This window comes from Sprattus sprattus (genome assembly GCF_963457725.1).
Source record: "Sprattus sprattus genome assembly, chromosome: 2".
In the NCBI taxonomy this organism is placed as follows: Eukaryota; Metazoa; Chordata; class Actinopteri; order Clupeiformes; family Clupeidae; genus Sprattus; species Sprattus sprattus.
Genome location: NC_137921.1, coordinates 33,006,374 through 33,078,462, shown reverse-complemented (window position 1 = coordinate 33,078,462; position 72,089 = coordinate 33,006,374). Strand labels below are relative to the sequence as shown.

Genomic DNA, 72,089 nt, shown 5'->3' with positions numbered 1-72,089 from the left:
GTATCAGGGTTTTGGAGCTCCTCGTGGTTAGGAACATAGACATCCTATACGTCTATGGTTAGGAACACATGGGTTCTTTAAAACTTGATCACACAGTGGCCTACAATAAGGCGACATTTTGTGAATTAGAACGACATATCTTGATACATTCTCTGAACAGGCAATTACGTTCCTCATTTCCTGTTTATTAAGTGCTTACCGATTAGCAGTGCTTAGTACTCAAAAATAAAACTAGTGACCAGGGGAGGCAAAGCAGACATCTTAATCCACAACATCATCTATTCCGACCCCTTGTGGTTTCGTGCAGGAGACTGCAATGTACAGAAACCCTATAGACATGAGAAACCCCCTACGGCGTCAGCCATTATCTTGCTAGGAGCGCGGCAACAGTGTAAAACGCAATTACTTCCAATATTACTCGAAACAAAACCGCAGGCGATTGGAGGGTGAAGGCATATTTTTAATAGTTGGTTAACATGGATTATTTTAAGAGAGTATAAATGGCGTTATTACGGCAGTCTGTGATAAAGTGGGCGTGGTGCTTTACAGGTAACACGCTCCGGTTGAGGGGGGGTTAGATGTAATTGGCCTTGGGGTCAACCAAACAAAAGATAGATGGGTGTGACTAAATTATTTTTAAAAGCTGAACACGCCATTCATACAGGTTTTTTTTAGAGTAGAATGTGAGCTCATTCATGGACATCTTCTTCTGTTGAAAGCTTAGAGCCTTTCAATAAACAAAACCGCAGATGCGTGTTTGGCCTTCTCCTCTTCTGATTGGAAAATATGGAATGAGTTGCACTTTTCTCTGCATTTATGGAAGTAACTTCTCAACCTGATTCTCAGAAATGAGGTAGCATTGGATTTCTTGGATCAAGCCGAGTGCTATGATCAATCGTATTGGATTTTCTGCAGTATTAGAAACATTTCACAGGCCACAAATTCTGTGGGAAGTCAACTTTTCAGCCTTATTGTTCTGGCTGCCAAATAATTTGTCTTTTTCATCCAAATTTCTGATTTTCAGACCAAGTCTCACAATTTTTTTCAGATTTATTTTATTATTTTGAAAACCATTTATCTGTTACAGCGAATTGAAGTCAGCAGCAAAGCCATAGGTGTAGATCTACTTTTTTTGTTCCGATCTTTAGTGTTGAACTGCTTTGCTGCTAATATCAGCTTCACTGACATGTTGTAAATTAGGCTACTCTTTAATTTACAAATACGAAAAACAACTTACAGGTAGAGTTAAGGTGCTGCATAAACATGAAACAACTGTTGCACATGCTCGCGAAGCTCGCATCGATGCAGACCTGCTGTTGGATGTTTTTTAAAGCCATTTCCACTCCCCGTTCCCCTGTGCTGTTACCTTGTCGTGGTGCGTCTCTGTGACCCGGATAGCTATACCGACGGGGGCTAGCCCCCAGCAGGTACAACCATGTCGGACAGGTATTCCAGGTAGAGTCCAGACAAAAAACAGCACCTGGTCCTCCAGGTTGGGGGTTGGGCGTGGGGTCAACAACCCCACCCTGTAAAAAGACATACTGTTACGAATACTACTACCACAGACCTCGCAGTAGACCCTAAGCCAACCTATTGGCAGTATGACCGCCCCTGATGAAAGCCTCCAGCAGGAAGTCAGGAGCGCGATAGGTAGCCTACTGGGGCCCAAAACTACCATCCCCCTGGGTGCATGTAATGTCCGCACTATGTTCGAGACATCCAAAACAGCCCAAGTCATGAATGAAATGAGAAGATGCAGGCTGGACATCCTGGGAATAAGCGAATGCCGATGGACCGACCCCATGATGAGCGATGGCACAGTTATCCTGCACTCATAGTCTCAAAGGAGAAGGTCAACACCTTGCTGGACTGGGAACCCCTCGGCGACAGGCTTATCAGAGCCCGCTTTAACTCCATGCACTGCAAGCTCACCGTCATTCAGTGCTATGCACCAACTAATGACGTGAGGCAGGAGGAAAAAGACCAGTGGTATGAGGAGCAGTGGCGGACCTACCATTAAGGCGAACTAGGCAACTGCCTTAGGCCCCCACCCAGCAGAAAGCCCTCGACGAGATGCCCACCCAGGCACCGATGGGCCGATGGGATTGACTAAGTCTATAGACAACCGGCCCTCCCGCAGATGTTGTCGGTCGCGACAGTTTTCCTTGCTTCACAGATTACATTATATACCTCTAAGGATAAACAATTGGAATCACTGTCTGCAAATTATACTACTCCTAGTGACCTGTATTCACACTCATGGTTACTATTTTCTTTACTAATCTAATCTCCTCCGTCAGTCTTACTATGTTTATTTGTTGTTAAATATCAATCACTCTAGCCTAATACTTGCGTGTCTCGCTCGTAGACACCTTTAACAACCCTACACACACACACACACATAATCACACACCCAGCATGCAACACTACCATTACCACTGATGTTTACACCCCATCGTATGTTCTGTTCTGTTCATTTCTACAATAAAGTTCAAACCAGTGGCGACGGACCTTAAGGGCGATTGTGGCGACGAACTGCCTTCAGGAAAAGGAGTTTTTTTTTCTCTGTCGGAAATTACCAAATGTCGAATCAGGCAACAGTCACGCAACAGTTGTGCTTCAGAAGACGGCGTCCCTATTTGGGGCTAAATGGAAATAGCCCCAGATCTCTCTCACTCTAATGTTAAATCCATTCTCTTTCATAAAAGAGGGCTCTCAATGCATTTTCCATGGCTTCCGGGAGGGCTCGCCATGCTCCAGTCTTTCGTCATAAGTATAAGGACGTATGTGTTTAAAAAAAACGGTCAAGGCATATTCTGTCAAGATGTCTAACATTCAGTGCAACAACTGGAGTCACTCCTTGAAAGAAACTCATGTTTAGTCGGCGTACTAATTAAGTTAGGACTTCCTACACCAAATGTATCGATTCAACAGGTTTCTACAAAGGGTGGAATCCTACATCCAAACGAAAGAAAATCATGGCTAGCACGCTGTGAAGTGGCTAACGCGGTCTGTATTCCTTTATTTGTAGGCTTCCACTGTCACTTTTCATAGGTTGTACAGTGTGAATGTTCGCTTTTTGCCTTAACACTGAGTTATTTTCTTTGTGAAGACTTATTTAGCTTTTGTTAGCCAATACTTTCGAGATCAGTCAATAAATATAGAGGTTTTGACTTATATGTTGCCCCCTTCTTTACGTTGTTACTGGACATATTTTATGTGTCCTGTAGCTATGTTGCATCATACAACATTTGAGACATGTGGATAATGAAAAAGTGGGATAATTTAATGTGGAGCCAAATCATGTTTGCTTATGAAGGCTCCTGAATGCAACTTACTTCCATATAACTAGCTACTGTAGCTATGTAGGTAGAGGGGAAATATTTTGATTGTGTGCTGCCATCTACTATACAAAAAGGTATTGCTGTATGAGTTAATCAGCCTACAAAAAAATTGATATTGCTTAATGTAGGATACTAGCCCAGAGTTAAGCATATTCATCTAGCAAACTATACCTACCTTGGAGTGTTACAATAGCCAGTATCATTTTATTCCATGTGTCCATCCAGGCAAATTTGTGGATACAAATGTTATTAAAAAACATATATAAATGTTATTTCTTTGTAATCATCCAAAATTATGTTAAGTGTATGGGTATTTTGCATACATTGAGTGGGCAACGCGCCGTATATTAAGTGGGCTGCTCTGACAGACAACTCCCGGGCCACTTTTTCCCCCCAGTTGGCCCCTGCTTTGAGGTGGCCCTTTTTTTTTTGCATTAAAAGGACGGATGAAGAGGGCCCCTGGCTATGTTCGCCTTAGGCCCCCAAATGACTAGGTCCGCCACTGATGAGGAGCTACAACAGGCAGTCTCTAAAGTTCCCTAGCATGACATGCTAGTGATGATGGGTGACATCAATGCCAAGGTGGGAGCTGATAACACAGACTGTGAGAGAGCTATGGGGAAGCAGGGGTGAGGTGTGATGAACGACAATGGTGAGCGTCTTGTTGACTTCTGATCAACAACTATGTCATCGGTGGCACCATCTTTCCACACAAAACAATCCACAAACTCACATGGAAGTCACCTGACGGTTCCACCACCAACCAGATCTATCACATCTTGATCAACGGAAACTGGCGCGGGTCTCTCCAAGATGTTTGAGTTTACCGTGGAGCCGATGCCAACAGCGACCACTACCTCGTAACAGACATTATCAAGCTGAAACTAAGGAAAGCGGAAAAACAGAGTCAACATAGGAAACATCTTGATGTAGCCAAACTAAGATGCCCTAAGACAAACAAAGAGTTCTGCCTGGAACTGAGGAACCGCCTCAGTGTTCTGGCCAACCCTGCGGACGAAAACTTGGATACCCAAGATAAGTGGGAGAACATCAAAAAGTCCTACGTAGGGGCAGCCACCAAAGTCTTGGGCTATAGAAAGAGGGGTGCAGGTCCATGAGCAGGTCCAGAAACCCTACAAGGAAAAGGATAAAGAGGTAAAGAAGAGTGCGAGGAGTGACAAAAGGGCCTTTGTTGAGGATTTGGCAGAGAAAGCTGAACGTGCAGCTGTGCGGGGTGAGTTGAGTACAATGTATAAGATTACAAAGCAACTCACAGGCAATTACACCAGCCAGCCGGCACCTGTCTTAGACAAGCAAGGCAACACCCTCACCACTGAGAGTGACCAGATCGCAAGATGTGTTGAGCATTTCTGCGAGGTACTCAACTGCCCAGAGCCAGACAATCCTGCCAACCCTCCACCAGCAGAAACTGTCCTTGACATCAATACCAGCCCCCCAAGTAAAGAAGAGGACAAACTCCCCATCAAAGCCTTGAAGAATGGGGAAGCCGCCGGCAAAGACTGTTCATGCAGAGATGCTGAAAGCTGACCTTAACACCTTGGTCAATGTGCTTACTGATCTCTTTAATTCATCTGGGAGAGGGAAGTAATACCCCAAGACTGGGACAAGAGCCTGATTGTCAAACTCCCCAAGAAAGGAAACTTCCAAAACTGTGACAACTGGAGGGGCATCACCCTGCTGTCAGTACCATCTAAGGCCTTCTGCAGGATCCTACTTGACAGAATTGACGCCGCTACTGACCAGATGCTACGGCAAGAACAGGCAGGGTTCAGGAGAGAAAGGGGCTGCATAGACCAGATCTTTGCTCTGAGGAACATAATTGAGCAGTGCGTAGAATGGAACACTCCCCTGCACATCAACTTCATCGACTTTTGCAAAGCCTTGACAACCTACATCGTGACACCCTATTTAAGTTTGTCAGGGCGTATGGAGTTCCCCCAAAACTGGTCACTCTCATGGGGCTGTTCTACCATCACTTTGAATGCAGTGTCATTGTTAGAGGTGAGCCATCCACATGGTTCACTGTGGAGTCTGGTGTGCGGCAAGGTTGTACTATTTCCCCCATTCTCTTCCTGATCGCCATAGACTGGGTCATGCGGAATACAATTGCAACAGACCCAGGGGTTTCCAGTGGACTTTGTTCTCCCAACTTGAAGACCTAGATTTTGCCGATGATCTTGCAGTCCTTGCACCAAAGCACATCCACCTGCAGGAGAAAACTGACAGACTGAACAAACTTGCCCAACAGGTAGCGCTGAACATAAATGCACCCAAAACTCAAGTGATGTGCATCAATGCCACGCCAGATGTACCAACCACAGTGAACGGGCACGCTCTTGACTTCACATACTTGGGAAGCCTTGTCAGAAAAGACAACTCTGCACAAAAAGACATCAGAGCAAGACTCGGAAAGGCACAGGGGGCTTTTGCTAGGCTATACTCCATCTGGAAGTCTAAGCAATACAGCTTAAGAACAAGGGTCCGACTCTACAACAGTAACGTAAAATCTGTGTTGTTGTACGGCTCGGAGTGCTGGCGAGTAACATCTTACGACATGAAAAAAGTCGAAGCCTTCCACAATGGATGCCTCAGGAAACTCTGCCGAATCTTCTGGCCTGAGAAAATATCCAATGCACATCTATACAAGAAGACTAAGTGCAACAGTGTGGTGCTAGAGATAAAACTCAGCCGATTCAAATGGCTCGGACACGTTCTCAGGATGGACCAGGACCGCATCCCCAAGATCGCCCTGCGATGGACTCCACCTGGGAAAAGGAAGCAGGGCTGGCCCAAGAACACCTGGTGGCGAACAGTGACAGCGGAACTGAAAGAGATGAACCTAACCTTGGGCGAAGCACAGCATGCGGCACAAGACAGGTCCAGATGGAGGCAGATCGTCGAAGCCTTATGTCCCATTAGGGACGAAGAGGATTAAGTAAGTAACTTCCACTCCCCACTAATTGGTTAGGGACTTAATGTGGCTGACCCCCATGTGAACGTGTGAACAGAGTGGAAGTGTATAGGGTCCTCAGGACCCCTTCCTGTGGTTGTGCAAAAAGATTAGATAATTTGACCATCATTGATACATTATTGAAGTGTGTTTTCCCAGTTGCAGCAGGATTTATGGCACAGGACCTAAGGTCGGCAGAGAACATCACCTCCACAATCAAGAAGGCCCAGCAGGGGGGCACTGTAGCTCACACAGTACACTCAAAACAACGATTCTAGCTGGTTGTAAAATGTACACAAATGTCGCAAGCACTTTCTACCCAATTTTGTCAAGTTAGCAAAATGAAAGTGAAAACATCGTGTTAGATTTACTAGGCAGATATTCATTGATTGTGTAATGTTGAAAGAACGCAATGCAGTCAGGCAATTACTCCTTACTACCCAGAATGCCACGCTCCAGCCTTTCGAATCGCAGGAAGACAAGAGGGAGAACAGTTTGCCTGACAGGTAAGGAAATCTCTTCCAATAAATCTTTAAACATCCTCTTATAAAACAAATCAAAACTCTGACCAAACGTGCATTATGGTAATATCATAACCTTGTTTAGCAGCTGCACAAGATATTTTCGATGTTTGATGTGATACAATGTATAGTCTATAGTATCTACTATAGTCGGGCAACACATGGCGAGGTAGCATAGCAGGTGTATTAGCAGGCTCTGGGCCGAAACACTTGTCCACCTTCTCCCCGCAAAGTGTAGGAAAAGCTAAACTACATTCTAGGTTGGGTTGTTTGCTTACAGCCGAGCGGGTGTTTAATAACGTCCTGTATTTAATGTCAAACGTGCCGACTGTGCATTGTTTGCTAGCGAGCTAATTTATTGGATAACATGCCACCAATTCACTTTAAATTCATAGGGAAATGTTCACTCTGAAGCAAAACATGGTTTGCTATTCCCTCTGTCGATTCATGTCAGCTCGGTAGGCTATTCGTTTCCCAGGCAAAGCGCAACAAATCGTAATTTAACATCTACATTGCTCCCTTGTTACAGCGGCTTAATGTAAAGAATAGAGAGATGTCGATAGTTATTTCTTGTATTTCAAATTTGCTCGTTCACACTAACAAAATAGCTAGCTAGCCTGCTAGCTTAGTGTAAACATAGCCCACTACATTACAATATTCCCTTTCATTTACCTCAAGTAAACCTACATTTGAGCAGGTAACAATCGTTAACAACTACAGATAACAGATACAGCCACATTCTGTAACTACCTGTACTTACAATTTCACTCCTTCCACCGTTTACTTTGAGCTAAACTCCATGGCTATAATCCTGGCTGTCTTAAACAAACGTTACTAGGCAGAAACAAATACATTGTAACGCTGGTTGCACAGGTTATGCAGACACAGACCACTATGATTGACTGACACACATTGTTCAAATCATACTGTAGACGCTTTATTAGTATTTCTACATGGGTTTAGTTAATGATCAGGCTATAATGAGACCACATCGGCTATGTTATCACTGACAACCGGGACAATTTCATAGTGGTATGTGTATTTTGTTAGTGTGAACGAGCAAATTTGAAATACAAGAAATAACTATCGACATCTCTCTATTCTTTACATTAATATACCTCTCTAGTATTTCGAAACAATAATATCAGTCCCTACCTATAGAATGTTGTTGTTTATAATCAGTTAATGCGAGTGAATCCTAATTTGACATGATTAAAGTGAATGCACTGGGTGCCTTCCATTTCAGCCCATTATACAATATTTATCATTTGATAATGAAGATTTATTTCAAATGGGCACCCCAAAAAAATTGCCGCGCACTGCACGTGCAAACATGCCTCTCCCCTTGGGGACAAGCCCCCCATATCTTTGATACCTAGAAACGCCTCTGTTGTTGGCAAAATGTATGTTCCTGGCACATGTTCAGGATAAAAAGCGTGTGCGTGCAGGAGCATTATGGGCACTCGCAAAGTGTCCCGGTTTTTGGTCCGGCAAATCTGGTCACCCTATCATACACTCACCCAGCACTCCCGTACTACTGCCTCAATGCGGAAGCGCACGCTGTTTCGGAGCAGTATTTCTCCACGTCTCACAGGGGAGGGAGATGGGAATCGTTGCAGGGGTGTTTGATGTTGTGTTGGTTATGTATGTATGTATGTTTATAATATGGTTGATGTGTGTGGATATGTTAAATGTATGGTTATTGGTGCTTTGGGGAACTTGGTGGTGGGTTTATGTATTCATTAATATATTGTAATATGTATATTATATTATAATGTGGGGAGGGTTACCCCACTGTATTGGTTTGGACCAATTGATGATGATTGGTCCAATTTGGACCAATAGACAGCCTTATTTAAGGTTCCCTCATTCTGCTGCAAAGGGTGGTTGAGGTAGGAGTTACTTACTTGTTCACATGTGAAGTAGAAACTTGGTTGCTATTGCTATTTGCTTTTGCTTATTGAATCGCTGTTATACTAGTATGCTAGTTTGTTTTGAGTACTGTTTAAAATACTGTTTGTTTGTTTTGTTTGTACATATCTTTGGTGTCAGAGCCAAATAAATACAAAGATATATTTTTATAAGAAAATTGCTATCTCCGGCTTGGTGTTTTCCATCCACACCCAAACTCTCAGTTGCCTACGTCCCAAAAATACGTGGGTTGACCGCCCGGTCTCTCGCAGTGCTCTCATGTGTGGGAGTTTATTCCACAGGCACTCAATGATCGCAGGCCTTTTACGAGTTGCTTTGTGGACAGGGAAAGCTTTGAGGAGCTTCAGGGAAATCAGTGGAGTCTGCACTTTGAAACGAAATGTGAATTGAGCCGGCAGCTTCAGCGAGAGCCGTGTTAAATCAATCCACTGCCAGACCATAAAATCAGAGGTTTCTGAACGACGGAGTGGCGTGTGGGGTCAATCCACCTGGCCAATAAATCGGTGTACTATTTTGAAAGTTGCACACCTGCGTAAAGGTTATGGTAAACTGCAATGAATGAGACGCAAAGCTTACTTTTACATCTACATGTAGGCTCACCTAACCAAGTAAACAAGGGAGTGGTCTGTTAAAAAATGTTTTAAAAATTAGTCATTTTGAAATATCATATTGAACCTAAAACTATGTGTAATGTAGTAATGTGTGATAAGTGATTTTTTCGTGTTGGCAAGTAGCCGTATAATAAGCGGGATAATGTATAGAACGCCGGTCATTGTCGGGAAAATAAGCCCCTTAAGGATGAAGCAACACCCCTTCGCTTGGCGCCGGGGTGCTGTTCGCCCTGTCGGGGCTTATTTTCCCGACAATGACCTGTATAAGCCCCGACAGGGCGAACAGCACCCCGACGCGAAGCGGAGGGGTGTTGCTTCATCCTGAAGGGGCTTATTTTCCCGACAAGATTTTCTCTGTAGATGTGTAGATGGTCGGGATCGGGGGGAGGGTTAGGGGCATTTGCTTCGGGCCCCGAGCCCCTAGAAACTTACATCACAACATGTGTAAAAAAATGTAGGTATTACTTGAGATCTTGTACGTACTCTATTCTTCCTGAGTTGGTGTGAATACATTTTACATTGAAGACTACTTTCAAGAACAACATATTTGTTGTTTCCAATTTGGATAGCAGATAAACTTGTTCTGACAAAAAAAAAACTGTATGCCATAGTTTTCTACAGGCTTACTGCTGGAAACGGCCTTTCTGTCATATGTGTAGGTAGGTTGCATGACAAGTGGATTGTGCTCATGTGTATTGTTTTTCATCTTTACCTTTGAAAGTTTAGGCTTTGAAATGTTCAGCAGAGATTGCACGTTCTTTGTATTTTAGTTGAGGGAGGAGTGTTGGTGCAGTCATTTTAAGTCTGGGTAAATTGCAATGCAGATGTTTATATGACTGTTCAGTTTTTCAATGTACTCTATATGTAAATTCCATGGAAGATTTAATGGAACTCCTTGAATTTTAGAACCACTAAAACCATCTTAGATGGGCTGCATATCACCATCTTATCCTTATCTTTGCCATTGCTGTTTGCACCTATACCCAGAAGGTGGTGTCCTCGGCAAGGTTACCAAGTATCCTGAAGGTAGTCTATGGCTAAGGAGGACATGATTAAAATCTATGGGAAAGCCACACCATCCCATGAGAACAGAATATTCTCACTCTAATGCTCTTGAAGTCTTGCACTTTTATAATACAAATTCAGTCAAAGATGTCACTGTTCCATATAAATTCTTAGGGAAGTTATATTTAGAGCAGCAGAGGTAAAAACGGGGCAACTATATTTAAGTTATAACACCAGAATCAAATGTGTTTTGGATCACAAACATGCAAAATGTCCCCAGAGGACAACTAGGCCACTGTAGTGATTAAAATCGAAAAAAAACACACTCCACACCACTTGGCCTCGTTCATTGTCTCCAACGCATCCAATTTTTTCCAACCCCAATATCTATACTTACCTGTCCCTGTCAGCAGATGGCAACAAACATATTAAATACTGGTATATTCCCAGTCTTGCAGGAAAAATGATAAGAATTTGTATATTAGAGAGGTTATACTGCAGGTTTTGTAAGGAGTACTGTCTTTAGTCACATAACATAACTGCAGAGGGGTCTATCCAACATTATAAGTGTGCCAGGAAAGGCTGCATCATGGAAATAGTGGTAGTACACATAGTTTATGTTAACACTGTTAATCAGTGTTTTATTTCATTTTCATTGATAAAGTTAGGTGTCTTTTGCTGATTGGATAAGACGCCACAGCATGACTGGAGTTGTAGTTGTAACTTCAGTTATAGCTAGGCTTCTGCTGACATCATGTCAAGACAAGCATGGCTGCTCTGTCATTTGTGGAGCTGTGGTCTGAACAGCTAGCATTGTGTGGGAAGGTTCTGTGGTGAAAGCTGCTAGGAGGGGAGGGGGGTTGGTAGCTAGTCCGAGGTGGGAGAGGAGCGCTAATCTGACAGACACACACAACTGCAGTCATTCCTCTGAACACTGCTGTTTGTTTCTGTGATCAGTGACCAAGATGGTTTAAATGACCTGGTTATTCAAACCAGACAGCTGTAGTTTCTCTTAGACTGCCTCCATTTTCTTCCCGCTCCAACACCAACTTCCCTCGTGCATGTGGTTTAAAAAAGACCATTCTGTGGGTCTGACACTCACTTTAACTTATTTTAATTCATCCTCCCACAGGGCTCTTTTCAACGAGAGTATACAGTTCAGTGTCAGATTACAATGACCCTTTGTTGTGAAACATGGTGTTCCATAGCATATAAGGGTCATAAAAAGTGAGCTTGTGGTGCTCATTCCCACATTTTTGCGAAGAGGTGGCTATTCTCTTGTCCAATCATTGTGTAATATGCCAATTTCAATACTGGGATATGTTCCAGCAATGTGGCCTGATACACCAGTGAGCAGCAAAGAGCAATCTCATCCTGTGTGAACAATGAAGAGTTGTCAGAGAGTCTGTCAAACTGTTTGGGCTGCAAGCGCATCTAATTACATCTGTTGTCTTACAACAAATATGACTTTGTAGGGTCAGACCACATCAACAAAGTGATCATGTGATCAAATACTGTTGCTTTTAGTCCAGTTTTTTTTTTATTGAACCAGGACAGTTTCTTTTAAGTTAATTTTTTTCTGTTCGTTTAACATTTAGTTTGTTTGTCTGTTTTTGTCTCTCTCTCTCTCTCTCTCCCTATGCGTGTATGCGTGTGATGAATTTGATTCAATTAATGAGATCCACTATCAAAGAGAGGACAACAGCCTATTGCTTTTAGCAACAACTTCCCTCGAAAGGGCTTAGTGCAAAGTCAGCCCTTGCAATAACCAAGAACTTGTGGTAGTTCTCACAGTGATGCAATGTTAATCACATCACTGTAGTGAGGACTCACAGCTGACTTGCAGCTGAATAATTGATAGGTGTTGAGTTGACCCTTTGTGCCCCTGTAATTACACCATGGTAAAAACACTCATTGTCCCACTTTCAAAAGCAGACTGCTGTTGTCCGAGAAAATGAGAAGTGTGTTTGATTTCCCAAACCTTTCCTGCCTTTCCATTCATTCTCCAAGTGAACGTGAACATCCAGAGAATAAATACTTCACGTCTCTGTCCTTGGCTCCAGACTGAGCTCCAGTCGTTTCTAAGTGTGTCTCCACTGGATGGGCAATCCAGGAAAGACAGATAGGTGAGAGGAGAATTTCCCAACTTCAAACCAGTTTGTTTTTGTTTGTCAAATCAGGTTGAATTGATTTCCTTCTGTCTATTTGTCCACAGTACTATTTAAATAGGCCTACCCGCTTTGACATCTCTTTCTTAAATAAAATCACATGGTCTAGGCCTTAGATTGTTGTTAAATAGTTGTATTATCTAAAAGGGATAATCATAATCAAATTAATTAGTGCGCACATTTGTTTACATGTAACACTACTTTCATTGGTTCCTAAGACAGCTTATAGATAACAGCTCAAATGCATGATCTTAGAGCTTTGATCTAAGTTTATTAAAGGGTAAGTTTAACATCAAAAGCTTTTCAAATAAGTCTGTAAATGAAGGAGGCCTCTGACTAAACTGTCAAGAAAACAGATGTCATTAAATTGTACCTCACGTGTTGATAAATTGTAGTCACCCTTATGGGTATGTTGTATTCATAAAATGAGGTTAACTTGTTTGTGACATATGCAACATCTTATTACTGTTGTAATGATTTCTATAAAATTATATTATACTGGAATTCATGCAGATTCTAAATATTTGTATATTACTATTTACGTAGTTTGCACACATTTTTCTCAGAGATGAAATGTAATCTATGCCAAACATATTGAGACCTCGAAGGAAGCCTTTATTTGGAAAGATACAGACAAATATGTCAGACTAAATATGCTTCCTGTGTCTTCATATATTTATCATTCATTATAGATTCAGTTCAGATGTCCTATCTTAAAGCAGATTAAAGCATGATCAAGTCAAGTTCAGACAGTCAAAAGGACCTGAGCCTGTTTCCACGACTTCATTTGATAAACTGGCTATCATTAGCTGGGTATCATTACATAAGGCTGGGTATCATAACATAAAGGGACTAGTCCATCCATAATTGAAATAAATAGGCTGTGTCATTGACAGAAGCTCTGTTATTTTCACCGGATCTGTTTGTCTGACATTGTGGTGATGCCGTTGAGGAACCATACTCACCCTTCTTTATGGAGCATGATCAGATAATTTTCATTGGCTCTTATGCAGCCAATTCTGTTAGCCAATATTCTCCATAGCAGGTCTCAATTGTGTGCATGTGTTCGAATGGCCTCAAACCCAGAACTCCTGGAATGTCCTTACTTGCTGTCCTTATGTATGTCCTATCAGGTCCTAGTTCCTTACATGTGCCCTATTAGGTTTAAGTTCAGCAATAGACACATCTATAGACCCAGGCCAATTCCAGTGGGATGTTGTTCCATAGACGTATATCTATCGTCTCTGTCTTGTAAAGTCTTCCGTCTTGAAGGATGCAGTTGAAAAGCAAAGTTTGATGTTTGAAGTAGTCTTTATGACCTCTTGTGAGTGAATGTCTTTGCAAGACCAAATTATATAGTTTTAATAGACCATATTCCTTGGCTGTACAGCAACTTCCCCCAAATAATGGCCTTTATGTGACCAAAACAGTATTTAGCCGCTATCCAGTTTCCACTCAGATGGTTATCTTCATGCCCCCAAAACTCATTAACAATGACAAGAATGTAACTGTTGTGTTTTGACATTCCCTACGGTCTCCTTAGCCCTTCTTAAGGAAGTGACTGGAATGATCTCCATGAGCTATCAGTAAGATGATCAGGAGCTCCAACACCAACACTGAACAGGTTCAAAAGTAAAACTGAAGATCATGGAACTGGTCAAACAACATAAAGTGAAACTATAGCTTGTCAGCATTAGGTTTCTGCTTTGTGTAAACATATAGCTTGAGTTGAGTTCTGTTGTGTGTATACATATAGCCTTAGTTGAGTAAAGTATTTCGGTTGTGTGTATACGAATAGCCTGAATTGAGTAAAGTATTTTTTTTAACACGCCTGTTTTGTTTCTTTATTACCATCTCCCTCACCTTTCATGAATAATAAAAGGATCGATATCCATACTACAAGAACATACAAGAAATAATGTTTATACTTTATAAACATTTATAGGCAATACAAGATATACAATTTATTCATTTTTTTTTTGCATGTAATGAAATTTTTCTAACATCATTGCCATTACATTATCAAACACTGACACTAGTAACGTGTTGTCACCAACGTAATGTCCACCACAGAAGTAGTTGTCACTTTATTTCACTTTCAGTTCTGATGATGTGTACCTGAAATGATTATCCTCTTAATCAGCCATTCTTATTTTTGTATCTCTAATGTGAGATGATTCCTGCTTTTACAGAAGATGCCGTAAATAACTGGAACAGATGTTACGTATTCAGTGAAGTTCCGAAAAGCCTACAAATAAATTCCACAAAAACACTGCAAAGGATGGTCTGTTTTTGTAGTCAAAAATGATAGCTCTGTTTGGAATTAACGTACAGGGGGGTGGTATTCCTCATTCGTGGTTAAGTGACAAACCTAGATAAGTTAACTCAGAGTAACCTCCTAAAAGAAGAGCTTCTGACGTTGTTTTGCTAGGAGAATGAACCAATGGGTGTTCTTTTATTAGAAGGTTTACCACTTACTCTTAAGTTAACGTATCCAGATTTGTTGTTGAAAACCCCCCCCCCAAGAAAAAAAAAAGAAATATAAAAGATTGTGAAATTAAACACTTTGGTAGGTCGATTGGTTGTTAAATTATCATTTACTAGAAATTATTCGATGTTTCTGACTTTCGCTAACAGTCATTTTCATGGTTGTTAAGAACTAACAGACACACAGACAAGTTCATATAATTTATTTACAAACACCATTCTGTTGTATGTACATACCTTTACACCAATATTGTTTCAGGATGAATCACTTTTATATACATCATTTTTATTTATAGGTGACATTGTGTCATTTACACATTAAAACCAACCCCAAACCCTGAATTTTTATATTAATATAACATCACCAGTACCAGCAGTCGATTTTCTTTGTTTCACAGTTTAAAAGCATACCCTCTGCCTGATTCAGCTCAAGTATATCAGCATATCCAAATGTGCACATTTCTACAGTTGAAGATAAAGTATTCTAGACGTCATAATTATATACAAGTATGCCAACTCTACAAAGGGTGCGGATGAAATGGCATCATAGCTTTATGACTAGAAGAGTGATCTCATTTGAAGTGTTACGGTAATCAACATAATTATTGTGAGCTATACTGATAAACAAAACAAGTGTGTATTTAATGCAAATGACCAGCAAAACAAAGTTTAAGACAACATTGGTGAGGTAGATTTTATCCCTGGATCTTCCTTCCTTTGTGGTTCTTCACACCACAAAGATTAATGTAGCCAGATGTCCCTTTAAAAGACCTGCCTGTTTTGCAGATCAAACTGCCATCAATGTCCCTCTGAACAAATGTCAATGAAATATTCCAGGGAGATTTCATGTGCACATAAATACATTCACATCACAAGTTCTTATAACTTACTTGGTCAATGATTCTCCCCCCCCCTCCCTCCTCTTATTTGACAGTACATAAATTAATTTTGTTATGCATGTTCTACATCCAAAAACAGAGTACTTCAACTTGAGTGAACTCAAAATTCATGTCTGTCTCCAATTACGTGGGTCCTGACCGATAAAGTTTATTTGAGAAATGGCCAGGCTATAAGAGTTGTACTTTCTGTGCGCAAACCAGATTGCTGTTGACGAGTTTCCACATATCCATGAGATCTTGGGGAAGCAGCTTGTGTACTACGATCATACTTCTGAAGAAACATGGTTCTCTATTCAGTTTGCTTTTTTTGTTTTTTACAAGTCCAAACGTCTTGAACGCATTGTGCCTGATTGGTACAACTTGAAGAGCTTCTAAACACATGCCTAGGAAAACATCATCAATGGGATACAACTCCAGAGTCTCAGAGACCGAGAACAGCTTTCGGGCAAGAGGGCCATCCATTAAAAATCCACCACCACCGGCATAGGGTGGATAATGCGTCTTGTTGTACAGGGCTTGTGGAATGTAGTATTTGTTATCCTTCTTCCGGATGGGCTTTGCCTTAAAGATGACGTCCCCGGCAAAAATATTTTGAACATCTGAACTAATCTCCAGATACTCTAAAATGTTTTGCACGCTGACAAACACGTCATCGTCTCCCTTGAAGATGTAGCGCACGCCCGGACAGTAGTTGTTGAACCACTTAAGGAAGTGGGTCTCCTTTAGGGTGAGGTTGAAGAAGCTATCCATGAAGTCCCACTGCAGGATGTCCCCATAGATGTGGTCCTCATACTCTAGCAGCTTCTGGTGGTTGGCCTTCTCCGCCTCGTTGGACGGAGCCCCGAGCAGGAAGAGGGTCTTGACCTGTTTGCCATCAATCACCTGCTCCTTGCCCCATGTCTTGCGTATAACTTCCCTGCGATCGTGTTGCGTGATTATGGACTTCACCACCATCAGTAGGTGGATTTCCCCTGAGCACTTCTCCGGGTGGTTTATGGTCATCGGAAAGTAACGGCAGTGCCGGTAAAGCAGGAATTGCTTGAAGGTGGGCTCCAGCCCTGCAAACCACTCGGTGCTGGTGAAGTTGAGGTTGGCACTGCAGTTGGCACTGGTGATGTCCCAGCTCTTGGAGACCCTTTCCTGGGTGATATGGTTGGGCTCCTCCGTGGTGGTGGTGGCCCCCTGCTTGGACTTCATGGGCTTCCAGAAGCGGCTGGCGAGGGCGTAGGGGCCCTTCTTGTGCTGCTCTCCGTCCTCAGGACTCTCCATTCTGGTCTGCCTCTCCAGCTGAAACTGAGGCCCGGTGCTGATGTTGCCCCTCTGAACAACAGTCAGGGTGACCACAGCCAGGAACATCATCAGGCACACCCGCTTGTAAACCCTCCATTTGTCTCTGGAAGCCATCCTACAAAAAGAGGGCAATTAGCATTGTAGAGGGCAGCCGGCACTAGTAAGCATGGTGGTGATGGTGAGGACCGATTTATTTTTATAACTCCTGAAAACCCCTGTCGCTGAAATTGTTATTTCAAGCTCTTTAGGCATCTGTTAGTTTCAACCCTTTTGCCCTATGGATACAAATAGATTACAGAATACAATACATGTTGTCTATATTCTCTATCTTTTCACAGCAAGAAATCCTGAGTATTCTGATCCTACAGGCTTTGCTTTTGTACCTAAAGCCACTTTGATGATGATACCAGACTACTGCTGCAGCTGTATATTGTCAGAAGAACAAAGTGCAAACTTAGCCCATCTGAGATCTCAGGCTGATTTGCAATCATTGACAAGCAACCAAAGGGTTCTAGGTGTCTCGAATATTCATACCACAAAAACTGTTGAGTGAAGTACGTGTTCCTTAAATGTAGTTGATTAGTAATGTGTAGGCCTCCTAGCTTATGAATCAATCTATTTAGCAAGTCCTATACTGCAAAACACAATAGTTAAAGCAGTGTGAATATATAGAAAAACAGAAGTTTGACTCCACCCCTTCATGAAAGACGCGAGAGACCCAACGTTGTTTGGCCAACTTAAAATGTGTTAAAACAAGTAGCATAATGCTAGGTGTAATACAATTAAATTGCACTTGCTGATAATGAACACGTCCATGAGTAGAGTAGGATGTGAACTACATCGATCCACGAGGCTTGTTCTTTTAAGTTAAATAACGGCTCTGGAAAATATCCAGTCCTTGAAAGCGCTCAGGTGCTCAAAATCAAAAACCAAATTACGAGGGGTGAATACCCAAGAAGCGTTAAAAGGCCAGTCATTAATTGATTAATTAACGAATTAGGTGATTAAATGACAATGGTTACGTTTAAATGTCATCGGGGGCTTGTTTAACGGGTGTCTAATGCAGTAATCTGGGCAGTTAGTGAAATGGATGCAGTGCGGATAGGTTGCCGCACTCGAGTTTGCTTTGACTGGCTGGGATGCGAAATATTTACCGATAGAAGCAAAGTTATGTTTAACAAATGTTTAGACGTTAATCAGATAACACATGTTTGAAACCGTTCGTAAATTCGGCCCAATGTGTTTAACTGAAATGCCATTTATATTACTTTTTAGACACCTCAAGACGTTCTTATATAGTCTGTAAACTGAATGAAAACAGCTGACTAAACTTATACTTTATCCAAAGACAGCCCACAGTTACGTGCATTACGCACAGAACATTTTATTTCAAAGCACGATCCTAATCCAAAAATCTAGAGCAGTCCTCTCACTTAATTAACGTTAACTGTTAAATCAACAGACAATATTGAATATAGCCTACAACTGACCCAGATTAACACACGGATGCCTATCCAAAACACCGACAAATTATGCTTGGACTTAATCTTGAATTAAGATAACAATTCGTATAGTCATACTCACATTTAGTCACAAGAGAAAATAGTCTGCGTCCGTTCTGCCGCCCAAGGTATGGAGATGGTGGAGAATACTTGACTGAAGAAACAAGTCCGCTGTTATAGCCGACAGAAATACGAGTTATCGGTAATTGCTGAAATGACAAATTACTAATTCATAAAACACGTCCACGGAATCACAACAGGACTTGTCCTAAGAACAGTGACAATCGTCTGGACAGTGCGCTCCAAGCTTTTTAAGGCGTGAGTGAAGTTACGTAGATGCAAATGTGGACAAGCTACTTGAGCAATCACTTACTCCACCCCTTCATACAATGGTCGAGAGACCCCACGCAGTCGCTGCGCAATCACGCACCTATGAAAGAAATCATAAAATATTATTACAGTGCATGAAATGCCCTGTATTGTTATTCCTAGGCTTCTTCTTCTTCTTCTTCTTATTCTTGTTACCTTTTTCTGCGATTAATTCAGCCCGAACCGCTTAACGTAGAGACTTCATTCAAACTTCGTCGCGTAGGTCTTGTAAAGGACACTTATGCTATGTATTTTTCACTTTTCTAAACTTTATAGTTTTTAAGATATTAAAGAAAAACGAATATAAATTTCTCCCATTGACTTACATAGGGCCATTATGACATCATAATAGGGTCTTTAAACTGGCTTGCACCTGTGCTTCACTGACACCTGCGCCAAATCAAAGGAACCTCTTCTCTCTCTGTCCCTCTCAATTTAACTGTAACTAGGAACATTAAGACACCTTCCATTTTCTACTTTTTTTTCTCTCCATCTCTCTCATCTTTCTCTCTATCCCTCTCAGTCTACTTTCTCTCACACTCAATCTCTCTTCTTCACTCCATTTTTATCTCCTTTTTTCAATATTTTCACTCTCTTTTTCTCTTTCACTCTTGTTCACTCTTCTTTCCTTCTTCCACTCTTCTTTCCTTCTTCCACTCTTCTTTCACTTTTCTTTCCTTTCTTCACTCTTCTTTCTTTTCTTCTTCCACTCTTCTTTCCTTTCTTCACTCTTCTTTCTTTTCTTCTTTCCTTCTTTCACTCTTCTTTCCTTCTTCCTCTCTTCTCTCCTTTCTTCACTCTTCTTTCATTTCTTCTTTCCTTCTTACACTCTTCTTTCCTTTCTTCTTTCCTTCTTTCACTCTTCTTTCTTTTCTTCTTCCTCTCCTAACTTTTGCATTTCATGCACTGGTATTTCCTTCAGGAAATGCATTTTCTAGTTAATGATTCAGTTTCTTTCATTAATAAGATTAGGGTTTACGGAGCAATGTAACAGTAAGTGAAAGGAACTAATGTAGCGAATCTATCTAATGTAGGTCCACGTCTTAAAATACAAAATACAATATTGTGAACCTGTCTTTGATCACTTCGAATAATAATGTATTATTGTTACTTTTAGGCCTTTTGCAAGAACTGCACTCTGCAAGTAGCTTAATATCACCGTAAAACGACCCTTGAGGGTTCTGAACAATGTGAGAATGAGATTTTTTTTTCAGTTTTCAGTTTTTCTATAGTATAGAGAGGTTAAAATTAGTTTGTAAACTAATGTGCAGCCAACGCTGCCATTTGTACTGTCAGTCATACTCTTTGCAACCGCTGGTGGGACAAGAGGTGGTGGAATTCAAAAAATGTACATATTAATTTGTATAGACTTTTATTTAGAGTGTTAGTAATCATAAAGGTGTCTCACTAGAAATGCATTCGGAGTCACAGCAGCAAAATATGTTTTTCAAACAGGATATAGCATTGACGTCAAAGTCTAAACAATGGTTATATTTCAGCAAGTGAAAGAAGTGGTGATCCCTGTAAAAGAAAGTGTGAGCATTTGAAGTTCATGTCGAAAACCTGTTGAAACATGTGGTGCCGAAGATGTTTGAATTTCTTCATGACAAGAGGTCCACACAAGTACACACACTGTGACTGAGTGACTGACAGTGGCTTTCCCCCTCCGAGGAAGAAACACATTTCATAGCCTTCTTTAAGAGGAAAAGGAATGCGTGAGTCGGTTTTCCTTAGACATTTATTTCTACACTGGAATACATTGTGTTCTCAGTGTAGCCTTACAACATACAATAAATCAGGTGAGCTAATTATTAAACACCTGGAGTATTTCAAAATAAATGAAACTTAAGGAATGGAGAGTGTTGCATCAGAACTCAGAAAGTGTTGCAACAGAACTAATTTTATCTGTGAAAGCGTCTGAGTTACTTTGATAATGTCCCTGAGTTCTGAGCCTGCATGCTATACTTCACACTGAATGATCGGAATCTGATCAACCTTCAGCCAACCTACGATGACAAGCCTATGTACCTTCATGGTAACATGCTTTTCACAGACCTCAGAATTGTACATATATTTACTGAACACGGAGTCCACTTTCCCTTGTTTAAGACTGGTAATTCTGTGTCCTGTCGGGGCTCTGACTCATCATCAAGGATGTGAGGTGGACAGATGGAAGTATTATTTAAAGGCACCGTGGACATGAGGACAAACTCATGGTGGGTGGGATTTTCAAATGGTTTGAGAGGTTAAGAGAGCAGTTTCTGTTTTTTTGCACACTTTTATCTCTTAATATGAAATGGTGGTTTATCTGTATGCTTATCATGGAAAGTGTTGTAGCCTTTTGTATATGAGTACCAGTAAGGGGGAAAGCTGCCAGTTGCCATGCACGGTTCCTGACAAAAAAGTCTTCGCAGAAGTTGCTGTAGCTTTTCGGCCAAAAAGCTAATACTGTTTATAACCCATCATATCTTGATATCCCTAATTTCAAAGAATTGTGAGAAAGTGAACTGATGCTCAGTTTGTTAGGCATCGGCAACACATTGGTTTTAGAGACAGTGTCCAGGTTGGTGAGGCCCAGCCCTAGTACCCATTACATTTTCCCCTTGTGGCTCCTTGTGTGCTGTGAGAACACCTGTTTGTTCACAGAAAACAACCCCTTCCACAGTCAGTGATCTCAAACAACTACTCCATGCTCCTCTACTGACCCCGCTCACTTTAAGTCCATTATTATGGATTGATTGACTTGGCTAGCACTTTTGCCTTAGAGGACCCTCTCTCAGGAAAATAGGAGATGGGCCAGCCATGCCGGAGAAAAGGTTCATACAAACTGCTATAGCAAAATATCCTCTTTGATGAGTCATCAAATCATCATCCACTCCAACCCTTTGCACTAAAGGTTTATTGATGAGAAGCTATTTGATGGATGTGTAACAGTGCAATGTGCTGACGCTGCCGTTGTGCTGAAAGTCCATTTGCTTCACAAGTCTATATCTAGCATAAGGGCTGTAGGCTTCGTTATTCTTGTATGGCCTTGAAAACAATATAAAAGATTGCTTCACAACAGGAACAATTCAGTCTGATCTCAGCTGTGTCTTCCTTTTCTCTCTGTCTGCTTCCTGCGTTGCTTCATCTGTCTCTTTTTTCCCCATGTGCATCCTGTCCTGTTTGCAGGGGGTGATTTTTTTTTTCCGTTGTTCCCCTCAACTCCAGTGTGCTCAGCTATCTGAATGGCATGCACACGTGAAGTGTTATGAGATAGGGCTGAGCTGTTCTGCTGTTCTGAATTTCACAAGGCAACAGGGTTTCCGTATACCCAAGTAGATTGGGGGCGGGGGAACATATTTATTATACCATTCCAACGTTCTTTTTTTTTTTTTGGTCCAGAAAACTGAGTTAAAAAGATGTTGTAGACATCTTTTAAAGCACCCCTTTTAGTTATTATACCCCCAAACATGGATGGCTGTTCAACCCAGGGTCAGGGTAAGCCTTGACAGTCCAATAAAAGTCCCACTTTTCATCTGCAGAACGAGGAAGTTCAAGACCACTGGTGGTGAACGAGGGCTTCCTTAGTGAGGGTTGGTTGGTTTTCTGGTTAACGTGTCTAAACTTGCCTGATTGCAACATCTGAGGGTCGATAAGACATTAAAAAGAGACTAAAGGTCTGCCTTTTGAGTGTAACAGAGAGGTGCACAGGAAACTGTGGCTCAATGATGAGTGAAGGGCTTTTTTTCTATCTCTCGTTCACACTCTCTTCTCTCTCTCTCTCTCTCTGCAGGAATTCAGATAGCCCCTGGGGCCTGTGCTCTCTTGCTTGCTATTTTCCACATGTCAAGCTGGGTTGTTTTGTGTTCGAACGAGAGACATCTGAGTCGTCCCTTCCACGCATCTCTGCTCAGCTGTGCAGCAAAGTAAACACCTGCGGCTCCCTCACCCATTTGGCAGCTTGCGGTGGTCATCGGCCGACACAGCTGACATACTGTTACTGGACGTGGGCAGAGAGCTAAGATTTCTGCCGCCTGAAGTTATTTCATGATCCTCCAACATATTGGTATTATGTAGATATTAATGCATATGGTCATGGATGAATCACGTGCCCATTGGCTACATGTTATTCTACTTTAAATGTTGTTTTGTTTGCAGTTTGTAATTCGATGAGGACATGATCTGTATAAATTGCATCGGTACATGTATTTGTGAGAAATGTATAGGCTTTGGTACACCAACTTGATTGAATAGCTACTCCAAAGGGTGACAGTTCATAACAGGCGATCTGTCACGTGTCATTTATGAATTCATACCAACGCAGACACTGGGCATGCACGTAGGGGGGCTTGTGGGTAATTGCAGGACTTACGTCACCTGGAGGATAGTCAGGAAGGGCCAGAGGAAGACAGAGCGCACATCTGAATGAATCCAAACAGTGTGGAACCAATGAATTTTTGAACCTTAATATTCTCACTCCACACCAACTGCGGAGATGACTTAAAACTCATATCAACTAAAGCCGAGGACTAGTATTGCATCAAAGCACAGCAAATATAGTTTATCTGCTTACTGTGTGTAACAGGTGTACACAGTCAACTCCCTATGTGCCAACATCTTTCTAATTACATCCTGTAAGATGTACTGTAAAATTACATGTTTGGATTATTTAACTTCTACATAGTTAACACTGAGAATCCTGACAGCATTCACTGTAGATGGCTATGTATTTTAGGGGCATTTTTTTGCTCTGCTTATGTAAACAGCAATGTCATGTTTAGTGTCCTCTGTATGGTCGTATAGAGGGCAGGTGTGTGTGTGTGTGTGTGTGTGTGTGTCTGGAGAGGGTGGATGTCAAAAAGTGGCCCCTACTCGGCATCGTCTTTTATCAGCAACGCTCAGCGCCGTCTCCAGATAAACACAGCTGACGGAGTGTGAGCGATCCCGCTGACAACAACAGCTCCTGCTGCGCAGGCTGTCCTCAGGAGAGACCGACTCTCTGACTCTGCTCTCCGTCTGCCTACACGGCCATTAGGGCTACTAAAATAATCAGCCATTACCGTAACCATTAATACTGATTGATTTATCATCTGGTCCACATATAAATATAGCTTTGATTGGAAATGTAAAAATAGTTTTGCCCTATATGAACACAAAGACCAATGCCAACCAAAACCAGCATGATCTTCAACTTCATTATATTGGGGGACCACTGCTTTAACTCTTATTTCCGTGTAGTGTCCTCTGTATGGTCGTATTGAGGACAGGTGTGTGTGTGTGTTTGTGTGTCCAATGATCTGAGAACATTAAGAAAGAAATCAGTGAGCAAGAGAGAGAGCATTCACAGAACAGAGCTTTTACGCATTTCCTCACCGTGTTGATTTTATAGGGGACAATCATTCCCCTTTGGACACTGTGGCCCACCGCTACCCTCTCCAACACTGCTCTATCGCCCTCCAAACCCCCCAGAGTCGTGTTTGTTGTGATAGTGAGTTGCTCTCTTCCTCCCTGTCGCCGTGGCGACCATTGTGATAGCAGTGTAGCAGGCTTTTATGGAGAAGAGGCCACCTGGAGGGAGAGCATGTTGATGACACGTACAGCGTGTTTCTGCGCCACTGCAAAAATCTTTTCTTTTCAGCGACTCACTGGAAACAAACTCAAAAATGAAGTCTATCAAAACAGCTGCCTTCCTGACAGAGCTGGAGAGCAACTTTCAGAAACTAAGAGGCCAGGTTATGATTCAAATATGTGACAGTCACAAAGTTAAAAAAAATTATGCTTTGCAATAGGGACTGCATGAAAAAAAAAGATTTGACTAAAAACTAATGGCCTCTCCATGTAGATTACTACTGCCATTAGTGATCGAGTTGTTTTCCCCGGCATCATGCAGTGGAAAGCTCTGGTCCCGTGTCACACAGCGTTACTGGCTTTCTCCACTCTGCGGCTGACAACATTCTTCAGAGGGATGGCAGCGGAACTGAGCGACCGGATGTGTCCAATGCGAGGGCATTGACAACCCACTCACACACACTCCAGCCTACGGGCAGCAAATTCTGGAGAGTTCAGAGAGAGAGAAAGAGAGTGCAGAAGGAAGAAGAAAATAGCATTCAACGAAACAAATACCTGCTCAGGAAAGTGACCAGGAAAAGGCTTGCTGTGAGTGTCAACGTGTCATGCAATACCACTGTACACACACACACACACACACACACACACACCTCAGGAAAGCGTCCAAGAATATTTTTGTAATGTTTTTTTTTTTAGTCAGGACACAAAGAGGACACTTCAAACACAATGCAAGTACAATGCAACTCCTGATTACTCACCCACACCTACACAGACACAGACACACACACACACACCTACAGACACACTTCCACCAAAAGAGGTTGTTTTTGTGTGTATGCAGATGTGCAGCTGTAGGGCAAGCCGTGAAGGAGCCATGACACACAACAGGACATGAGCTTTCTTCCCCTGATGGGGGGTTTGACAGCTTTATGTGGCAATACGCACAAAGGCCACAGTGTGGACAACGGCACCCACGGATGCCAGCCATCTGTACTTTCTCAATTACGAGAAGGTAGAGGAAGAGAAAAAAGGAAGAAGTGTAATATGGGAAAGATGTTTGAACAGAGTAGCTTGGAAGCCCTACATGCTATTGTAATGAAAGGGAAGGCCAGCCCTGTCATTTCTGCGCTTACTGTATCATCAACATTTTTATCTTGTGGGCCAAACTTGGACAGTAAGGGTGCTTTTGTGTGTGTGTGTGTGTGTGTGTGTGTGTGTGTGTGTGTGTGTGTGTGCTCCTGTGAATGCTGAGAATGCCGTCCTCTGACTATCTGTTACATGCTAGTTGGCTCAAAAATACCTACTCATGCCTCTAGGCTTCCTCTTTGGCAGTTGTTAGAGTTGCCACTTGTATGAAAACATCATCAACATAACCATCATGAATGAATCAAAGAATCTAAATTGCCATCATAGAACTATTTGAGACCATATATTGGACATAAGGTGTTTATTCAAATCTCTGTATTGTACCTGTACAAAAATAGCAGACATTATGGCTGGCAAAATACATGTTACATGTTAAGCAGTACCTCAAATCTATTAACAACGCATTCATATGCCTGTACAGACATTGCAGCTCGCTATGTTGTGCATCTACAAACCCATGGTGGGATTATCATTTTGCACTGTAAACAACAACAGGAAAATACTGTAAAAATCATACAGTATGACGGACACTGTGTCTTTTGGATATGCAATGACCACTACACCAGTCGTGCACGAGGACATAAGAGTTGACCAAGTCCTTTTCCACAGATTGATGCTGTTCACAAAGTTTGTCAAAAAGCTCAGGTAACATAAGTGATAATGCAACTAAATGTCTCTACTTTCCTGTCAAATTAAATGTATGCCGGTGTTTCAAACTACTGACTACTGAGACTGTGTGTTACCATTACAGTGAAAATCAGGAATTTCATTCTTAGTTTCATAATGAAACTTATAGAGCATACTAGGGTCCTTCATGTCTCCAATATAGTGGAAGTGGTCATACAGTAACATATGGACACGGCAGCGAAAGAAACATGAGAAAATGAACCAAAGAGGAAATCCACTATCATTTGAGACATTGAAATGTTATAATAATCTGCTGCACCTGCTGGGAATCACTGACTTGTTTTGAAGACGAAACCATTAATAAAGAAGAGAGAGAGAGAGAGAGAGAGAGAGACAGAGAGAGAGAGAGAGAGAGAGAGAGAGAGAGAGAAACATACATAGAAGCAGCCTGGGTCTAAACAGCTAATCCAAAGATCACACTTTATTGACACCTGAGAGTATTCAAAATCCATGAGTGAGCAAAAAGTACCAGCTTTAGTCAACACAAATGTATGGAAAACACCACTAAATTGTAAACAAAACACTTCTAATCACTGCACTCATTATGGCAATAATTAATATAGTTAAAAATCATCGGCTGAGCAAATAAGGTCACATATGTCAGTAGGGGATTAACATTCTATGTAAGACATTGTCTCCGCAGAATGGAGAGAAGAAAGGTGTTGGTTGCCCGGGAAGGGCACATTGGTGGAGAGGCAGGTTGTGGAGGTGAGAGAGAGAGAGAGAGAGAGAGAGGAGAGAGGGGAGGAAAGGAGGAGGGAAAGTGCTTGTTGTGATTATTGCTGGAGCGTGTTGTGTTACAGGAGTTCTTCTGTTGCGGGGTCAAAAGGAGCGGAGGGGGGGCACAATCCTGGGCATTGTTCTCACCGCACTCCCGCTCCCTTGTTGGCCCAGGAGGATTCTCTGAGACCCTGATAAGGCGCGGATGCTGTTACAGGAAGCTGGATGCTCCTCTGGAGATAGGCCCCCCCTGGTGTAAGAGACCTTTTCACTTCCTATTCGACAGGCCGCCTGGACAGCAGAGGAACACAGAGGGGAAAAGACAAGTGAGTGAGAGCGGGGAAGGAAGAGAAGAGTAGAAAAGAGACAGGGATGGACGGCATATTGAACCGTTTCCGCTATTGGAAATTCAACCTGCACCTGAGTCATAGCAGCATGGGATGATCTGCACAGTTCAGTACCACCTAAGCCGTGACGTGATGTTCGTCTGTTATGTTATTATTTAGTCGAAGTGACATGGGTGTACAGAAAAAGTGAGCCAGAGAGTAAAATCCTTCTATGGATCGAAATAGGAAAGGTTTCATATTGGGGCCTCAGTCAGAACAGGTATGCAAAGATTAGCAAAACATTAACAATTATGCGTACAAGCCACCCATGATGATGCGGTAACTCAAAGTCATCAATCATCAGTAAGTGTCACTGCCAACATGAACAGAAGAGCATTACGTAGCTAGCAAACACAGCGCCATCCAACAGCAAAAGCAAACAATATGGACACACCTCAACCTAAAGGCTTCACTGAGTGCTCTTCTGATACTTGCATGCCCACGTTCGACTTCTGATTTTACAGTCACCCAGGCCGTCTGATTTAGTCTTAAAGCAAACATACATTTTATCTTAATAAGGTCCCTTTGGACCGTGTTTTCACTTGACTTGGACCCTAGATCCTACTGGAGAGATAAAGAGCCAGACCACATGAGTTTACTCTGTGTAATGATTCTTAAACATATTGTGGTAGCACCATCTGTCTGTACATTAGCGTAATGTAATGGGCTTTCCGGTCAGGCTTCTTGAGGCCGGAGGTAATCATTCCCAAATGCAATAAGGCCAGTGGAGAGGGAAAGTGATGTTATCGCAACTTCTGTGGGGACCAGATTACTGTGTGGGCTACATGGGAAGATGAAAGGAAAGAATCTCCTCTGGTGTTTTTTTTTTGTCTGAGATCACATGAAGTTTGCGAATGTAAACATTCGGCTAGACTAGCGGGCCTGGAAGCTAGCTTAGCTCATAGCCCTGAATGACTATGAGCTATGAGGATCATAATTAGGAAGGGTGCGTACACGAGGGTGTACACAATTATCAGTTTCAAATCATATCTGACCGCATGTCATGCTTTATCTTTAGTAGGTTGCCCCATTGCGTTGTGACATCAACATAATTCAAGAATGCATGACCCACTGTTTGATCGTCACGTGATTCGGAAAACAGAACGTACCACCACCATCCAGTTAACACTGGGAAATGCTGAGGCTGATGCTACATCATAGTAGACATCAAGCGAGAACATAGGGATCTGCTGCGAAATCATTCCAGATTCAAAAACTTCCCTCACTAGGACGTTAGGTCCGGGATATGCAGCATCAAATCTTTAGTTTTGATCTCGGCTTTGAGCATAAACTTCCTTATGTAACATGACTCTTCCCTTTGGAATTGGATACTCTGGGAATACCTGGCTGGTCGGTATTTAACAATGCGAGTTACGGTCAACATGCCTCCCTTTTTTCCTATTTCCCATTCAACTTGTTCTCTTCTTCTCTTTCGTGCCAGGTGGAGTGTGACCAGGTAATGTTTGGCCAAGGGAAACAAAACCAATGACTGTAAACAAGAACATGCTTTTTTTTTATCGGAAGGAATGAATGAATAAGGGAAGTTTTGAAAGGGGTTGTGTGAAACATGAACACACTTATAAATAATCTCACCCCACAGCAACATTTGGCCATGTTGCATAACAGAGGGGCCCTCTTTGTCTGATAATCCACATATGTATTATGGGTTAGGATTCACTGGGGGGCTCCTTATAGACTTTATATGTTTTAAAAAAAATGTTTTACCTCTAATGTAATGATAATTATCAGCATGTGAAGCCTACTAGCGTCAAAAAGTGTCCTTAGAAAAGCATTACTTATGGCATCTTTCAGTATTTATGAACAGCCTGAGAAAAATACAGAAAAAGAGAGCTCAACGGATCATGAAATATAATAGTTCATTCTTTAAAGCAGTTATGAAGCATGACTGCCATTAACGTCATCTAACTTCTTCTGACGTCTCGTGAACAGCAACATAAGCCATGTCTAAACACTCCTCCTCACATATTAACAGAGTAGGTGTGGTTGGGAACGATTAAACAGTTGAAGACGTTTTATTAGTATAACATTGCCACCATACATACGCCATATAGTAGGCTACTTAAACATTTAATACAGTCTTGTAAACAGTAAATGTGCATGCATGTCCATATTTGAGTGTGCATCCCCATATGTGTGTGTGTGTGTGTGTGTGTGTGTGTGTGTCAGGCATGAAAACGGGTCAGGGGTGAAAAAGGTGAGGAGGATATTACCCCTCTAGAGGGGTCCGGGGGCACGCTCCCCCGCAAGTAAAATGTATATATCCCATATTTTAAAGCATCAATCTGATGCATTTTGAGATGCTATTTTTCCAACCTGGGGAGAGCTGGAGACACTTAAATTCAGCCATGAGTCAAAAATGATTATGGCCTCCTTACTTAGTATTATGCAAGCCATTTCATGCCAGCCTGTCACTGGGTCTAACATTTACAGTATATGAGGCACAATGTGGTGAGGGCACCACAAATGGCTTAATGCATAACCCCCACAAGAGATGGTGGACATGCTGTAACTTAACTTGTCTACTCTTCCATCATGATTGACAGCCAATACAATGTTATGTAATTTCAATTTCAATACATTTTATTGGCAAGGCCCTTCGCGTTAATATTTCCATGCACTCGCGCTCCCTTCTGGCACGCGCACTTGTTCCAGACATGCCAACCTTGAAGAAAGTTTTTGAGAACCAGGGGAGTTTTAGTTTGGCAGGGGCTTTGCACGCGGTCAATTCCCCAATCACGCCATATCATCCAGTTATTCAACATAATAAATCGTGGCGAAGAAAACAATACAATCATATTTACTTGACAAGAATTCCATAAACGAGGAGATCTTTACATTTTGCATCATTAAGCACTTCTAAAGAATATATACAGTGTATATGTGTGTATATACAGCCGCGGAAAAAATTAAGAGACCACTTCAAAATTATCAGTTTCTCTGGTTTTACTATTTATTGGTATGTGTTAAAGTAAAATGTACATTTTAGTTTTATTCTATAACCTACTGGCAACATTCCTACCAAATTTCAAATACAAATATTGTCATTTAGATAATTTATTTGCAGAAAAATGACAATTGGTCAAAATAGCAAAAAAGATGCAGTGTCTTCAGATCTCGAATAATGCAAAGAAAACAAGCTCATATTCATTTTTAAACTACACAATACTAATGCTTTAACTTAGGAAGAGTTCAGAAATCAATATTTGGTGGAATAACCTTGATTTAAAATCACAACTTTCATGTGTCTTGGCATGCTCTCCACCAGTCTTTCACATTGCCGTTGGGTGACTTTATGCTACTCCTGGCGCAAGAATTCAAGCAGCTCGGCTTCTTTTCATGGCTTGTGACCATCTATCTTCCTCTTGATCACATTTCAGAGTTTTTTTTATGGGATTCAGGTCTCGAAATTGGGCTGGCCATGACAGGGTCCTGATCTGGTGATACTCCATCCACACCTTTACTGGCCTGGCTGTGTGGCATGGAGCATTGCCCTGCTGGAAAAAACACTTCTCAGAGTTGGGGAACATTGTCAGAGCAAAAGGAAGCAAGTTTTTCTTCCGGGACAACGTTGTACTTTGCCTGGCTGAGGTTTGTAAAAGACCATAAGGATTGAACCAAAGCGGACTGGAGGGTCTCCTAGTTCGTCTTCTCTGATGAGTCCAATTTTCAGCTTTGCCCAACACATGGTCGTCTGATGGTTAGACGGAGACCTGGAGAGGCCTACAAGCCACAGAGGCTTGCACCTACTGTGAAATTGGACTCATCAGAGAAGACGAACTAGGAGACCCTCCAGTCGGCTTTGGTTCAATCCTTATGGTCTTTTACAAACCTCAGCCAGGCAAAGTACAACGTTGTCCCGGAAGAAAAACTTGCTTCCTTTTGCTCTGACAATGTTCCCCAACTCTGAGAAGTGTTTTTTCCAGCAGGGCAATGCTCCATGTCACACAGCCAGGCCAGTAAAGGTGTGGATGGAGTATCACCAGATCAGGACCCTGTCATGGCCAGCCCAATTTCGAGACCTGAATCCCATAAAAAAAACTCTGAAATGTGATCAAGAGGAAGATGGATGGTCACAAGCCATGAAAAGAAGCCGAGCTGCTTGAATTCTTGCGCCAGGAGTAGCATAAAGTCACCCAACGGCAATGTGAAAGACTGGTGGAGAGCATGCCAAGACACATGAAAGTTGTGATTTTAAATCAAGGTTATTCCACCAAATATTGATTTCTGAACTCTTCCTAAGTTAAAGCATTAGTATTGTGTAGTTTAAAAATGAATATGAGCTTGTTTTCTTTGCATTATTCGAGATCTGAAGACACTGCATCTTTTTTGCTATTTTGACCAATTGTCATTTTTCTGCAAATAAATTATCTAAATGACAATATTTGTATTTGAAATTTGGTAGGAATGTTGCCAGTAGGTTATAGAATAAAACTAAAATGTACATTTTACTTTAACACATACCAATAAATAGTAAAACCAGAGAAACTGATAATTTTGAAGTGGTCTCTTAATTTTTTCCGCGGCTGTATATATATATACTTTTTTTTTTTAAAGCTCCTATTTAAGTATCCTTCCAGTGGCACTTGCTCTTGACTGCTTTGCCTCATAGCTTGGCAACTTGGCCTTTTTGAGCAGAGCATCACTGAAGCCTTCCATGTGACGAGTCCCTTTTGCAGCCATGCTCACCTTTCTTGTCACTAAAGTGCTTATCATGTCAGTGCTCAGGGTTGCTCTGTATTGGGTCTTGTTTATGGTAACAAGACTGAAAACTGTCATCTGACGTCATGATTTGTTTTATACCTGCAAGGCTTGTAGGTTGACTGGCTGTAATAGTAGGAATTATTTGCTACGTTAGCAGTCTGTAGTCAAACACCTTTGCAATGGTCACTTTGCCCCAACAGAGCAATTCAAAGTTAGAACAGGGAGTCTCCGTGGCGTTTGAGTTAACGTAACTGCAGCTAAATTAGCTTACCCCATCAGTTATTCACACCGTAGCCGCCTCGTAACCAGGCTAATCACATCATATGCTTGCTACTACGGCTAACTTTTTTATACAAATGTATCTGAAGGTTATACCCCTTGAAATGCATCATCTCGTTAAGTTACCGAACACATGTTTTAACGTTTTATATGCTAACATTACGGTCAAATGTATGTGCTTGATTATTACTCCCCCACTTCCCATTGTACCTCAGCAAGGGTATCTTACGTTCCACCTTCTTGCGCGAGCTCTGACTGTAGACAGAACTGTCAATTGAACCGCTTACCCAGTGTTGCCAGATATAATTAATTATCCTCCAAATACGATAATTTTGCGCCTTTGATATGATACGGCATTTACAATCTGGCAACACTGAGCACCTTGCCGCCGCCACTGCTAGTTGCATGCTTACAATAGTACATGTCATCTGAATATGAAAAAGATGTCCAAAAAGTCAGTCGCGGGGGAGGGGGCGGGTACACAAAATTCGTGCAGGTCTGCTGTTTCGCAGTTCACTGAATATGACTCTCCCCCCCTCACAAAAAAAAACTCATCGAATCTACACGATTCACGTAGGTCACCTATTTTGTTTTTGAAAACGGCGAATTTAGCCAAAAGCTGAGTGATTCTCATGCCTGGTGTGTGTGTGTGTGTGTGTGTGTGTGTGTGTGTGTGTGTGTGTGTTAGTGTGTGTGCGGGTGTGGGTGTGTGTGGGTGTGTCTGTGTCTGTGTATGTGAGACTCACTGAGTCGGTGGCTCCTCGAGACGGACCCTGATGAGCTGGGCCGGCTGCTCTGCTGGGGCTCGGACTGGGAGAACTGGGGGGCCATGAGGGGGGAGCGCAGCTTGAGGCCCACGTCAGTGTCAGGCGTGCGTGGAATCTTGGGCCGGCTTGCAAACGCAGGGACGAACTCACTGAGAGAGAAGAGACAGGGGGGGGGGGGAGGAGGGAGATCAGTGGCTCAGCACAATTGCCTTCACTAGCCCCTTATACGTGTGATCCGATCCGATCCGATTCATTTTGCAAAAAACAGTAGGCTATATTACCATATTAAAATGGTGTACCAAATTGCGTTTTATTACAATGATAAACAATTGTAGGCCTACTAGCCTATTGGATCAGTCTCCTTTCAAGAACAGTCTCCTTTCAAGAACAGGCAATAACCCAGGCAGTTTCATCTACGAGACGTTAAGGCTTCTTCCAATACTGACAGCTGACTCATAGCTTGCAGGTTTGCGGCGCTGCAAGGAGACGCGACATTTGAGGGATCGTCACTTAATTTAAACCTTTTTTGCTTCCGTTAGCGTGTGTGTGTGTGTGTGTGTGTGTGTGTGTGTGTGTGTGTGTGTGTGATAGAGACAGAGAGGACTCAGTAAAACATCGGAAAACACCGTGTCTCGTAAGCCTTAAGCTATCAATCACCCCCACAATGAAATATGCCATTACAGTCGCGACAAACTTCTTGGCATTGTGGTGCGCCCAAAACGCAAGCTATTAACGTAATGTAACCAAAATATACCTCTGCTGATATGCCTAACCTTCGTTCTATTTAGAATTTGTCTTAGCACTATGCAGGAATAAAATAGCATCTACAGTGTCAGGATTCAGGCGAGAGCGCCTGGCTTCTATAACGCGCCCTGACGCACTGAAGGAGCGCTCACTGCAGCACTTGTTGCTGGAACGCATATAATTCGTTTTGCAAGGTGCTGTAGTCGTGGGAACGACTGGCCTGGTTTCTCCCAAAAGGAAAGTAGATTTTCCTCTGCTGATCCCGCGTCTATATGGAAGTTTGTAGAGAGATTGCAGGGGAGTAAAATGCTCCGCTGCCGAAGTAGATTACATGTTTTTAACTTCGGGGTTAATTCACTTTCCTTTACGTCTGCTGCTGGCTAGTAATACAGACAGCCGGAAAGGTTAATAAACGGAATGAAATAGCTACACATTACACACGCTATGTTTTAATAAAACCCACGTTACTCACATACTGGTTAACACTGTTTGTTACAGCACATATATGTTTGTCGCTACATCCAAACTGCGTCACCGTTGTCCCTCCCTGTATCTGCTCCAGCCGCACCATTTTACTTGCAATGTGAATCATTTAATTTAAATATGCTTATTGGCATTTGTTTCACCTTAATCATTTTCTACAAACATGATATGCTATGTATGGTGTAGTAGACTGAGACTCTATTCACTACTGCACAAAAACTAGACATGTTTGAAAAACTAGACGTTTGCAATGAAGTAGGTAAAACAACTTTCGCCAATATCTCCGTAAGGGAGATGGGTTATGTGCTCAAATTTCCTGGGATCAAAGAAGACGTTAGTATTCATGTGCAAACTAAAAATCACGTCTCAGGATTGCTGCGCATGCAAGTTATTTCGGGTGTATCAACTATACCCATGTCTCAACTGTACTAATACCACTGTCATATAATTATGAGTTCAGTAAAAGACGGAGCAAACACAGTTTTCTACCGTTGTTGAAACACATCCACGCGTAGACTCGTTTTCATTCCGTCTGAGAGTGGTTATTCAAAGAAAATATTAAGAACTATATGCTGATAGAAAGAAGGGAACTTTAAGCCACTACACTGCCTGTGCACGATGCGGATCCACGTTGATGTTGTTAGTAAACAAACCAGGTGGGAGCACATCTCCGTCGTCTTTGCGCATGCCCGAGGCAAGGTAACCGGATCACATTTTGCACATGTAGACACGTAACGACAAGAGCGGATTCCCTTAAAAATGTTCACACCTACACGCGAATACGATACGATAAACTGATCGGATCACATTGACACATGTATATGGGCCTACTGATAGCCTGGCTTGAGAAAATCAGGGAAAGTGACCCTAAAGAGCTCAGTCAGGTCTGAGTATTTGGGACAATTTTACCTTCTACTTCTACCATGCACAAGTGATACATTACTATCAATTAATCAAACAAAACAACACTATCTGACCAAACACACAAATGAGGGATTTGAAATTTGGGAAGTAATCATTCTGACTGATATGTGCATGTTGAGGCAAGATACGACGGCTGTGAATAGATTTGCATAAACAGACTTAAGGCTGTGGAAGCGGATGAAAGGGACGTGGCTTAGAGAGAGATTCAAAAGTAGCTAGAACATTGACATGTTTCGCACTGACAAACTACATAGCAGAGAGAATCAGGTCCCCCGAAAAAAAAACACAAAGACACAGGTTCAAGACACTTCCTACATATATTTGCCCAATTTTAAAAATGTTTTAACTTGATTTTAATAGCCCTCACTTCTTCACACTTTAAACTGCTGCTAGCCCTTCTTCTACTTAAATTGTTGTATGTTGATGTTAATGTTATATGTTTTATTGTTATAGTGTTACAGATTTATATGTTGTTCTATAAATTGTTGTATGTTAATGTTATATGTTTTATTGCTATAGTCTTATATAGTTATATGTTTTTGGTTAATGTTACTTGTTATCTGTATGACGTCTACTGCGTCGATGATGATGCGTGCCAAGTCTTAAGAATTTTGCTGTACTGAAGCAATTTGGTGAATGCAACAATAAACACTTTGACTTTTTTGACTTTGAGATGTGGCACTTTAAAGAAAGAACGCTGAGGATTCTAGTGGTGAACGCATGGAGACCCTGCACACAGAAGGGACGACGACCGGAGAGGAGGGGAGGGGCCACAGGACCGTATGGAGCGGTAGGTATGCATTCTTTACAGAAGGCCTGCGTTCCTGTGCTGTGCCAGATTTAATTAAACCCCTGTCTCCAGGCATCATTACTGCAGCAGGCCTCCTGGAGTCAGGTTCTGCCAGGAGGCTGGAGGTTGTGTGTGTGTGTGTGTGTGGGGGAGGGGGGGGGGGGGGGGTTGAGCGTCTGAATTGAGTCCTTTGTTTGGTGGCCGGTTTTAGCGCATGTCACAGATAGGCCAGTGATGGTGTTGAGGCAGAACTACACACACACACACACACACACACACACACACACACACACACACACACACACACACACACACACACACACACACACACACACACACACACACACACACACACACACACACACACACACATTCACATACACTTAGAAACACACACAGACAGAGAGAGAGAGATAGAGAGAGAGCCCCTCCCCTGAAGAACCACTCCAACTAGGCTTTAAGATGAATGCCCCTCTTGAAAAATGTGAAGGAGAGGTAAAGAAGGAAAGAGACAGCGAGAGAGAGAGTTTTTGAGTCAGACAGAGCAAAAGACACCATTAGATTGATAGAAGGTAAAGATGACAGTGAGCTAGACAGACAGACAGACAGACAGAGATAGCAGACAAAACGGAAAGAGAAGAGATAGGGAGTGAGATATACAGAGAGAAATGGAGGAAAAAGACAGTGGAGAGGAGAGAGAGAGAGAGACAGAGAAGGCTACAACCCTCACAGAGCCCTGCACATTCTGTGGTGGGTATGTCACCCTCTGTGAGGAATATCACACAGCGTCAGGTGGCCGCTCACGTCTGACACCACAGCGACAGGCTGGAGGTCAGCCAGCCCGGAAGGTTCTCTACCACTACAATAAAGCATTCTGTGCCCCTGCCATGCATGGGGGGTGGTGGCGTCTGTATGTGGTGTGTGTGTGTGTGTGTCTGTGTTTGTATGAATGCATGCTTATGAGTGAGGTTTGACTTGTGTGGGCATTTGCACAGGTTGCATCAGTGTTTATAAGTGTGCAATTGTCTGTATGTGTGTATGCATTCAAGACAGGAATGTGGGTGCATGGGATTGATCAAACAGTATACACCTGAGTGCAGGTGTGCATGAGTTGAAAGTAGTAATGTGTCTGTGGTGTGGTGTGTGTCTGTGGTGTGTGTGTCTGTGGTGTGTGTGTCTGTGTGGTGTGTGTGTCTGTTGTGTGTGTGTCTGTGGTGTGGTGTGTCTGTGGTGTGTCTGGTGTGGTGTGTCTGTGTGTCTGTGGTGTGTGTGTCTGTGGTGTGTCTGTGGTGTGTGTGTCTGTTGTGTGTGTGTCTGTGGTGTTGTGTGTCTGTGGTGTGTCTTTGGTGTGGTGTGTCTGTGTGTCTGTGGTGTGTGTGTCTGTGGTGTGGTGTGTGTGTCTGTGGTGTGTTGTGTCTGTGTTGTGTCTGTGGTGTGTGTCTGTGGTGTGTGTGTGTAGTGATAGTGGTCCTACCTGCTGGGGTGACCATTGCTCTGGGAGGTGGCTGGAGCAGGCTGCCCCTCCACTGAGCCCTCCAGCACTGACTCCTGGGAGGAGCGCCAGCACTCCGACTCAGACACTGAAGGGAGACAAGATATCACACATCACACATGCTGATCAACACATACACACACATACACACACACACACACACACACACACACACACACACACACACACACACACAACAGAGGTGGTTTCAAGTCTCTACGACCTACGGTTCCTGAGATACACAATATCTTTAACTAGGAAGGTCCTAGAGACGCGAAACTCAGTGCAATACCTTATTGAGCCAAGATGAACAAAACACACTTGGTTTAAAGTCTCTACGACTCAAGAGTATATACAAAATCTAAACCACACAAGGTGTTTGACCGTCTCTGAACAAGCATGCCCCGCCCCACACACATCCATTCACACACACACACACACACACACACACACACACACACACACACACACACACACACACACACACACACACACACCCACACACCCATTCACACACACTTCCAACACAAGTCAAGAAGATCAGGACACGTTTATCATCATGTCATAAGTTTGTTCCTGATGCATGTGTGACGCTAGGGATATCGCCTTTTCAATAAACTTAACAAAAATGCATTTTGATTGTCAGCCATTCAGTCATGTACAAACGGCATACTGCTTACTGCAAACTGCTTAAGGCATTTTTATACTTCTACGATTCTCTCCGATTTGGTCGTAGAGGGACACTTTGGCACGCCTTGGCACGCCTTGGTAACACCTTCACCCAGGTGTTGCCGCCCATCCGACCCGTCGGAGAGCCGTCGGAGAGCTGGTCGGAGACAGACGCTTTTTTCTAACTTTTCTTAAAGAGACGGAGAGAGTCGGAGACCCCCTTGGCTGTGATTGGCCAGTTTACAACATCATTTCCAAACAACATCATTTCCGGATTCGCACATGTCAGGACCTCACATTTCCTGTTTTCTGTCAAAATGTTTTAGTACGACTTTGGTAAACTACAAAGCTGCACAACATGCAGCATTAGGCTACCGTATTTTATATAAACCCTCGAAAAGTACATTTCTCCCGACCACTGTTGGTCTCTTGGCTGGTGGCTCGGTGTTGAAAGTGCCTTCTCCAACCAGCTTCAACTGACATCTAACGTAATTTGCTACGGAGTAATGCTGGCAGCATAATTACTTTGCATCTATTAAATAGGAAATGTATTTCATGTATGTGTAGAACCTATTTAGAATGACTGACTTTACATAAAATGGCAGTGAAAGACATTTGAGTCAAACATTACTTTTGCCTCAATGAGGGTGGCGTGTGAGAGCATAATCGGCACGACAACGTTGTACTTATTAGCAGCGAGGCTAGCTACATTAGTAGTTCACTTTTGAGAGTTATTGTGAATACGCTAACGCTTGATTTAGCGGAAAATCTAGTAAACGTACGTACCACCTGTCTCCTGTTCTGTTGTTGTTGTAGTTGTCGCTCAAATCGCTACAAGCACGTCCTCTGCTTATAACTCAAACTAGTCCAGCTCCACCATCAACCATTGTCTGTTAGTTGCCATCATTCGCTGTTGTGAGAATTCCCGGGAGGAGGAATTTATACAATAAACGACTACCACACACACAGTCTCACAACTGTATGTTGAGGTATCAGAATCAGAATAATGTTTATTGGCATGTATGTGTATGCATTCTCTTGTTGTGTTTCTGATATAACTATAACACTGCATGTGGATTGGTATGAAGACTGCAGTGGGTTTAATTTTCTGCCCCTTACTTCATAGTTCTACGGGTATTTCTGTTCGAAGTGTGCATGCTTTGTTTTATAGTGACGTTTCACGCTAACACTTTTGACAAGGGCAACCGTCTCGTTGCAGATTAAACACATCGGTTTTGTCCTGCCCACAAGCAGCACAAATGCATAGCCTACTTGTCAGTCCACTCTGTCTTAAATTCGAGCGTTTTGGAATCAACTTTTCGTGTGTGAGAGCCTGGCAGAGGATCATTAGTAAGTGTGCTAATGTATGTGTTTTTCAACATATTCATGGTTGAAATCGCAGTCCCACAACTGTATGTTGAGGTATGCATGTTCTTGCTGTGTGTCTGATATAACTATAACACTGCATGATGTATGATGTATGATGAATACCGTGGGTTTATTTTTCTGGCCCTGTCCTCAGAGTTTGGGGGGTAATTTTGTTCGAAGTGTGCATGCTTTGTTTCATAGTGACACATTCACGTTACCACTTTTTGACAAGGGCAACCGTCTCGTGGCCAATGAGTGCATTGTCATAGCGTTGTAGTTATTCAAAGGTTACCCAGCGATCATTGCAGTATGAATGTGACAAAAATACCAAAGAAAATAAGAACGTATTCATTTTATTGGATCGTTTTATAATAGTTTCTGTATTGTATATAAGATAAGCATATCGTTTTGTTATAAATCGCAATGTTTCTCGTGGTGGTCACAAAAAAATGACCACCACGATGGAGATACATTTGCCTACTCAAGTGAATATATAGCATTAGACATGCTTGTGTTAACTGAGCTACATGTCTCCAAGGCCCATGTGACGGCACCTGCCCGACATGTCCTGAAGCAGCATCCGTGTCATGTCAGTGACAGTTGGGAGGAAAAACAATCAATGACTTCCAATAAAGAGGTTATGTGGTAGCTACGGGCTCGACAAACAGTCGTTACCCCACCCAGCGGTCCGGCGTTGAATAGGTTGAATAGGCTTTAGGACGCATAGCCGTCGGAGTAGTATACAAGCCCGACCAGTACGTTCAATTTTTTTTTAATCAACCGCCTGCCCCCGCCCGCCCATTTTTTTTTCGAGGACGGAGAGGGATGCAGAAGTATAAATTAGGCTTAAGTCAATGCAAACAGTTTTACTCTGGGTGTGTAGAGACAAGAGCAAAGCTTGGATTAAGTTTTGGCAGAGATGTTGACACGGAAAGAGTCTGCTGGTTCTTTAACGAATTCCCTGTTGAAGTCGCCAAGGGGCCGTACCTGTTTAAGTTTAAGTTAGTTCGTTTCAGAGTAAGAGACTTGTGGAAGACGGCTTAGCAAAAGAACATGTTTATTCATTATTTGTGGTGCGCCCAAAACGCAAAAACGCAAAAACGCCCAAAACGCAAGCTATTAACGTAGCCAAACCAAAATATACCTCTGCTGATATGCCTAACCTTCGTTCTATTTAGAATTTGTCTTAGCACTATGCAGGAATAAAATAGCATCTACAGTGTCAGGATTCAGGCGAGAGCGCCTGGCTTCTATAACGCGCCCTGACGCACTGAAGGAGCGCTCACTACAGCACTTGTTGCTGGAACGCATATAATTCGTTTTGCAAGGTGCTGTAGTCGTGGGAACGACTGGCCTGGTTTCTCCCAAAAGGAAAGTAGATTTTCCTCTGCTGATCCCGTGTCTATATGGAAGTTTTTAGAGAGATTGCAGGGGAGTAAAATGCTCCGCTGCCGAAGTAGATTACATGTTTTTAACTTCAGGGTTAATTCACTTTCCTTTACGTCTGCTGCTGGCTAGTAATACAGACAGCCGGAAAGGTTAATAAACGGAATGAAATAGCTACACATTACACACGCTATGTTTTAATAAAACCCACGTTACTCACATACTGGTTAACACTGTTTGTTACAGCACATATATGTTTGTCGCTACATCCAAACTGCGTCACCGTTGTCCCTCCCTGTATCTGCTCCAGCCGCACCATTTTACTTGCAATGTGAATCATTTAATTTAAATATGCTTATCGGCATTTGTTGCACCTTAATCATTTTCTACAAACATGATATGCTATGTATGGTGTAGTAGACTGAGACTCTATTCACTACTGCACAAAAACTAGACACGTTTGCAAAACTAGACGTTTGCAATGAAGTAGGTTAAACAACTTTCGCCAATATCTCCGTAAGGGAGATGGGTTATGTGCTCAATTTCCTGGGATCAAAGAAGACGTTAGTATTCATGTGCAAACTAAAAATCACGTCTCAGGATTAATGCGCATGCAAGTTATTTCGGGTGTCTCAACTGTAACTAATACCACTGTCATATAATTATGAGTTCAGTAAAAGACGGAGCAAACACAGTTTTCTACCGTTGTTGAAACACATCCACGCGTAGACTCGTTTTCTTTCCATCTGAGAGTGGGTATTCAAAGAAAATATTAAGAACTATATGCTGATAGAAAGAAGGGAACTTTAAGCCACTACACTGCCTGTGCACGATGCGGATCCACGTTGATGTTGTTAGTAAACAAACCAGGTGGGAGCACATCTCCGTGGTCTTTGCGCATGCCCGAGGCAATGTAAACGGTTCACATTTTGCACATGTAAACACGTAACGACAAGAGCCGTTTCCCTTGAAAATGTTCACACCTACAATACGATAAACTGATCTGATCACAGTGGCACATGTATAAGGGGCTACTGTATTCCAACACCGACTGTGGCTTTCGGGGGGAGAATCCGCTGCATCATCTGCAGAGCGCTGAAACATGACGCAGACACACTCCTCACCCCCTTGACGCCATTAACACACACACAGCACTACCAGAAGCTTGAGCCCAGTCCATCTTCATGCCAGAGTGTCAAATGCCCTCCAGGACTACTGCTACCTCAATGACATCAGCTCAAGGGAACAGAATGAAGTACGAATTCATAAAGCTCAGCAGCAGCCGCTACTTTACTGAGAGCAAGTATGAGTACCAAAACGGGTAGGAACAGTAATCAAAGAGACACTTTCCAAAATCAACATCAAGGTGACGGAACATATTACACTTTATGTGATTTATTTGGGAAAAACACTGCGAAATCACTTCCACTCTTTGGAGAACACCTAACTCATCAGACAACACATTTTCCTCTTCTTTCCTGAAATGAAATGTCTTGGCTTTCCCTTTGTAGCACTTTCTCTTGTCACTTCCTGTGTCTTCTGTCTCCCACTTGAATGTGGTAACGCTGAAACCTGGCTCTATGATAGGGTGACCAGACGGTTTACGGGGACAGTCCCCGTTTTTTTGTCTACAAAAATACAAATATTAAACTGTTTTGGAGGTGTTTATGTGTCTGAACTGTAAATGTCCCCGAATTTTATCACAGAAATCTGGTCAACTTACTCTATGACACTTTCTCTTCTGGGTTTTTCTCCCTCATCAGCTGTTGTTGTTATTTTCTCTGTACCTCACTTGGACTTGAGATAAAACCCTCCATTCCACGTGAACAAGAGTGAATACAATAGAGAAAGGTGTTGCCTTAAACATCTAATACTGACAGTTGTGTTCAGCAGGGAGAAACTGCTTATTCAGAGGCAGTTTAAAGGGAGTAGGCGCAGGGAGTGAGCAAAACTAAATCACTTCTAAAAGCCAGTCCAGGAACTGCCCTAACCCAGGGGATCTGGGCATCAAAAGAGTCCCCGTCCTAAAATGCAAACTATGAAGCCATGAAGAAAGGCACTTTCCGGCAAGTTCCAACAGGCGGGTATTAAAGTCTTGTTACAGGGGGGAGGAAAGCTATAAAGGATCTGGCAACAACACTACAATGTAAATGATTAATTTAAAATCTTTCCCCCATCACAGGTGATACATTTGCATTGTTTCTGCTATGTAATGAATAGACAGAATTGATGCAGAATATATACAACTTTCACAAAAGTTATTAAATAGTTTGCTTTCACTAATTTGACAACCTCGAACATTCGCATATGGATAAATAGGCCTTCCATGAACTAGATTCGGTGACTCTTTAACCTGAAAGCCAGAACGCTGATTTCTTCACCAAATGTTTAGGGAACAGTGCATATCTGTGCCACAACCCACCAAAATGAAAATGCTCTTGTTTAGTGTCAACAGATTCACGTACACCTTTACTTGGAGAAGTGGCAGGAGGTGTGAGATAGGCCACGCTAAATAAAACGTGACCACAGTGTATAATAATAATAATAATAATAATTTTCATGCAAAACAATGCAGCTCAAAGTGCCAAAGCTCAAAGTATGTCTATCCTAAAGTCTATGTTTATACTGCTCTGCATCAGAGGTGTGGTGAGAGTGTGGTGTGAGACATGAAAGAGTGAGAGTGGGATGTCAACGGTTAAAGTGAACTGTTGAAGGGCGTGTAGAGGAGTGTTGAGGGTGAGGTGCCAGGTTGAGAGTGGGTTTAGGCGTGAGGTGTTAGGTGCCGGTGGGGTTGGGGGTGGTGTGAGGTTTTGTTACTGAAGGTTGCTGAAGTGCGTGAGGGTGAGGTGTGAGGTGTGTTTCTAGCGGTGAAGGTGTGACGCTGACGTACCCAGCGTGCGCTGCAGCGAGTCGGAGGTGCTGGGTCGGCTGCCGCTTCTCGTAGGGGGGCGGGTGTTGTATCTGGGCAGGGGGAGGCTCTCTCGGCTGCGCTGCCTGCTGAAGGGGCCGTCTCCTTCTCGCCTGGACTCTCTGGAAAGAGAGAGAGAGAAAAGGAGAGGTATTAAAATAGGCAGTATATTTCCAACCTGTGGGTTAAAAATAAGGTATTGATTAAAGGTTTTGACTGAGTGTGAGTGAATGTAAACCCAGCATATGTTGTTGTAAGGGATTCTGACTTTATTAACAAGGTGACTTGCTTGACTATACAAGTTTTTATTTTAGCAATTGGCATTATACTTTTCATGCACCACTGGCCTTCTGTTTAAACTCTTTGCAAAAAAAAAAAACCTAACAGTCCAGAATAGAACACTGGCAGACTCTCAGGACTACTTCTCAACCTCCAACTCGGCAGTTATGAGAGCAGTTGTATTATTTCGGAGTATGGATTCAATCCAGCTCAAGCCGCTGCCTTCGTCTCAGTTTGGTCCCAGAGTACCTGTGACCCTTATCAGCCTTTTCTTCATCAGGACAAGTACAGGCACTTAGGCATCATAACAATCACTGGCCCTCCACAAACGTTGAGAGACTGTACGGTCTGAGCATCAGGTTTTGTATTATTTCTGAGTATGGAATGAATCCAGCTCAAGCCGCTGCCTTCGTCTCAGTTTGGTCCCTGAGTACTGATGACCCTCTACAGCCTTTTCATCAGGACAAGTACAGGCACTTAGGCATCATAACAATCACTGGCCCTCCACAAAAGGCCCACAAACTCTTGGCCATTGTTCCCCCCATCGATTCAGTGAGGCCAGTCAGTAACAAAGCGCTGGGGAACCTGAAACAGGCCATTGTTGGATTTGAGGGCAACCTTGCTGACCTCAATATGGCACAGCACAACCTTAACTGAGAGATGGGATTTCTCACAAAGTGCTCATGACAAGGATCCTAAAAAGAAAGGGCTGACTACATGTGCATTCAACAGTAACAAAGACAATAACATTCAAAATGGCTGAAGTAATATTATTCATAGAATACCCTGAAGGAATGGATACCGTTCCAGATAGACTCTTGGTAGTGGCAATTCTGGCACCTGAATGTTATGTTTGATTTCTTAGGGGTCGTTTCAGGGGAGCACTTTTTTTTTGTCTCTAAAAGATGAGGCATGTTCACTTTCACTTTCACTTAATTTTTCACTTTCACTAATAGTTGCCTGGTAGAAAAAACACTGGTTGCGTGTGTGTTGTTGCTATGATACGTTATAATTAGCTAGATAGTTAGCTACCTGGCAAAGCATAGACTGGTAGCTAAGGAACGACCCATTGTAAAAATAAAAAAATAAAAAATAGATGCGAGTCATGTTGCAACGGTCTATCTTTTCCGTAGTTGCGTTCCATAGAGAAACTTCATATAGAATTGAATTTGAGCACTTGCAAGGTGAAAAAAGCGTCTGACTTTGAACTTAAACCATCCTAAAAGTTGAGAGAAAACATTGAAGCATGCCAAACCAGTTTCAATATCTGAGACATAGTGGAGCGATAAGATCAAATGACCGTCACAATAGGTGGGAATGAATGTCCATACCACCGGTAATGATTCACCATAGCAGCTGTTTTTTTTTCACAGGACTCTGAGCAGAACAACTTCCTTAAGTGAGGTCACACATTTCTGTGCTGTTTTATATGAGTCACTGGTGTTTCCGCCAACCATTAAAGGATAACTGAGTATGTGTGTGTGTGTTTTTTTAGCTTCTGTGTGGCAATTATAGAGGGTGGAAATAACAGTGTCACTGGGAATATGATACTATTCAAATATAATAAAAAGGCAAGTAATTCTGACATTTACATTATAGACAACGGAGATGAAATAACATTTCCTCCTCTGTTAGCATACACTGATTAAAATGCTCAGATTCAAGAACAGTGGCAAAAAGGGCAGCGTAGAGTCCTGGCAACCTGGCATGTGTGTGTGTGTGTGTGTGTGTGTGTGTGTGTGTGTGTGTGTGTGTGTGTGTGTGTGTGTGTGTGTGTGTGTGTGTGTGTGTGTGTGTGTGTGTGTGTGTCCTTACACTGTGTTTCGATGCGAGCTTGGTGTGACTGGCCGTTGTAAGGGTTCGTCCACACTCTGGCCTGCAGGCGGACCTGACCTCCTCTTTGTCTTCGCCATGTTCGTCATGATCTAGAACAAAATTCCAAATCCTCGGTCACATGTCCTCATTCTACAATCATTCAGTAGATCAACTGACAGCCTAAGGGGTCAGACTGTCGAGTAAATCTTTGGGTTTGGGTAAAACAATGACACAGCATTCAGAAGAGTCATTCATGTCATCTATCAGAATAAACCTTTTATAGTTTATAAAAAAGGGAGTATCATGACTCCCTGTGTCTAGTTGTGAGTAGTGGTAGTTGTTTACACACTGGATTTACGCACAAATACATGCTTGTGTTACCCATGTGACCTTTTCCACATATTTATAGGAAATAATTAATCAGGTTTTATTACCATACAAAGCAATTCATAACTGCCACAGGCAACATGAATGCAAGAACTGCACACTGATAGAATGTTTAAAAACTACTTGTCCATTAATATCGTTACACATGTGATGATGTAAAATATTAATACAAGGTTTACCAGGTAAGTTTAAGCAATGTAGGAGAAGCCAATTTTAAGCTGGACATTGATAAGTTCATAATATATATATTTTTTTGTGAAGGGAAGTCGAATTCAACCAACTTAATTCAATGTTCTTTTTCCCCTACAGGTTGCTGGCAGTTTCAAGCTGGCATTAGGTCTATGTATTTAAACTGCACATAGGTGACACACACCATGTCCGGATATGTCACGATATAACATATGATCTTATATAAACTTTAAATGTTGCTTTATATGAAAACTCAGTGTGCGTATTAGGCTTATTGTGTGAACTCCCTGGCTAATTTAAAGTGATTCACATCCATAAACTGTTGCATTACAGCTTTTTCAAAACATTTAAAGCTTACTTGTTTTTTACGCACGGATTAACAAATGAGGCCTATTGTAATAGCTTACGACCAGCTGTCCTACCCCTAGGTACTCTATCGTGAGTAAGGACTCTCCGGAAAGTTCTTTTGGCTGTGGCTGGAGCACTTCCTCTTTGTCCAGATCGGCCTCCATTGCATCCTCCTGTTCAAACAGAGATTTAAAAAGAATGAAGCGCCTGGTACGTCTCACTGAGAGGCAACAATAGAGATTCTATGGCCAAAGCTAAAAAAAAAACAGCAGTCAGATAGGTCCTTAGGCACTGGATTTAGTGAGTGAACAACACTTGTAAAAGAGGCAAGTTTGACAATACCATTCCATGCAATCCCAGAGCTTTTGTGTCAATTCAGTGTCCTTAAAAGCAAACTTCATCTTTGTCCTTGTCTTTCATGAAAAATTAATAGTTTACACAATAGGAGTAAATGATACCTTTCCTCAATAGTAAGCACAAACGTGCACACAAATATGCGGTCACATACACAGATACACACAGAGTTGAGTAACAGGCCATTGTTCTTGTAGTCCTGTTGTGTTTTTTTTCTATCTTCTGACCCAGCTTTAAGAAGAATCAAATCCCCATATACCCATGCCCCAGGTGATGGGACACCTAATATCTGTGTCATGGAGAGATTGCCATCAACACCTTTGGGAGAGCATCACAGAGAATATCTCTCCCTCTGTCTCTCCTCCTTCCTCTCCTGTCTGAGGGCTTACTGGTGTGGGTCAAGTGTTTTGAAAACAAAACGTGCCACATGGTGTCATGTGGTCAGCAGGTATTTGTGATTCAGCCGCTACAGCGAGGACACCTTCCTCACCTCGTCGTCGTCTTCCTCCTCTTCATCGTCTGACTGGGACCCATCTTCCATTGCATCTCCTGGGAGGCCAGGAGCACACAGAGAGACAAAGGTGAGAGTGGGTACCACAGGAGTAGCAGCACATCAGTATCAGTAACACAAAGATAAACCAGTTACAATAACTAGTTATGGATCCCTTTGATCCCTAGGACATTAAGCCCTATCTTTATTTTATTGCCTTCTGACAAGATAGCATGATTAGATAGATGTGTCAGAAGTCAAGTACATTTCAGTCACATTAATCAATAATAAACCAATCAACCCAGGTAATCAAAATTCTGCTACTATCAGTTCAGTCTGTTTGGTCACAATACTATATTGTCAGTGGAACACATTTGTATTCTGTGGTTATGGAGACTGGTGAAACCTACCTGAATTGAGCTGTTTGATGATGAACTCTATCTGTCTGTTGAGCTCTGGGTTCTCCTCTTTGCTATAGCAACATAGGATCTCCTCCATGCTCTGTCAAAAACACCGGAGAAACATACAGCACTTTGTTTCAATACCTCATGTTAATCTGCTGATGAATTTGTGTGGACGTACTGTATGAGAAAAATGTGCGGTTGCTTATAAATGTGAATATGGCCATCCATCCTTCTCATTCACAGTAAAGTCATTTCATCAAGAGAGATGGTCTGTACAGAGAATTTGACTTTACACTGAATGCTAACTGGTGAAAAGCATTACACACCAAATAGACAAACACACACATTTGTCCACTCACCATTTCTCTGGCAGCCTCACGCACAGCAGAGACACCCAGTATGCTGTACAAAGCTCCATTCACATAAGGCCGGATCTGCCATAGAAAACACGTGTACAGAATACAAGTTACATAATTGCCTAACATAATTGTTTTATTTAACAACAACCAAGGAATTACTTCTTTCTGGTACCAAAAAAAAGCCAGATTACACAATAGGTGAGGCTACACCACAATGTTTACTTACTCTTTTTTAAATAATACGCACATCCACATACAATACACAGAGTACACACACCCGGGGCTGCCTTTGGAGGCAAACCAGACTCTGCAAATTGACATTAGGCTGGGTTCTTTTCAAAGGCCAAGCGGATTCTCAAACAATCGTAGGAAAATGACGATTGACACATACAGATAGACCAAGATACACACACACACACACACACACACACACACACACACACACACACACACACACAGACATAAATAAATATAACCACAGCAATGTGGACACTAAAGGTGTGTCCCTATTCATGCAGTCTTCCTAAGGGATAAAGCTATGGCATCTACCTCATGGTTCTCATGTCCCAGGAGGTCAGTCAGGACCTTCAGCACATGTTTGCCATTCTCCGCACACCTTCTTTTACCTGCAGACACACACACACACACACACACACACACACACACACACAGACACACATCACGATGGTCTCCTAATTGAACTCATGGCACCTTGGATGTGATTATAGTGATTTTTCAGGTGAAATTATGTGTGCGGGCCAACTCGAAATTTTCAGAATCAGTTACAAGAGCAGGAAGCAAAAACATGTCAAATCGGTGGCAGCATATCAAGTCCCAGGTGACACAATTCTCTACTTTTGACAAACTTTGCATTTTTACACACATAAATGAATAAGTTACAAAGGGACACATCAACACACACAGACACACACACACACACACACACACACACACACACACACACACACACACACACACACACACACATTCCCAGTCATTTGCTTTTGCACACATCACGATGGTCTCTAAACTGAACTCATGGCAAACAGACTTAAAATATTTTCATTTTAATACGGGAACTTGGCACCCTCTGGTATGATTATAGTGATTTTTCAAGTGGATTTTCAGGTGAAATTATGTGTGCGGGCCAACTCGAAATTTTCAGAATCAGTTACAAGAGCAGGAAGCAAAAACAGGTCAAATGGCAGTGGCAGCATATCAAGCCCCAGGTGACACAATTCTCTACTTCGGCTAAACTTTGCATTTTTACACACATAAATGAATAAGTTACAAAGGGACAAACACACACACACACACACACACACAGACACACACACATTTACTTTTTCCAGTGCAGAACAGGAAGCGATGGAGACAGAGCCTCTACCTTGTGTGCGCAGGCACAGGTTCATGAGCAGGGCCACGGCGTACTCCAGCGTGTAGTCCGTCAGGCAGTCCGAATCGTGGAGCTCGTCCACCAGCGAGCCAATCAGACCTTCCCTGATCATGGCTGTCTGCTGGGCCCGCCTGTGAGGAGCCAATCAGAGAGGGAAGATTTAAGGGACTGACATGTCAGGAATCTCAGGAATGAAGATCACTCTGATATGTTATGGAATTCAAAAGGAAATAAACAGCCAAAAAAAAAAGCTTTATCAAAAATGATTCTATCCAGATAGACAGAATGGCCGTAGAGCATAGTCAGAGAGAATGGTGGCTGAGTGAGACGATGGTGCCAGCTTTGGTAACACCATGGATTCAATCAGCCTTAGTAATGCACGGATCCTAACCTGAGGCTGAGTTTCTGTAAGGCTCCCAGGACGTTCTCTCTGGTCAGCGAGTCCTTCTCCTCTGACTTCAGGGAGTCCAGAAGAGTGTTCAGCAGTGAGGGGATCTGAGACAGGTACATGCGCCCTAGAAAGAGGGGAAGACACACATGTTCAAATTAACAGTAAGGGTCACACCATATGAACCTCCCGTATTTACAGCTTGCTCAGACAACAGAGAGTTTTCCACTTTTAAAATGGAAAAGTTGATAGTTTTGTTCCCAAACCTGTAACAAACACTGGTTGGATGACTTAATGACCTCTCAAAAGCTGCCAGACCCTCAGTTACTGACTTACCATCTGACAGGGAGGCGAAGGCATTGATGAGTCGGGCCGCGTACTGACGGACAATCTCATTTCTTGACTTCATCAGGTGAAGCACAGCTTTCTGCAAACACAGGTAGAACTGAAGTTACAGGTTTATAAATAAAAGAGTTTTCCCCCTTTTTTATCAGTATTGTAGTGTGCGAGTGCGGTTGTGTGTTCCAGGTGCGCTTCCTGTTTGTGTGTAGTTCCAATAAGTCTGTGTGTTCTCTGTTATTGTTCATTTTATGATTGATGATCAAATTTAGAATGTATTCACACTCCCTTTTGTGTTCATGTCAGTGTGTGCTTTCTGTTAGCAATTAGAGTCAGTGTGTTGTGCACAACTGCCCTGGTGTCATGTTCAGTGTGTTGTGTCACCCTTGCCCTGAAAGGTTTTTTTCAAGGGTATTCTAAATGTCACATGACATGTCGCTGACAGTTCTGACGAGATGTTTGGAAGTACTTTGCGCCGATTCCTGTTCTTTTGGTTTGGCAAACTTATGTAATATATAACACAGTGGATTAGTACCCACTGCTCAGTCTCATTGACTACCCAAAGAGTCCCCTTACACCCTTGCCTATTGTATAGCGTTGAAAGCTACGTAAACATCAGAGCCCTTTAGCGTCCCATATGGATTACCTGCTGTTTGGCAGAGGGAACCGTGACAATAGCCTGGGACCTTTAGCTTACAAAACCCCATTTTGATTTTGCAGCTTCAGGTCATGTGTAGAATGACTTAAATGTGAAGAGTGTTGATACAAAGGGATATAAACACCAATACAAAGAAGGTTCAGTCAGTAAATCCCGTTTTTACCTCCAAACATCTGTAGTTACTGAGGACGAGCGACCGTATCTGTTCTGAGACGGCAAAGAGTGAAACCTTTTATTCTCCTCAAGAAATGAACCTATTTGTTCTGTGGTGCCAGGATGGCTAGTCCCATCGTGGTTGATATATATATAGGTGTGCATGGTTGACATTTCATTTCTGGTACGTTTCCAGACCATAAGGAAAAAAGCTGCACAGCTATACACTGTCTGAGCCAGGCTTAGAGACTCCCAAGGCTCGCAGTGACTTGTGTGGGGGAAAAGAAGTTAAAGGGCAAGAGCTACATGCAGCTCTTTTGGTTGTCTCAGAAAAGGGGTTCAGGATAGAGTTAGGGCTGTGGGGATACTGGGGTATCTGTGGGGAATCTGCTCTGTCAATATGTGTCTGGCAGGTGGCCATGGTTCTGCCAGCCGCGCAGGGTTTTATAGGGTTATGTACCTTTTTGGAGCTACTGCCGCGCTCCAGGAGGTCATTACTGATGAAGGCCTGAAGGACAGTGTCACGCTGCTCACCGTGGACAGATCGAGTCAGCCTCTGAAAAGTCCAAACAAGCATCACACACACACAGCACAAACACACACACACACACACACACACACACACACACACACATTGACATAAGCCGTTGAATACAGCACAATTGGTGACTAAAGTAAAAACTGGGAAACTGAGGGTAAATATTCCATCAATTACTATTGCCAGCAAAGTAATAGGACAATTGCAATGCTGGATGACAGTAGACTACTGGTGTGGTCTGAACTAAACTAACAAGTACTGAATCAATCATACTTGGTGGGCCTGGCACCACCATCAGAGCACTGGTGTTTCTCAGGCTTTCTAACACGATTTGAAACCTTGGGGCTTTGGGTCTGGCCGTGTTAAAGGCTGACTCCACTACTCACCCAGCGCAGAGCCTGCAACAGGAGCCCCTGGAGCCGATCAGACCCGTTGGCCAGGTCCCTCTTCAGCTTCTCATAGTCCAGTGAGGGCAGCAAGGGCACTTCTTTGGGCCTTCTGAATAGAAAACAGCGGGGTGGGGGGGGGGGTCATTCTTAGGGAGGTCTAAACTTGATGCCCCATTCGACACAGCAAACACCACTATTCCCGCCAGCTTTCTAACGGTTCAGTGGGGGTGGGATCCTATCGCTAGGCATTTCATGATGCGCGTGACTAAATACACTCACAATGCACTAACAATGCAAGAGGACATAATTAACTTTAAAAAATAAAAAGAATCAACAAGAAAAGGAAGTCCTGGCACAATGATAAAAACTGAATGTAATTATACATCAGCATCCTAAGAGGGTGCATTACACTTATCAGGTTACAAAGAAAAAGCCCTTGAGCTTCTATGGAAGAAAAGTCAAGCAATGTGCCAAGAGGAAAAGTGGGAAAAAAACATTCTACAGGTATGTTTGCTCATTATATGATGGTAGTTTCACTTCATAATTTACGAGTCATAAATCTCAGGCCATGATTCTACATGCACTCAGTGCTCAGTAGTGAGTAAAGCAGGTAGAAATACTAGTTCTACAGGGTGTCTTCTAGCTCCACAGGGCCCAGTTTTCTGTTGAAGCAGATGGCTGTGAATGGAGACTTGTGGAGAACTTACGGGAGTGCAATGGAGGCGCGCAGCATGGACGAGGCCTGGGGGAGAGGAAAAGAGAAGCATACTGGTTAGCAATTCGCCTGTCGTCATCTCTGTCATTCTGTCAACACGGTTTTGTTGGAGGTTTAGACTATTTTTTAACACGGTAAATGCTGGCTTTGTTGGTGAACGTGACCATGCCAATGAACATGCCTCTTGTATTCATAAAAACTGGAAAAAGAGCCTGGTTAAAAACAGGATATTTTTGTAAACTCATGAACATTGAAAAGCTCAGGGGAGACTGGCAGCGCTATTCACAGTGGCTGCTGTGTTCCTGTTCTGTTAGTCACACTGTCAGAACAAACTGACAGTAGAAAAACACGCTACAAGGAATACAAGCACAGACTCGCACTCACCTGTTTAAGGCTAAAAAGAACTACATGAGAGCTCAGACCGCATTCATAAATCATTTCAGAGGAGGTACGGATCTGAATCTGTACTTGGATTTTAATCAACCTCCTTACAACTCATCTATTTGTTTAGCTACTTCATTTGATCAGTGTTTTATATCCATCCATTATGGACAAAGCAATGGGCGAACCAATCTTGATCCTGGATCAGAATGCGCAGCACCTTCTCTGAAATGCTTTACTCCGACCCTTGAGCTGACCTCTCCCTGCGATGCCCAGAGCCCCCACTGAGAATCTACCGTCAGTAACTTGTCAGGCTTTAGTAATGCTAGTGGGACATATACAGCCGCGGAAAAAATTAAGAGACCACTTCAAAATTATCAGTTTCTCTGGTTTTACTATTTATTGGTATGTGTTAAAGTAAAATGTACATTTTAGTTTTATTCTATAACCTACTGGCAACATTCCTACCAAATTTCAAATAAAAATATTGTCATTTAGATCATTTATTTGCAGAAAAATGACAATTGGTCAAAATAGCAAAAAAGATGCAGTGTCTTCAGATCTCGAATAATGCAAAGAAAACAAGCTCATATCCATTTTTAAACTACACAATACTAATGCTTTAACTTAGGAAGACTTCAGAAATCAATATTTGGTGGAATAACCTTGATTTAAAATCACAACTTTCATGTGTCTTGGCATGCTCTCCACCAGTCTTTCACATTGCCGTTGGGTGACTTTATGCTACTCCTGGCGCAAGAATTCAAGCAGCTCGGCTTCTTTTCATGGCTTGTGACCATCCATCTTCCTCTTGATCACATTTCAGAGTTTTTTTTATGGGATTCAGGTCTCGAAATTGGGCTGGCCATGACAGGGTCCTGATCTGGTGATACTCCATCCACACCTTTACTGGCCTGGCTGTGTGGCATGGAGCATTGCCCTGCTGGAAAAAACACTTCTCAGAGTTGGGGAACATTGTCAGAGCAAAAGGAAGCAAGTTTTTCTTCCTGGACAACGTTGTACTTTGCCTGGCTGAGGTTTGTAAAAGACCATAAGGATTGAACCAAAGCCGACTGGAGGGTCTCCTAGTTCGTCTTCTCTGATGAGTCCAATTTCACAGTAGGTGCAAGACTCTGTGGCTTGTAGGCCTCTCCAGGTCTCCGTCTAACCATCAGACGACCATGTGTTGGGCAAAGCTGAAAATTGGACTCATCAGAGAAGACGAACTAGGAGACCCTCCAGTCGGCTTTGGTTCAATCCTTATGGTCTTTTACAAACCTCAGCCAGGCAAAGTACAACGTTGTCCTGGAAGAAAAACTTGCTTCCTTTTGCTCTGACAATGTTCCCCAACTCTGAGAAGTGTTTTTTCCAGCAGGGCAATGCTCCATGCCACACAGCCAGGCCAGTAAAGGTGTGGATGGAGTATCACCAGATCAGGACCCTGTCATGGCCAGCCCAATTTCGAGACCTGAATCCCATAAAAAAAACTCTGAAATGTGATCAAGAGGAAGATGAATGGTCACAAGCCATGAAAAGAAGCCGAGCTGCTTGAATTCTTGCGCCAGGAGTAGCATAAAGTCACCCAACGGCAATGTGAAAGACTGGTGGAGAGCATGCCAAGACACATGAAAGTTGTGATTTTAAATCAAGGTTATTCCACCAAATATTGATTTCTGAAGTCTTCCTAAGTTAAAGCATTAGTATTGTGTAGTTTAAAAATGGATATGAGCTTGTTTTCTTTGCATTATTCGAGATCTGAAGACACTGCATCTTTTTTGCTATTTTGACCAATTGTCATTTTTCTGCAAATAAATGATCTAAATGACAATATTTTTATTTGAAATTTGGTAGGAATGTTGCCAGTAGGTTATAGAATAAAACTAAAATGTACATTTTACTTTAACACATACCAATAAATAGTAAAACCAGAGAAACTGATAATTTTGAAGTGGTCTCTTAATTTTTTCCGCGGCTGTACATGCTGGAGTAGAGTTTTGGTCACATGCAGTACCTTCAGGCGCACATTCAGTAAACATTCAGGTTTTTTTTGTCGCATGCAGTGAGTGGCGAGGGCACGAGGGTCCCTATTATGGTAACAGGAAGTATGGGAGGGGGGTTAGTGAGCGAAGCGATTCTCTGCCATCGCTATCATATTGCACCTAGGCTTTAGGTCCGGTTTCTCTAAACAACCACTAATGAAGGCATAGGGGCCGATATCTCAGAGGTCATTTGAATGTTTAACTTTGGTGGTCCGCGTGAGGGAGGTTGCAAATGTCTCACGCCTCATGAAAGGGGTGGGAGATTATTCATATCAGCGGTGGTTCAGAGGTCCTTTTGAACTTGGCCTGTCCTTTGTGAAACACACAGGCATTACACGGATCTGACACTCCAGGCATCTCGAGCATGAAGAATGAAGGAGCTGAAGCTCTTTCCTTGGACCAATAGAGGAACTTTAGGACCTGCGTCACCCAGACAGAAAAGGGCGTGTGCATTCACAAATGTACTGGAGGAGCTAAGTCTTCGTCAAACTTTGAGATTAATGATGGGTAAAATGACGCAATAGAGGAAGGATATGGAAGACTAATATCGTGTGTTTGTTCACTGAATCAGGCACTCTTGTGTGAGGCAAAGTATCACTTTACTTCAAGAAGATTAAGAAAGTCCAGGTACATCCTGGAAATTCTCAGCCTACACACAAAGGCCGGTGCCATGGTAACCACTCTAATTGACCTGTGGTATAACTGCCAGAATATAGCAGTGTTATTTTCCATGACCAAATCAGTGACGTATGAACCCAACTCTAGTGCTAATCGAACTCTAGCTCTGAGGGGGGCCGGTGAGAGACGTTCTCCAAGTCTGCGGGGGCTTTAGGAACCAGGCTCAAGTAAAGTCAAGCACCCCACTATCTTGGTGACTGACATAGACCAATGGCAAATGAGAGTCTATGCAGGGGTAAAGAAGAACACTAACTACAGTTAGACCACTAGGGATTCAACATAATTCCCTATTCCTGTCAGATAAAGAGCTGCATTCTCATAGAAGAGGAGGCCATACACAGAGTCAATATAATAGGGACTGGAGCCAGCGGTGGGTTTCAGGAGAAATACAAAAGGGAGGGAATCGATGAGCAGTAAGTAAGAGAGGAAGACAGGAGGAACGGAGGGGAGGGCAGAGGCATGGCTGGCAAGGCGATATGGGGGGGGGGTGGAGCAAGACAAGAGGGAAAAGAATGAAGAGACTTACATATCCATCATCATTGTCATATGGGCTCATAGAGTAATATCCCTTCAAGGGCAGACAGTCACAGTCACACGCACACATACAAAAAAAAAAACACATACACAACAAGAAGCTGTTGAATAAAGGTATATAGACACACAACCAAAAACAGAAGGAGACAACAGGATGTGCCCACAGGCTCTGTATTATGGTCATCCCCCTCGAGAGGAACACACAAACACTCATGGTGGTTTGTGTAAGGCAGATATCTTAATCATCTTGGTCATTGCCCTTTTCAATAACCCTCCTTCCTATCAAATAGGTACACGGTACAAGAACGGCTCATGTGAGAGAAAATGACAGTTGGAGGTATATCATCATTACACAAGCAGCTACAGGAGGGTTATAAACTAAATCATACACACATCATACATTTCTAATATCTACCTTCTGTGGAGAGCTATAAAAGAAGAATGCTACACAGCAACCAAGAGAACCAACGGAACACTTAAACTAAAGAAAAAGATTCCGAAGGAAATATTAGTGCTGCAGGTCTTAAGACTTGGCAAACAAAGAAATCATCATCATCTTATCATCCATCAGTATCAGTGAGAGTCTGAACATTTCTATGGGGGCCATTTGTTTGTTTCTAAGAGTCCCTGAAAGGATGCCGTGGGCACATGTGGGCAAGGGTGTTTCTCACTCACAGTTCCAGGCCGGGTGAAGTCGATGCTCTGTGCCACGCTGTGCCTCATCTGGTTGCTGAAGAGGCGCACGCACACACCCTGCAGATACTCAGGGGAGATCTGCAACAACAGCAACACTCCCATGAGCCAACAGTGCATGGGTTACTGAGCATGACTATGCATTTGTGTGAGTGAATGCGAGTTTGAGGATTGCACGGATATAACATTTCTGTAAGGCTTTGAGTATGTGTGTTACGGTGCGTGATTCGAGGATTGGCAAGGGCTGAATGTACCATTTTTCCACTGACGGTAGCTTCAAGAGAGTCCACCAGTTCAGCCGTAATACCAATGAGGTTATGGTGGTCGGCCTGCATTTTATGGAACTTCTTGATGTAGGTGGAGGCCTTCCTCTCAGTTTCTACCAACTGCAAGTGCAGTTGCTCTACTGCATCTGCATACACACAAATACAGACATTACATTTACTCTAGCAGACAAAAAAAAGCTATTTTTTTTTTAAACCTATTTACATGAACTGGTATCACTCAACAAATGCTATGCTTGAACTCTGCTGTAACCAATTAAAAACAGACAACTCCTTATAACTACACTGGACTTCATAACACTGGGAATAGGAGGATGCATAACACTGGAGCAGAGCCTCAACATTAGAGGCTTGTGGTTTTCAAGTACACAAAATTATTCAAACTCAACCCAAGAATTCAAATGTGTCACATCAGACTGAAAAGCTGCCAGATGCCATTACAGGGACACTCCTTCCCTCTGGCCACAGGCCTGCACAAAACAGACACAAACTGTGACTATGCAATTACTGGAGTTCAGTTCAATTTAAAAGATGAGCTGCTTACCTTTGTTGCTAGGGATAACATCCCTCTGTGACCACAGTGTTAAAGAAATAACTAGAAAATAATACCCGTGATCATTCAGACATCATTCTAAGGCACAAGAGGAATACCTAATATCAAACAATGTCTACAATGCTGTGTCAAAGGCAATTATTTAGGATTTAGTATTGTAGTCTCATATCATTATTGTGTTATTGTAATATGCAGACATCATTTTATACCATACTCAGTATCAACTCACATGGGCCCAGGTCAAACAAAAGGACACAATAACATAAAGGCCTTACTGGTGACATTCATAAAAAACTATTGAAAAGCAACACCAGTTGTCGGGATTTAAACCTGACTGAAGAATATTACATAATCGTAATCTTGGTCTTTGATGGCATGGGATAGTCTTTTCCTACAATAGGCTGGGAAGGAAAGCTTATACAGTAGACTTCTCATAAAGCTGTAATTGTTTAGATATCAGACCTATCCAAGTTGCCTTTTGGCTGCCTTTAAACCATCAGGGTCACTGCAGGGTGAGAGTCATATGAGGTTTTGGCCTGAACCACACACGTCACTGATGAGGAAAGGAAGAAAAAGAAAGTGGATTCGCCTTTGCCACTGTGTCTGAATGACTGCACACAAATGCAAGGGCTAACTGTCTGCATATTAATGATCCCTTTGGTCCCTTGTGGGAAAGGCTTTTATGAAGGTCTTGAATGTATCCCTCACAGCTCAAGGGAAGGGACATGGCATGTTTTTCCGTCTGCTTTGAATCTTAGGCTATTACGTTCCGATTTATTTAAACCTCATTGTTCGTCTCCGTAGCACACTTCTTTCATGAGGTAGGATCAGTGCTTTAGTCAGAGGGTTAGGATTTAGAGGGCCTGAGGTAACATTTATAGGACTGAGGCAAAAACTGGTAGTATGGAGAGTAAAGGTGATGCAAGGTGATCCCCTTTAAGTAAAATTAAGGATACATATAAGGTCACCAATCTTGGAGTGCTGGAAGCTTTCAGTGTAGAGAGAAACTGTTCAAGCCTCTGCTTCATCTCTGGCATCCAGGCATCCTGCACAACAAGAGTTAGACATCAGGTCTCATGGTCGGACACTATGACTTCCATGGGGTGAAGGCATTAATGACAGTGTTTGGACTGCTCTGAGGGTGAGCCTACCTGGAAAAGGTTCTTGAAGGACGGATGCACCACAGGATTGGGTACAAAAGGGAGGGCGTAGAATGGCAGAAACTCAGTAGTCTGACTCAGTGCTGACCCCCTGGTCTCCAGAAAGTGTCTGAAGTGTGTAATCCTCTCATCAAAATCCCCTCTGTCCTGCTCCAACAAATATAAAAAATAGCTCACTACCACTGATAATTATACATAATGCCTGCCTGAAACCTCTGAGTCACATTGGGCCATGAACTTTCTTCACTTTAATTCTTTGCGGATGAACACTAAGGGTAGTGGGGCCACCTACTGGATAAAAAAGACATACATGTAATATGCTGTATTGTGTATGTACGTGTTGCATTTTCATACAGACAACAAAAAGTAATTTCAGAATTCCAAAGGCAAAATTAAATGTTGTGTGTCTTAATACTCTAATGCATTATATGGACCTTGTTTTTTTAAGCATTTCTACAGTGACAACCATGAAATAGCATGCATACCGAAAACTTTTTGCACAACACATTCTAACTTTATCACATGTACTGGTGGAGATGGCATCTCAGCATTTTCATATGGTTTGAATCACTAGGGGCTGAATAGGAATACGGAAGCATCGAACACAAACTACATCAGGGAAGTGATCACTTGCTTGACATAAAGGTATTTTAAAGCCTATTGTACTCTTCCAGTTTTCCCCTTTCCTTTCGTGTATTATAAAGCTTTTTGTGCATGGAAACGGTCTGCAGAGTTACAACAGCCCAAATGTGCAGCACTGGCAGGTTTTTCATCGTGAAATGAGAGTAATTGACTGTTTACTCATAATGGAAAAGCAATTCTATTTTAGCAGTACCTAAGTTACTCGAGACTCCACCAGTACCCAAGTTATTTGAGGCACTTGCAAACATAGTAGTTCAATGGCCTGAATGATTCATTCATTCTTTGTTAAAACAGTGAATGGTGCTGCAAACTACAAAATGCAGAAGTGCATGATCTTTGTTTGAATACATTGTCGGTATATGAATTCATCCTTTTCTTTTTTTAGCACATTGGTGTTAATTTAACTTTAAACACAGATGTGACTCAGATGGCTGCTGACTAAAATAAACCCACAGGCTGCGCAGAAAGAGAATTTGGAATTCAGCCATAGGCGCACCTTCCGTGGGATGGTTTACCTGGGAGATTTACACTTTGACCCATTTAAGGTGCGTCTCGAGCCACATAAGCATCATTGTGTGGGTGGATGTGTGCACATGATTTTATGTTGATTTGACTGACTTTCAGAGTTATGAAGAAAATGGGTGTACATTGTCTTCATTGTGTTTAATGAACATCCGCCCTCTGGAATTCTGCCGTCACCCCCAGACTGTGATTCACTCCACAGCAAAAGCTGCCCTGGTCAACTGCAGGTCTGTGTCTAACAAAACTTTTGTTTTAAATTACTTCTTCTCTAATCACAATCTGGACTTCCTGTTTTTAACCGAGACTTGGATCAGCGCTGGAGTTGGCCAGTCTTCTGTCTTCGGCGAACTTTGCCCTATTAACTGCTCGTTCATTAGCACACCGAGGTGCGCTGGAAGAGGAGGCGGAGTAGCTCTCGTCTTCAAAGATAATCTTAAATTAAGGACTCTCTCTGTAGGGAGCTTCTCCACTTTCGAACTGCAATGCGTAATTGTAGAATCTACTATGTCCCCACTGGTTTGTGTACTAATCTATAGGCCCCCTAAGCCTGACAAAGACTTTATAACAGAGTTCTCTGAGTTTCTCTCCCATTTTGTGTCATTGCACGATCGTCTTCTCATATTTGGTGACTTTAATATCCACGTCTGCCTACCAGACAGACCCATGGTTAAAGAATTCCGTGGTGTAATAGATGCCTTTGGTCTTACTCAACATATAGATAAAGCTACTCATATTTTGGGACATACACTTGATCTTATTTTATCTTATGGCTTTTCTGTAGATAATATGGTGATTGAGGATGCCACTTTCTCTGACCATAAGCCTATTTTGTTTGATTTTACCCTCTCCAATCCATTGCGAACTGCCAGAACTCAAGGTCGTTACTCTCGCCACATAAACTCTCTTACTGCAGCCCAGTTTTCTGATAGCTTTCATAGTAAAACTGTTGCATCTACCATTGCAACAGCGGCATCATCCTCTTCTAGCCCGGATGATTTAGTCAGCCTTTTCCACTCTTCTTGCTCTTCCATACTTGACTCTGTAGCTCCTCTCACATATAGCCGCCCCAAGCAAAAATCTCAATGTTGGTTGGATGAGGCCAGCAGCTCTCTTAGACAGGCCTGCCGTAAAGCCGAAAGGAAATGGAAAAAGGATCACCTCACTGTCTCCTTTGAAATTTTTAAAACTGCACTAGCTTCCTTCCAGGCAGCAGCAAAAAAAGCCAGGTCAAAAACCCTCTCTGGTCTGATAAGCAAACACTCTAATAGACCCAACATTTTATTTAGCACTATTAATTCTTTTATCAACCCTCTTAACTCCCCAGTTGCTGATGTATCTACTGATACCTGCGAGAAATTCCTTAAGTTTTCACCGATAAAATAGAGAACATTAGATCATTGTTTACCCCCTCCCCATCACCCACTCCACCAGATCATTCTGGTGCACCAGCTATTTTTAACCGATTTCAGGCCATTTCTCTCATTGAACTGCAGGATTTAGTACTGCACTGCATCCCCCCATGATGCCATTCCCTCTTCTATCATAAAGGATGTTTTTGATGCAGTTGGCCCCTCTATTCAGGTAATTCTAAACTCATGCCTCACATCCGGCACTGTCCCTACATGTTTTAAGCATGCGGTTGTCCAACCCTTGCTTAAAAAACACAACCTTGATGCTGAATGCCTTAAAATTACCGCCCCATCTCTAAGCTTCCTTTTTTTTCTAAACTTTTAGAGAAAGCTGTTTTGTCACAGTTGACTCCCTTTCTGACCACCCACCACATACTAGAACCCTTTCAATCAGGTTTTAGATCCCTTCACAGCATAGAAACTGCCCTGCTTAAAGTAACTAATGATCTGCTCCTCACTTTGGATTCTGGTGATAATGCCATCTTGATATTACTTGACCTTAGTGCTGCTTTCGACACTGTAGATCACAACATCCTCCTCACCCGCCTGGACCAGCAGGTGGGTATCAGGGAGACTGTATTACTTTGGTTTAGCTCTTACCTTAAACATAGGACTTTCTCTGTCTCTATAGGCCAGTTTTCTTCATCATCTGCCCCTGTCTCTTATGGGGTCCCTCAGGGGTCCATACCGGGTCCAATACTATTCAGCCTGTATATGCTCCCACTGGGTGCATTATAAGAAAGCATAACATCTCTTTTCACCTCTATGCAGATGATTCACAGCTTTACCTGCCATTAAAATCTAGGGACTCCATCCAATCTCTCATGGTCTGTCTTGAAGACATTAGAAACTGGGTGGCCAACAACTTCCTCCAGTTAAATGGTGACAAGACAGAAGTCATCATTTTTAGCCCCCCCAAGGCAAGATGCACTACTCTAAATAATTTAGGTTACCTCACTCCATTTGTCACACCCTTCGCCAGAAACCTGGGTGTCATCCTTGACTCCACAGATTAGTAATGTGGTCAAAACTAGTTTTTACCAACTTAGAGTGATTTCCCACCTTAAAACCTTCCTATCTCATAAAGACCTGGAGATAGTAATTCATGCCTTTATAACATCACGGCTGGATTATTGCAATTCCCTCTACCTCGGCCTCCCCCACTCCTCACTCAGACGTCTACAGCTGGTCCAAAATGCAGCTGCACGTCTTTTAACTTTTAACCCATTCTGGCCTCCTTGCACTGGCTCCCCATTCATTTTAGGATACAGTTTAAAGTTTTATTATTTGTTTTTAAGGCACTCAATGGGCTGGCCCCAGCCTACATCACTGACCTTGTACAGCCACATTCAGTCCAAAGGTCCCTCAGATCCTCTACCAAAGGGTTTCTGCATGTGCCACGCTCACGGCTCAATCAGAAAGGAGACAGGGCCTTTGCTGTCGCCGCTCCACGACTGTGGAACCAGCTCCCTCAGGACATTAGATCCGCCCCCTCTATTTCTGCCTTCAAGTCTAGGCTAAAAACCCACCTTTACTCCCTGGCCTTCCTTTCCCCCTGAACTGTTAACCCCCTGTTCTTGCCTATGTGGGGTGTCCTGTTATTGTATTATTGTTATACTGTATTATTTGCCTTTTAGTGTCATTGTAAAGCACTTTGGTCAGTTTATGCTGTATATAAATGTGCTCTATAAATAAAGCTTACTTACTTACTTACTTTAATAACTGTGACGGAAACCCTCCATATACAAACCGTGGGATTGTGCGTACGCATTGCCGTAACAACAAAGATTAATACTTTTAGCCTGCTTTGCTTAAGCATACCTCATTCAATACCTATTGAAGCCAGAATATTGCCTTGGATCAGGCCTTAAAAGGTCAGAACACTGGGTGATGATAATTGTGGAGTTACTAAAACTAATCTCTAAGAAAGAATCTATGAGATATAAAATTACATTTGTGGGACAAAATCCTGTTTTAAGGTTGTCAAGTACTTTGGGTAGCAACTAGCTATAACTTGCTTTTGTGCAAATCTTTTCACATTTCAGCAGTAACCACAAAATCGGTCTTAAGGGGGGGGAAAACAAGTTCAGCCAACCCATGACAGTTAGGGTTAGACTCTGGCAACTGTAATGTCATCAGATGTCTGAGCATGGTAACTGCTGTCTTCCCATATTAGAGATTTCAGCATTTCTACAAAGAAACAATAAAGGACACAGCATGACATGGCCAACTCACTGGTCTTCCAAGGCAGTGCTTCAGAGGGTAGATGGTGAAATGGATGTGCAGATAAAACTCAAGCTTTTGAGCTGTGGGGTGACTGTCGCGAACATCTCCAGGGATGTGTTCGTTCCAGAGCTCAAAGAATACCTTGTAGTCTCCGTCATCGAATGAGCTCATAAGGTCTTTCTATAAAGAGATTTGGATATTATATGGTGATTATGATTCAAGGGAAGTACAGGCACAGATGAATATAAAGACTATTGACAGATGACCTCAGTCATTTTAGAAGGCTTACCTGAATGATCAGGGCTATGGAGTCTTGAACAGCATTGGTTTGAGATTTGGGAATTGGTTTCCCCTTGATCTTACATTCCTTCTCAAACTGTTTTGCGGTTTCTTCAAATTCACCGAAGTTTAGATACTGTACAAAAATAAAATCCAACAAATAATAATTTGTAATGTTATTTTTTCTGTTAGTTAAATATGCAGCCTGCAGTTTCTTTCGTTTGCGATCTACATCTAAGATGAAGAATTTATAAAGGTATAATAACATGACAGTTAGGCCCTCTTGACGACACTACTGTGTAACGGCGGTTTGTGTGTATGTACCTCATTGATCATCCCATGAATATCTGCTTCATTTCCTAACACATCACCCATCTCAATAATTTTCTTAGATGTTCTTTAGACGCTGAACACTGAAACAAATCGATAGTACATGGTATTTAGGAGAAACCAAAGAGCTGCACATTGAGTAGATGTACCTGCAAACAATGCGCAGGTAATGTAGCTTACTAGACTATCAGGATCCACAACAATACGTTATCTATCTAGGATACTACCTTAACCGCCTTAATAGCGTAAAATGCTGGTTGTTTCGCACATATGAATTGATTGGTTTAAGATAACCAGGTACTTGGTAACCTGCATTATAAATAATACGTTGTGTAGCTTGCTAGCCACCGACAATCAACAGGTAGCGTTAATAATTATTAGTTATTTCAAGTAACACCGTTATGTACTTTATAAATCAGTGGGAACCTATATTAGCCTGAGAGAAATTAGCTCTTTGGCTTTGAGATCAACTTAAAGCTGATCCTTTTGTGGAGATGATAGCTAGCTGCTAAAGATCAGCTAGGATTTCTGTTGATACTCCTGTACAACCAAGCTAGAAGCAATAATACAAATATCAGTACATGCAGCTGGCAGTCTTCATGCTTGGTTAATTAAGGCTAAAGCTAACTAACATTAGCTGACTGTTTTCCGAGATTGATCAATTACAACACATGCTCATCGGTAGCTGAACATGCTATCTGTAGCTATGTTCTCCAAGCAAACTAAACATTGAGATATCTGATTAATCTCATACATCAAGCTTTGAATGAAGAAACGCAATTTACCACTATCACATCCCGATGTTATGCAGTTGGTCATATTACGAATCTGTATTGAACAGTCGCTAATACCGCTAGGCAAGTATTTTTAGTTAGTCGAACCTTCATGGTAATGTTGAACCGCTACCCAGTAACCAAGGGGAAGACGCTCGTAAATACACCTAGCAACCAAACCGATTGGGTCGTACGGCCGTAAAGTTTAATGTTGTCGCAAATAATGTAGTTTCCATAGTGTTAAGCATGGCACAATGGCATCGGTGTGGAGTTGTCAGTTCTATGATAAACCAACTTTGCCTGTGGGAAAGTACACTATAACAAAAAGAGTTGAACTGCCACAAGGTTTGACTTTTGATTTACATGTGAATCCACCATTCAATTTATTTAAGCTATAGATTTTGTGCCACAGTCATATGATAGCCATGTAGCCTAAGTTAATTTCGAATCTTCAAGACAAACTATCAAACACTTTAACTATCTAAACTGATAAAAAACAATGAAATAACTTGAAACTGACAAAAGTAATAATACATTAAATGTTCTGAAAATGAACTAATGAAAATCAGACATTGCTTTTGAATTGTGGTTCAACAGCGCCAGTAGTTAGGAATAACTCACAACCGAGAGTAAGTGTATGATTGGTACTTTACTGAACACAGATCAAACCGGGCGACCGCACCGGAGACATGCAGGAATAATACAGAGAGAGAAAGATGACACACGGCGCATGTGCCAATACAGTTAACAATAATATGCCAGCAGACTGGCGTGACCACCTTTCTTCTTCCCATCGCTAACCTGTGTGAGAGCATGTCCACAGATCACCACACAACAGCACACATTAACTCAAACTGTTACACACAATTATGGAAAACGACCACCAATACAGGCAAACTAGCTACCTGTTAGATGGGCAGAACTCAAAACGAGCTGTCTTAAATCTACACCAGCTATACACATAAGAACAATGTAGCATTACACATACAAGAAGCAATGAAATAAGCAACTGTATATGAAAAGGGATACGCAAAGAGTCCATCACAAGTCCATGACATAGCCACTCAGACGAGAGGGCTGGCGACGCTGCCTGGTGGAGCGCCTTGGTGAGGGGGGCGCGACGTCAGGGTCAGCTTGAGTAGAATCTGAAGCCTCCTGTAACTCACAGGATAGGTCTATAGAGTAAGGGTGCTGACCCATTGGAGTGGGCACTGATGCTATCTCGGGGGGGATGGCAGGTGGAGGGGGGATCTGGGGGGATACCACGTTGGGCATAGTTGGAGCCATCATGTCGTCGTCATCCGATACGTCCTCATAACTGGGGACACGGCTGGCATGGGGACAGGTGGCTGGGACTTTGTAGCAGTCACTTGTTTTGACACGATAGGTGAGGTCCCTAAGCTGTGAACCTGCAAATTTGCGCAGACCACACCAGAGGCCCTCGATAGAAACAACGAGGTATCGGTCACGGCTGCATGATTTGTTGCGGTCCACATGTAGGTAGACCAGATCACCAACCTTGATTGAAGTGGGGACTAAGGTCTTCCCCCGAGGGGCTTTGGATTTCTCATTATGAGGGTGATTCTGTACCCGCTTGTCATGCTGTAGGCGTATAAGCTCCTCATCAGCCAGAGGCAACTGAGTACAGGTGAACTGGTCTCTCTGTGTCCACATCTCACGGGCGGACAGGCCGCGTGAACGGATTCTGGAGTTCAGGCAAGCAGTTGCTATGGCTAGGAGCCTCGCTGACACTGGACCACCACGTGGCTGCTATCTGAGTAGCTCCTCCTCCAACTCCTGCACAGCCTTTTCTGCAACAGGGTTTTTATTGGGGTTCTTGGCTCGCCCTAGCTCTAATGAAATTCTGTGTTGAGAAAGAAGCGAGTCAGCTACCAGGGCCTTAAAGGCAGGGGCCGGGTCTGTCCGGATCACGGCAAAAGGGCCATCTAGGGGGCGTAGATCCACACAAAGTCTGATGAGACCATCCCGCAAAGTCTGGCTACACTCATCCTCCACAAGCATGGCCACTGTAAAGGATGTCACACACTCTCGTACTACCAGCACTAATTGGCGTGCACGTTTCATGACATCAGCGGCAAAGGTGATGCCGACAGCAGCCGGGGGGTCGGATGAGGACTGCTCCACAATGGTCTGGGGTGTATGACGGAGAGCCGCACACAAATGACAGCCATCAGTGACACGGCTGACAGCCTTGTCAAGGTCAAGGGCAAAAAAATATCTCCCTACAATCTTTCTCAGCTGGTTCGCTGTGGGGTGGCTAAGCTGCAAGTGCAAAGCAGTTACAAGACCGTCCAAAACCTGCCTAGGAACGATAATGCACTCACGTGAAGGGGAGAGGGGCTCGTCACGTCTCACAATGAGCACACCGTCGCTGGCTAGGGATGCTATGTTGAGATACCTCTTGACGTCTTTGATGTTGGTAAGCTTCTTAGATGGCCGTGTTCCCTGAGTAAGATGTGCATGGGTGCGACGCAAATCCGGACACTCAGACTGCAGGGATCTCCAAGCCGTTCTGCTCGTGAACGGAAGCCTTGCACGACCAGCCAGGATGTCATCACTAGACAGTAGGCGCACGACTGAGGCCTGTGTGTGTTGCACAAAAACGCACACTTGGCATGCCATGTCAGTACAGTCAGGGGGGTTGCGACTTGCAAAATCAGACGGGAGAATGGCAGCACCCGCTACGTGTCGGATCGAGACTTGAAATCTGCTTGCCGTAGAGAGGAATGTAGATACCCTGGGACTCGCCGAGAACTCACCCCTGCACAACTTCTCATAAGCTTGTACGCATGGCTTGCTGTCTGTCAGGACACATGCTCTGTGTGATGACTGGATGATATACGGGCCAAAGTGTTTAACAGCTGCTGCAATAGCAAGGGCCTCCACTTCACAGGGCAGCCACGTCAACTGGTGGTTACGCAATTTGGCGCTGAAGAAGCCAGCAAGAGCAAGTTTGTCGTTGCGCATTACATATAGGGTAGCGGCTACGCCAGGCCTCCTCACAGCGCCATCACAATCCACAACTGGTCATCTTGACGCAGCAGGGTGACTGAACGGCTTGAGGAGAGTGACTCTTTCACCTTATTGAAGTTGCAGTGTAGTTCGTCAGTCCATATGATCTTCTCCTGTGATGCTTTTCCTGCTATGGCATCGTCCAGAGGGGCAAGGAGAGCAGAGCAGTGTTGAATCACACGGGCCATTACTTTGACCGCACCGATGAAGGACTTCATGCCTCCCACTGTTTTCGGAGGCTCACAAGCAGCTAATGTAGACACTCGATGAGGACTAGGCTGAAGCTTACCCTGGGACCACACCCACCCCAATACAGTCGTGGAGCGAGGGTTAATGACAGTCTTAGTTGCCGAAAGGCGTAAATTGCAACGCCCGAGTGCATGTAGAACAGAAGACCAGTTTTTCAACAGCTCTTCTGGGGAGTTGCCGCCACAGTATAAATCATCAGCAAGCTTTGCCACAGCACCTGCTTGAAGTAGATCTCCTAGCACGCGACACATGAGTTCTTCAAGAGCTGTCTCCGATCCAGGCATGCCCATAGCTGAGCGTGTATAGACACGGACTCCACGAAAAGGGGTGACGACGCCACAGTACTTCATGGATTTGTGTGCTAGAGGTATCTGGTAGAAGGCATTAGATAGGTCAGTTGCTATCAGGTGTCTCCATTGGGCTATTTGTCGTATGGTGCTGTCAACGTCAGGCATCAGAGAGGGCTGGGGTTTGGAATATCGGCCAACGTCCGTGAAGGCAGTCACCAGACGATAACCGCCACTCTGTTTCCTCACTAAGAACGAAGGGTTGAGATACTCCACCGCCACATCCACATCCTCTGGACGACGGAAGACCCCGAGACTCTCCAGTTCATCAAACTTTTGTTGTAACTCAGTGAGTTTGTCTCTGCCATATAGAGGCAAGCGACCTTTACGTTGGGGTGGTTCAACAGGACCCATATTAACTTTGGCTTCAAAAGGGCCTAAGGCACCATTGTAACCAGGGATAGCAGGGTTGAAAACCTCATCATGTTGGTCCAGTAGTGTACGGAACCTGTGTTTGATGTCAGGAGAGAGCAAGTTGTCCGGATCCACTTGAACGCTCTGGGAGTGCTTAGGTCCAGGAGCCGGTGACAAAAGGTGTCTCACTGTGGGCATGCTGGTGTAAGGAGCAGGTCCTGGGTCCGGAGTGGTAGGAGATGAGAGGGGATCCACTTGGCAGAAGTGTTGATGACGCTTCAGGATGTGAGGCTCATTAGAGAGGTTAGGAATACGGATCTTCCCTGCAACACAGGATACGACACCAGGGTGGGGCCAGGTCTGTGCCACATCACACTTGCGCACACGTTGTGCATCCAGACACGGCTCCATGACATATGCAGAGTCAGATGGGGCATCAGGTGGGAGACAAATCTCCACGAATTCACCCGGCCATACAGTGGTTGATGTGGGAGGGGCACGCAACACAATGGTGCGACGGACGGAATTGGTGTCATGATGGCTACCAGTGGAGCCATAAGGAAATGCTGTCCCATCGCCCAAGGTGACTAATCTTTTGGCAGGTCGCACAGAAATGTCATTTGTGGACATAAAGGGGGTGCCTGCCAGTACGTCAACATCTAAGTTCTCCACTACCAGGCCATCAAACTGAAATGACTTTGAGTCGCGACAGAATGTGAGGCGGGTCTCCCCTACCACCTTCATAGGAGAGGAACCGTCAGCCTGGTGAGCTGACTGGGAGCTGGGGGTGATGTGCACATCAAGCCGGCGAGCTGCAGACAGTCTAATCATGTTGCAAGTTGCCCCGCTGTCAAGGATGATGCGTGCATGGTGGTGTTTGCAGAAAGTGTCGATGTATGGAGATTGACGAACCTGGACAGAGCGAGCAATGTGAGGCTGTGTGGGCTCTGGGAATTCATGAGGAGTTGGCTCATCAGGGAATTCGTGGCACACGAGAGCGTCTCCATCAGGATCTTCGTCGAGCACAGAAACAATTTGCCTAGCCTTAAGCATGAATTTTCGATCCTGCTCAGGTAAGTATTTGCATGTGCTGAGGAAGTGTGTGTTGCTCTGGCGCCCTGCTTGTTTGCAAAGGGGGCATGATTTCTCGCGGTTACCAGATCGTATTGGCATTCTAGCAGAGGGACTGTATGAGGGCCTGCGTGGCAATGAGCTACTATATGCCCGGCTAGTGACATCAGCACGCATGATTGTAGCATTGTCGGCAGAGCGGATTTCGTTGAGGAGAGAGTCAAGGGCTTGAGAGATCTCTGATTTAATAGAGGCCAGTGTGCGTGTGCGTAACTCAGTGCCATATCACTGTTTGATGAGTTTGGGTAACTCAGGGTGTATCAGGCGTAACCATGTCATAACTATGAAGTTCTCGAGGGAGGGGGATAGCTCCTCGTCCTCAGTAACAACTTCGCCGTGGTGAGTCAATACGTTGGCTTTGAGAAGGCTATCCTCTGTGAAGGCCATAAGGCGCTGATACAGATCTTCAGGTCGCTCATCGGTTTCTAGATGCATATCTACAAAATCAATTAATTGAGCTCCAGTTGTCTGAAACCCATAATGCAGACGAATGGCTTGCCAAATATTGTCTATGGATGTAGAATTTTTGACAATAGTGTTGCGTGAGATCACTGGGCAATAGTTGGCAATTTGACCTAGCATCAGTTCCAAATGACTCACTTTCTGTTGAGCAGTCCGTCTACGAGCTACAGGCACGTCATCGCCGTCATCTCCGAATCCTCTTAGGACGTTATTTTTACTCTTTTTCGTCCACGTCGCCCCCTCGACGAGAAACGGGGCAAACAATGGATCTAAAGACAGTGTGTACAGTAAGTTCTGCTTCCAGTTTTCAAAAGAATTCAGAGTCTCTTGTTTGGAGAAGCACCACTGTTTCGGTGCGCGGTTAACGTTAGCTGCCATTATGTAGATGGATGGATAAAGTAGTCAACTACCTTCTCAGTTGGTGACTCGTGCGTCTGAGTTATTATGATGAAGGTTGACGTGAGGTTGGGTTCGGTGACTTTGCGCTGCCACCACGCCAGTAGTTAGGAATAACTCACAACCGAGAGTAAGTGTATGATTGGTACTTTACTGAACACAGATCAAACCAGGCGACCGCACCGGAGACATGCAGGAATAATACAGAGAGAGAAAGATGACACACGGCGCATGCGCCAATACAGTTAACAATAATATGCCAGCAGACTGGCGCAGAATAATCAAAACTGGCC

The 72,089-nt window shown here is 43.0% G+C and overlaps 2 protein-coding genes across 2 annotated transcripts; both read right to left on the bottom strand.

Moving 5' to 3' along the window:
- Positions 1-16,106: 16,106 nt before the first annotated feature.
- On the bottom strand, positions 16,107-17,342 carry b3gnt7 (UDP-GlcNAc:betaGal beta-1,3-N-acetylglucosaminyltransferase 7; the record flags this gene model as incomplete). The annotated part of the gene is made up of 1 exon (XM_080832563.1): positions 16,107-17,342. One exon carries the CDS (start codon positions 17,340-17,342, stop codon positions 16,107-16,109), a length of 1,236 nt encoding a protein of 411 aa, XP_080688689.1.
- A 10,023-nt stretch (positions 17,343-27,365) lies between these two features.
- Positions 27,366-65,890, bottom strand: armc9 (armadillo repeat containing 9). The gene is made up of 26 exons (XM_080832560.1): positions 65,837-65,890; positions 65,046-65,134; positions 64,732-64,857; positions 64,452-64,622; positions 59,635-59,790; positions 59,440-59,529; positions 58,475-58,499; positions 57,901-58,058; positions 57,629-57,727; positions 56,946-56,987; positions 53,314-53,348; positions 52,604-52,715; positions 52,140-52,235; positions 50,866-50,956; positions 50,533-50,656; positions 50,133-50,272; positions 49,295-49,371; positions 48,746-48,820; positions 48,393-48,483; positions 47,983-48,041; positions 47,213-47,311; positions 46,215-46,324; positions 44,103-44,242; positions 37,772-37,877; positions 33,336-33,505; positions 27,366-27,493 (listed from the first exon to the last, which is right to left on the bottom strand). Exons 2-26 carry the CDS (start codon positions 65,094-65,096, stop codon positions 27,471-27,473), a joined length of 2,466 nt encoding a protein of 821 aa, XP_080688686.1. The 5' UTR covers positions 65,097-65,134; positions 65,837-65,890; the 3' UTR covers positions 27,366-27,470.
- Between the last annotated feature and the right edge of the window lie 6,199 nt (positions 65,891-72,089).

Excerpts from the sequence above, each read along its gene's own strand:
- armc9 (XM_080832560.1), bottom strand. The coding sequence starts at position 65,096 with ATGGGTGATGTGTTAGGAAATGAAGCAGATATTCATGGGATGATCAAT. Across the intron at positions 52,236-52,603 it reads TGTTGCAGGCTCTGCGCTGG|AGGCTGACTCGATCTGTCCA; the intron begins GTGAGTAGTGGA and ends TGGACTTTTCAG. Across the intron at positions 50,657-50,865 it reads CTTCGCCTCCCTGTCAGATG|GGCGCATGTACCTGTCTCAG; the intron begins GTAAGTCAGTAA and ends CCCTCTTTCTAG.